The following is a 69575-nucleotide window of genomic DNA, read 5'->3' on the forward strand; positions in this document are numbered from 1 at the left end:
CCCCTTCAGCTTTGGATGGCAACCACACACAGTCCTGACTGCCCCTGATCTTAATCCCTCCTGCTTCCATAGGCCATGAGGAGACCCTACCTGACAGGAAGTGTCTCCTAAACTTTTCACCACATTAGGAGATTAATCAGGTATGACTTTATTTGCCTTTATCTATCTGGTATCTAGAAAAAGTGGGACTCCAATACCCATATTAATAGTGATCAGCACTTTCAGGAGCTACTGCCTGAAGAACTGGTAATAAATTACCTAAGAAAATCAGGAAAAGTATGGAGAAATCTTAAAGTATAAAAACAAAGTAGAAATTTGCATGAATTTACCCTCAGGAAAGCCAAAGATTGTTTTCTGGATGGCTTATTTCCCTGCCCAGCAGGAAATAAACACAGTATTTCACTGATTTAGATGCATTTAATTTCCTTGTATTAATTTCTATATCTTTTGCAATACAGGGGGGAAAGAAAAAAGTGTTACTTTCCTGGTCAGAAATGCAGCACAGCATCCCCTGGGCGCGGTGGGGCTCAAGAGCCTCGCCCCTGTCGGGACGGCAGAAGCCTGGGGAAGGTGAAGAGAGGGGCTGAGCACTTTCCTCCTCTTCCTCCGAGGAGCAGAGTGGCAAGCTTTGTGCTCCAGGAAATCTTTAAACATTTCTATCCCCGCCCCACTGACTTTCCATCATGAGGCGTTCGCGTCTCCGTGTCCCGATGTCCCAATGTGTCACCCAGCCCTGCCAGCTGCCACCCACAACGACACGGCCAGCAAGGGGTCCCTGTGCCCGGCCACAAGCTCGGCCACTAATGAAAATGCTTTCAAAGCCACAGAGCAGCTTTCCCCAGCGGCTGCTCTTCGCTGCTGCTCCCCAGCCAGCATCCCCAGCCTGTTTGCTTCCGGGCAAAGTCCCCAAGTATGTGCTGGCCCCTCCCAGAAAGGAAGGTTTTATCCACTTGCCGGAGAATGTTGGGGTTCTGGGAAAGTTGTTTGGCGGCCCTTTTTTCGCACACAGCAGAGAAGTCATGAGCAAAGTGCTCTCCCCATACAGTCCCATACACACAGACCCTGCTTATAAACATCTGCTCATCAGTGGTTTGGGAGCTGAAGGCGTGCAGGCGTTAAATGAATCAGTGGTCTGGTTTGGGGGAGATTTGGGATGGTTTGGGGTTTATTTTAAGTTTTTCCTCGCCTTTTGGTAAATCCATCCACATGAGGGAACTAAATGCTGCTAAATTACAACCGGGGAATTGCTGAGCTCCAGATCTGTGGGTTCCTCACTGCTTGGGCGGGCAACTCCCACCACCCTGGCGCCCTGCTCCTTGTAGGCAGCTCTGTGTAAATACCCAGGGGGCCTCGTCCTCCAGGCCTTCCTTATCTGCCTAGAAAGCCTGTGCAAGAAATACATGAAGGAGCCCAGGCTGGGATGACCCACCCAGTTTCCTTCACCACCCTGTGACATGAGATGAGCTCAGCAGAGCTCCTCCACTGAACTGTGCCAGTGGCAGGATTCAGTTCACATCTGAAATGGGGCTGGAATTGTGTCAGTTAAATCATTCCTGACTTTCCATGGTACCTTGGTACATGCACAAACTGGGAATCTGCATGTGGACATGGATACAGGCGCAAGGGCACAGAAAAGCCCTTAAAGGGTTGGGTGGATGCAGTCTTGCTTGTGTTTTACGTGGATAGCCCAATCCTTATGGATGTCTGCACTGCTGACTCACATCTCTATGCCAGCTTTCACTAAGCTCTGCCTCTGCAGGAGTCTCATCTTTGTACCTCATTGTGGTGTTGGGCATCCTGCTTCCCGCAGCATGCAGTGCATCCGCAGGGTCTGGGAACATCCCACGGTCTCTGCATGGAATTTCACAGGGTTTGTGCTGCCACAGGAGACCTTGACACAGCCCCACAGGGACAGAGATTGTGAAAATTCAGGGAGCAATCTCCAATCTGTCTCAAGGCTGTCAGGATCTCATTTTGGTTCACATGAAGAATCTCTCCCGGTTTGACCAGGGCTATGGCTGTAGCTGCTGGTTTTCAAGTACCCTTTTGCAGGCTGCAAAACAGACTAACAACCAGAGCAAGCACATCTCAGCTTCGAAGCCAATATAGACATCCAAAAAAAAGACAGTATTACAGTACATAACATCACATCACCCACCCACCCAAGTACAAAAGCCTTCTTCAGCTTGCTGATTTAATTAAAGTAATTTATTATCTTATGGTGGGAAGATGAAAATCCCTAGGATGGTAAGAACCCAAATGCTACAATGGTGGGAACGAGGTGTTTGCAACCAGCAGGGCTGTGGCAGTAGTGTCCTATGCCTGCATCCCAGCAAAGAAGGGTTTGCTGGTAGCACTTTCCTGATCCAAATTGTTTTCCACAGAGCCATAAGTTTAAACTCTGAGTCCCTGCAACAAGAAGTTTCCAGGGAATGAAAGGGTCTCAAAGGTTTTCTAAAGCATGGGAGTAACAGCTCCTCTCCGCCACTATTCTGTAGCCTCTGGGTTATAGAGTTCCTGCTGTATTTGCACATTTGCAGAATCATTATTTGCCCCCACACACTTAGGGACTCAGGATATGAGCTGATGAGACACAGACAGCAGGAAAATCGAGGGCACAGCTAAGCAAATCTCCCTTTTCCTCCATTCTGATGGGCTTACACCCATTTTTGCATCCCTTCCCCTGAGAATCCATGTCCTCCCAGCAACCACAAGTAAACACGAGGCAAAATGTGGCAACAAAAACTGCCTGCCAAGGGCAAAATCATTTTTAAAGGAGCTATGAATAGTAGGATGAAGTTTTTTCTTCATGTTCCCTTCACGCGCTTTCTTATTATATTTCCAAATGGGAATATCCCAGGGTTTATGTGCTTGGCCATGCTGATGTGTCTTTCAGTGCTGGAACACAACCCTGGAAAATAGTCCACAGAAGGATGGCAGGTGATGCTACTACCCATGACAGAGCATCACCTTCTCACAGAACCATTTAGGTTTGAAAAGACCTCCTAGGTCATCGAGTCCAAGCATCATCCAGCACTGCCAAGTCCACCACTAAACCACATCCCCAAGTGCCATATCTGTGCCTTTTTGGAGTATTTTTACATTTTAAAAAATTTACTTTCTAGTTTTTTAGATTGCTGCTCAATCCTCATCACCACCAGAAAAGAAAAGAGCAGTGTTTTGCCAGCAGGGAAGGAGAGGTGAGGGCAACAGTGAGGCAGGCAGGGACCTCACCAAGCAGGACAGCACATCCCAATCCCTGGGCAAGGAGAGCAGGGCAGGTCCATTTAAAACAGCCCAGAGCAGCCAAAACAGGTCAGACATAGAATCAGGCTGAGCACCTGAGCTTAGATGCCTTTCCCAAGGAGAGGCGGTGGATCTCCAGCAGGATTTCTCACAGCTGTTTCTCATCCCCATCCTTGCCCCCAGGCTGTGGATGCACCATGTCCGAGCTCCCCTCCAGCACAGGCAGCCCAGCCCCGAAGAGTCAGGAGGGCTGCAGACCCCAGCACTGTCCTCGGTGCCCCAGCAGCAGCAGAAAACATGAGAATTATCTCTCATTCTTTCTTGGCTCCCGAGGCACCCCAGGGGTACGAATCCTTGTGCGCATCTGGAGCAGATTGGCAACCTTGGCATTCAGCTGCACGTGTCAGGGGAAGGTGAGCCATGTGGAAACACATCAGCTGTGAGTTCTGGCACGTTATTCAGGCAAAGGCCTTGAAGTGGAAGCTGCAGAGCAACGCCATCCAGCTGCTCCCTCCCCACTGGCTGGGGCTGGCAAAGCACTGCAGAATGCGGGGTGAAGCATTTGCCGTGTTTGAAATGGCTCTGCTGCTGAGCTTCCTCCAAAAACGTATCTAAAGAGCTATTTACAGCATTCCTTTGCAGCCTTTCTTTTAAAAGAGAAGTAAGTCATTGATGTACACACATGCAGCCATGAATTTGCCTGTTGTCATGTGTGTGTATCCATGGAAAATGAAGGCTTAGAATTCCTACACATATATATACACATCCACCTGCCTAAATACTTGTACTCCTGCATCCGTGTCCATGTCCTAAGGCCACCTCAAAGCTGCTTGGTCCTACTGGAGCAGGGACCCTCTGGCTAAAGGAGCCCCATAGCTGCTGCTGGGAATGCTCAGGGTCTCAGGGCATGGGGAAATGTCTTTTTTCCACCAAATAAATCCACCCCCCATCCTGGCTCATGGAAACCTGGCCCTGGAGCAAGTATGTGTTCTCAGCCTGGGGGGCAGGGCAGTGCCAGTCCCCACAGTGGCTCCCGAGCTCACATCTCCTCAGCTGCTTCCAAATTCACAGCCTCCTCCCTGGGAAACTTCAGCTGGGGTTTACTGGGAGTGACCACAGCCAGCCAATGCAAGCTTTGGCTCCTCTTTCTCAACGTGGTTTTGTGGGTTGAGGTTTTTTATCCCCCTGAGGCTTTAAGGTTTTGTTGCATTACCACTGGGTTTTGGCAGCAAGCCACAGCTGGATGCAAGGCTTGCTTTTAGTGACTGGATTTTCTCTTTGGGAAGCATCTCAGACTTGTAGAGAGGAAACCAGGCTGCAAATGGGATTGTCCAGGATCAGCTGTGGGGTCTGAGAGCTGCCAACAAGGCTGAGACTCAGCTTGGTCCGTGCATGATGCAGCAAGAATGGACACAGCCTCAAATTTCCTTCTAAAGAAAGCTCAAAAAGATATTATTTCTGTATTTTTCTTACTTCATTATTTTATTGTTGTTGTTGGCCTATTTATTTTTTTTTAATGGAGAATTGGTTTTAAAATAACTTCAAGGTGTGCAAGACAAAATATTCATATTTTTCATTCAGGAGCTGCAGTTGAAAAACAAAGCAACAACAACATTATTTTTGATTCTAGCTTCTAGTCTGCTTTACAGCTCTCTTTCCTGACAAGTAATTTAAATATTTCCTGGATACTTTTCAGCCCATTTCTTCCCTCTGACATGTACAAAGATAAGGTATAAATGCAAACTGCTATGATCCCAAACCACCTGGCTTGTAAGACAAGGCCATGTTTAGTTTAAAAGGAAATGAAAGGTGAGGGGAAGCTCAACCTGCTTTCCTCTGTCTAGGTGGGTGTTGGGGAAGATGGAACAGGAAAACCTTGGAAATATGATTGCCTGACAAAAGATTTTGGGAATATGAAAACTACAGGCAACATCGAAATGAAAGCCACTTTTGAAATACCAGGTCTTAGTTACTGAACAACTAGAAAACAATGGTATGGCCACTGAAGTAATCCCCTCTTGATGAAACAATACCCTCTGCTTGCAAACAGGTCCAAGGGTCAGAGCAGACCCTAGTAGCTCAGCAGAAGGGGTCCAAAGAGTAGTTTTTAGAAGTTAAGATGTAACACTCTATGGTAATATAAGGACTCTTATAGGCTGTATGTAAATGCTATAGGATTTGTATCTTGTATTAGATTGGTTAGTGACAATTAGAATATTCAGTACAGAAGATGATTTATTGTATTGTAACCAGGACTTCAGACATTCTCACTTCTGATTCTGATTCTCTCTTCTCTATTCCTCTCTTCCACTTCTACTCTTACTTCCACTCTTGCTCTTACACCCTCTCTCTCTCTCTCACCTGCTTACTCTCTTGGGCCTGCTCAGAGCTGAGTCTAGCAGCTCTGAGCAGTGCCCCAATACCCACGCCCTTTACAATAAACCGACTGTGTCCCAAGACCTGCCTATAGAGATCTCCATCCGTCTACGTCCGCCCGGTCCCGACTGAACTCCGGAACCCGTAACCTACAGGTGGGGAATAGGGATGAAGCTGAGTCGATGTATTTTACAATGACTGGTGATCCTTGGACCCTGCATGCCTGTATTAGAAGGGACAGGAGGTTCTGTTGTAGCTGCAGGTGCTTGTAAAATGCCTGTGAATGGCAAGGGGTGACTTGTGCTCATAGTAACACCTTAGAGTATGCATATTCCTGAGTTATTCCCCTGTGATTCCAGCTCCTCCTCTGCAGTCCTCTCACGCTCTCCTCTGCTGACGCAGGCCAGTTAATTTTGGCTTCCAGAACACACAATAAATAGAAAGAAGGCAACTGAAAAAACATGTTTTGGTTGGGTTTTTATTCCAAGCACTTCTTCAAGCTGCACTGGAGTGCTCCTCTCCCTGTGTTGCCACAGGCAGCCCTGGGTGCTTCCATGGAGAGCTCTCCCAGGAGAGACACAGACCATGCAACCCTCCCCTTCCCTCCTAGAGCATGCCAGGATGTGCTCAGACCTCAGCACACTCTGCACAGGAATAGGATGTTTTTTAATAACTCCTCTAATACCAGAGAGTTTCCCCCTTGTAAATGAATTCAATCATGAGGTGTGTTACGGACAAAAATAGTATTTATGTGAATGACCCAAAAGCAGGTTTTTTTGCTAAAAGCAGCCCTCACTAGGATCCTGTTTCCTCTTAATTTTAAGATATTGATGTCTTACTAATACCAAGCAGATATTGGGAACTGCAGTCCTGTAAAGGGCTCAGAAATTATGAGCAGTAACAGCAGTACTGAATACCCTGGCAGTTCATATATTCAAAACTTCACTTCTGCTTTCATTCTTTTTATGAACCGTTCAATTTTCTTTGATAAACCAAATACCACAAAGCTTTACTCTTCTAAAATCTTCCCCCCTCCTTTTCTACTCTTGACATTGTCACTTTTAAAGTGACTGGAAACGCCCCCTGAGTCACCCAACACAAGCAGCTTTGCAGGGTTTGCAAAGCATCCAGAATTAGAATGTAAAATTTAATTGAAAGTCCACAACCAAAAAAAAAAATAAAGACCCAGACCATGCTATCAGGGTATTTTCCTCTTTACATTTTATTTTATAATGATAACATTGTGTCAGTAATGAGAACAGACCATTGTGCGTTGCTCACTTCAGTAACACAGCAAAGGTGGTTCCAGTTGTTACAATAAATAATAAATAAGAAAGCAGCTGATATCTCCCTGTAAACACAGCCAGGACCACTGGCAGAGGCTCAGAGGTGGAACCAGGATGGGGATGGTGAAAGACTACTTGGAATAACATCCCCAAACTGGTCCTTGGTTCCTTGCTCTGCTCAAGCAGCTGTGAAAAGCCCAAATGATGCTGTGCTCTGGCTGTTGCTGGGACAGGGGGGCAGAAGAGAGTTCCCTTGGCAAGAAGTGAGTACCAGTGGGATAAGAACCTCCAGGTTTGGTCTTTAGGGATAAACAGAGCCCTGGGAAGCAGCCCTCAGCAGGGAGCAGTACTGGTGGCACTTTCCTCAGGACCCAACACAGGCTCCACATCACCAACCCATGCAGCTGCTGGCACCATTGTTGCCAAGCCGGAGCCACACCTTTCCAGGATCCCAAAATTCCTGCTGAGAGGAACTTTTTGAAGAGCTGCCCCCAGGTCTGAGCTGATGATGTGTCCTGCCACCCTTCCAAGTCGCTGAATTCATAGCACTGATTTCACTCACTGCACAGGTTTCTGGTAAAATGCAGTGGCTGCAGACTGGTTTCACCATCCAAGGGAACACCAAGCCCAATTATAAACCCAGGCAAAACCCCAGGTTTTCTCTCCGATGTGTGAAAAGCAAGTTTTCCATAGGATCGCTCACCAAACTGCCTGTTTGACTTCTCCATTCCCTGCCTAGGACAAGCTGCTGTGTGCCAAGATGCCTTCCACATCCCTAAGGGGAGAAAGGAAATAAGATGGGCTGCAAAGCATCCTTGTATTGCCATCCATGGTCCTCCAAACCCTTTAGCAGCTCTCTCTGCTGCTACTGGCATACTTTGCTCCACAATTGTGCTACAAATCTGTCTGGTCCTCTCAAATTATTACATGGAAAAGGTGGGAGGCATGCTAAGTGGTACAACAACTAAAATAATTTCATTTACAAACTCCTCAGGGCAAAGGACATACATGTGTGCTTTCAGCAGTGCTCTTCTAATAAATATAGATATAATAATAATAACAACAATGATAAATAACAATAATAGGAATAGAATGTTGTGCACGTGACCTAAGATTGGGTGCAATCTGAAGGTTGTGGAGCACAAGTGAGGGATAAAAACATCACTGCACTGGAAGGAGGTGGAAAGCTTTGATGCAGAGCATGCGTAGGACACAGTTGGAGGATCTTGGGATCAGGAGAAGGCAGGTGCTGGATCCCTCCAGTTGAAAATGCCATGTAGTCTTGGGGCTTTTATCCTGGCCATTCCCTGTGTGTGGGAATGGCAGGCTCCTGTGCTGGCCCCGCAGGCCAGTGGCTGATGTTGCAGATCATAGAGCAGGTGGGAGCTCTTTGGTTGTGGATGCTCAGGGAATCCCATCTCTTTTTCCTGGACTTGCAGCCCAAATCAGATTTCTTTCTTTCTCTGCGGTGGTGCAGGTCTCTGGTTGAACTGCAAGGGGAGGCTCTGGGCTCCCACCTGCTCCGCTCCTGCAGGGAGGGAGGAATGCTGGGCCCAGTGGCTCCGTGTGGAGCGGGAAGCACTTGAGGTCCTGGGGATCCTGCTAAAATTCCAGAACTTCAGCCGAAACCCTGCCAAGTGACCTTGGCCCTTGCAAACCACATCCCAACCTGTGCCTGGCCCCCCGGCTTGTCCCCCCACCATGGCTCAGGTCAGGTGTGCGACTGCTTGCTGGTGCTGTGGCTGGTGGCCTGTTTGGTCATGTCCTGGTAGGAGGCAGATTTCAGAAAGCGGGGGTAGGAGTCCTTCTCCATCAGTGTGCGGGTCTTGGCCTGGGCCTCGTTGAAGCAGGTGGAGGTAGCCCCCGAGAGGTTCTTGCGGGTGATCTCCCTGGTTTCATGGTCAATATTCACCTGCAAGGCAGCAGCACCCACAAACATTAACTCCCCTCCCATGTGAGGACAAAAACTGTTTTTAATCCATCTTCAGATGAGGGTGAAGTGGCTCACAGACATTTCTATCCCTTCATGGTTAGATTCAATATCTGTTCCAGCATTAACAAGTCAATGGTGATGGACCACACGATGCTAGAAATTAAAGCTTTCATGAACAAGAGGACATCTTCCCACTGATCCAAGAGCACTTTAATAAAACCCACCAGGATATTTTATTCCTTTCCTGCCCTATTTGATGGCACAGAAAATGCTCTCACCTCCCTGGGCGCCTCACTTTGGACAAACTCCTCAAAGATCTTGTTGGCTTTGGAGGCCAGCTTAGTTTTCGACCGGGTCTTTTTGAAGTCTTCGCATGCTAGCCAGAAGTCAAGATTCTCCTCGCTGAATTCGGTCTTCAGGAAGGTGTGGAAGGCATTTACCCCACCTGGGGAGGGGAGAGAAGAGCAGTTAATGGGACAGAAGGCAGGGAGGAGGAGGACCAGCAGCAGACACTGCCTGTTGAGCGCCCTGGGAGCTCAGACAGTGACAACTGCAGATTTCCTTTCCCTCCGGGCAAATTCCACCCTCTGAGACACTGCTAATTGGCCTCTAGACTCCAACAAAATCCTTTCCCACAGACAAGTAATCCTCTGGTTTTATTTATGTGACCTTTCTGTAATGAGGCTTCAGAGTATTTTCTTTACAGCTTCGGAAAAGAGCCAATTCTACCTAAGGAGAAGCGTGCTGATGCATCAGAATGCTGCAGGAACCAAACAGCAGTGCCTTTATTTTGATTTCTCAGCTGAGATCTGGGGGGAACAAGATGCTAAGGATGGGAGAGTAATCGCAGCAAGGATTTCAGAGCTGTGCTGGAAGGGTGTATTAAGTTACAAAGCTGGAGATGCTCGTTAGCCATCACAGCATGTGAGAAAGTCTGGAAAAAAATACACTTGGCCCCAGACTAGCACTGTGGAAGGACTTTGGCTGGGGAAGAGCTTTTAAGGTAGACTTTTGGATTAAAATTTGGCACTTCTGCCATTGTGCAGACCCCAGTGTAAGGAGAGGATTATGTGTGGGTCTAAGAAAGAGTTCCCATCTCTGGGTCTGCAGGAACTGACTGAATAGGGAGAAGGAGACAGCATCTCACAGGAGCCCTGTGCATCACAGACAGTACAGCTGACATCAGAGGGGGAAAGGCTACGGTGAGTCAGTAAAACAGCTGAATTCCTTCTCCCTGTGGAAGAGCCATCCCTGGAGGCACAGGACAGACAGACAGAGGGCAGCAATGCAGTTTTCTGAGCAAGCCTGAGGGGAGGTGGCTACATCGCTGTCTCCACGACACATTGAGAGCAGACACTGCGTTCTCCCGAGTGTGGAGAAAGGGGTGGTCTGGGAATATCATGACATACCCCCTGGTGGGCTGCTCCACATAGGATGCCCGTGACAATGCTCCTGTCCCAAGGCAGCAGTGAGGTGTTGGTGAGACAACACTTCTGCCCCCCAAAAACGCCCAGCCAGGAGTAAAGGGTACAGCTTCATGAGGCAGGCAATGAGCCCTGTGCATCAGATCTGGGCAGGAAAGGGACCTTTTTCTAAATCCTAAAACACCTCATTTGAGGAAGAGGCAAGATTTCATCATACACTGACTTCAGGCATACAGCTCACTAAGAGTACATTTGTCCTACACACACTCACCAAGAGAAGAAAACAAGATGCTACTCACTTTTGCTTTTGAGGAGCTGGTCAAAGGACTCCCTCCATTCCAGCACCTCGCGGGAAGAATCTCTGGAAAAGACAAAAGGAAGTAAGGCTTGCTGTCCAGTGACGAGGCACGGCAGCACTTCAGTTGTGTAGCTCCATCAACGGGAGACAGTGGCATTCAGCAGGAAACCAAAGCAAGAGGCCAGTATCCGTTACCTGTGGGCTCTCTTTCCTCTCTCCTCCCTTTCTTTTACCTTCCCTGATGGCTCACCCGACCTCAGCTCCATGCTGCTGACCAGGAGGTTCCCTAGGGAATGCTCAGAAAAACCCTTTTCTGCTGATACCAGTCCAGCAGGTTCTCTAGGGAATGCTCAGAAGAGCCCTTTTCTGCTGGTGCCAATCCAGCAGAGCCTCCTCTGCAAGAAAACCCCCTGCCCTCAGCAGCAATATTTAGTGTTTTGTCTTTAATGCTGCCTACATTCCCCAGAGACACCAGGAGGTATGGGAGCCCTGCAGGTTTCTTGCCTCTTGCCAAGGCCCTGCTCTCTGTGCCTAGTGCCAGAGCTTCTGTTCTCCAGTCAGACTTTATAACTGCTGGAGCTGGAAAGTGATTCGCCTTCCCGGTCTGCCTGGGTGGGACCGTGGGGAGGGGGAGCTGTGCTCTGTGCTCTCTACTGCGCAGATGGGCAGGAGCATCCCTTGGGAAAGTCTGATCTGTGGGGACCTGGCCTGGGCTGAACCTGGGGCAGAGCAGTGCTTGGCTTACCTCTGCCTGGAGCTCCCAATCTTGTGTCCTAGCTCGGTTTTATGAAGCAGGATCCCTAAGCGGGTCTTCAGATCTTTGGCTCTGAAAGGGAAGGAGGAAGGGGAGAGGTGGGATCGCTGGACCATCAGACTGCTGCCACCACCCCCTCCCCTCGCAGGGGCTGCACCCCACGGGCTCCGGGGGACAGCCCTCTCTCCCCAGCTTCAGCTCTCTGCTGTATGAAATAAATGCTCCCCACTTGCTTTTCCTGCTCCCTGGCAACCACGCTCGGCAGCGCATTAAACCTGGGGGACTGTTTTCTCCTGTCCTCTTCCCAGCTAGAGACACATGGAATATAAAGCACGACGAGCTCTTTCCTCTGGGCCAGGTAACAGAGCAGCTGCTAAGTGCCCAGCTGGAGCCCCCCCCCCAGCTCCCCGGAGCTAACCTGGTTCCTTTTCCCATCCCACTCTCCCGGCAGCGCTCCGCTGCTCCCAAACCACTGGAAAAACACAGTAATTCTTTCCGCTCGGCAGAGGGGGAGCATCTCCCTGCTGCCAGGCTGCTGCTCCCCTGCTCTCATTTTGGGGTGCCCTTGGGTCCCCAGGAGCCTGTCACCAGGCCGTGGAGAGGGTTGCGCTCCGCAGCAGCGCCATCCACCTACCCCATGCCTTCAGGAGCCAGCGGCAGCACGATGCTCCTGTGCCGGAGGCTGGGATGCTCCTGTCTGTCCCCGCGGCTCCGCGGCGAGGGCACGGAGGAGGCACCTCCCTACCGGGAAGTCTCTGCGGCAGCAGGGCAGGAGAAGAGGCTTCTGCCGCCGGGTGCCCCCGAGGCGTGTGGCCCCGCTGCTATTTTTGTGCCGCGGCTCGTTCAGGCGTCCCAAGGCGCCCAGACAAAAATAAGGGTTTAAATGTCATGCCGGCAGCGTGGGGCTTTGCAGTCGTGGTTGGCAGGGGGAACAACATATCACTTAACAGTTCAACCGTGTGGACAAAAATACTCCTGCTGCTGTCAACTCGAAGCAGGTTGTGCAGAGACAAAGCCAGAGAAACCCAGGTGTGTTTGTACAGCCCGACACGCGCCGGGCAGCCCTGTCCAGCCTCCTGTCCCTCCGCATGTTTTACCTCCGTGTTCCCCTCCTGCGGAGCAGAAAGGATGCAGCCACAACAAATCACTTCGCTGCGTGTTTCCTTGAGGTCTGCACCCCAATTTCTACCCTAACATCACATCCGCAGCAGCAGAGGTTGGTCCAGGTGCATCTTTCCCAGAGAACCCTCTACATCCCAGAAGAGCCTTACCTTTCCAGGCAAGTGATGGGGAGCGCGGCTAAGCCCCGGCACATGCTGAGAGCTGGGCACCCAGGCAGCCAGCAACTCATCGGGTCCTTACGGGCATGGCAGGAGGGTGCGACAGGCGGCTGCAGCACCACCTGCCCCGCGGTCGTGTGCTGGCGGCTGGAACAGCGGCGCGGAGCCGCACTTTATATCGGGTGGGAGGCGGGAGAGCGGGGAGGGGGACCCAGCATCGCTCTAGCCTCCAGCCAACCAAAAGCTGCTCAGGCAGCGCCCGTGAAGTAAGAGCTTAGGTAAGTCAGTGTGTGCTGGTAAGGGAGGGGGGAGTGGGAGGCCCAGGCTTGTCCTTGAGCATCACAGTCGTAGCTGCTTCCTCGAGAACAGGAAAAAACAGGCTCGTTTCCACCGACGTGTGGAGCCTGCTGAGTAACCGCCGGCGGGTGAGAGCGCGGGTGGGAGAGCGAGGGACAGGACAGACGCTGTAGCACACAGCAAGAGTTGTCAGCTCCATCCTGCTGCCCGAAGGCTTCCAAACCTCCCCGCACTTCCAGCATTGCAGCAGCAGGCTCTGCCCAAGTGGTTTAAGCAGGGGATGCCAGCCCCCAGCAGAGTCAGGCAGCATCCCAGTGGCAGGACGGTTTTCGCTTCCTGGGGCAATACGACAGAGCAGAAGGGTGTAATGTTTCCACTTCCCCCTAATGACACTGCCGGTTCACAGGTGCAATATATAAGGACAGTGTCTGGCCTCATGTGCTGGCTGAAGTTGCACTTCTTCATCACAAATTCCCTGTTGGGTGTAGGGTGAGAGAAAGGAAGGGAACGGATGCACATCAAAGAAATCCAAAGCCTGGGAAAGCATCTGGTAATGGAAGATCCTGATGAGACCTGAAAACTGAAAGGAGATTAAAAGCCAGGGAGAGGCTGGAAACTGGAGGGGAAGGACTGAGCCAGCAAAACAGAAAGATAAAGAGAAATGGTTAAACCAGTGTGAGACACTGCACACCAGCAAACCCCAGGGTCTGGTGCTACAAGCACCAGAGGTCCATGACAACCCACAGGTCCCCTATGCCGAGGTCAGTCTCCCAGAGGATCCCAGAAAGCTTCCCTCCCTGCAATTCCCCACCTCAATGGCTCTGGAAGGGAGTGACCTTAAATCCCCCTGCTCATGGCCAGCCCAGGGCAAGGCCAGCGCTGCCACTTCCACTCCTCATACTCTCCCTTCCTCCCTACTTCATCCCTGCTATCCCAGCTCAGGCATTTTTCCAGAGCTCAGGTTGTTACCTGCCCTTGCTGCCTACATTCATCACACACAGCACATTGCCAGAGCATCTTTCTCGTTGCCAGAGCATCTTCCCCAGGAGAGATGAACTGTGCCAGGAGGGTGGCAGCACAAAGCCATCTCGGCCCTGGGCCAGGGAGAAAGGCTCTCCTCAAGCTGCCTTTGGGTGCAGGAGCATGAGGATATCTGGATGGGAGACTTTGGGAGGAGCATGAGGCACCTCAGCTCCCTTGAGCTGTAAAGGGGAGTTATGTCTTTCTCTCATTACTTAGAAAAAGCCACAGAATTGTCTTGCTCATGGACAGACAGGAAAGATGCATCAGGACTAATGACTGAACACACACTTTTAGCTCCTGTCTCACCTCTAATGTAAGAGCAGCCTCTTTCCTGATGGCTCTGGGGTTTTTCACTTGAATAATCAAGTTTAAGCCTTCTTGGTTAGCAAATATTCAGCTACAGATAAGTGACTGGAGCTACACAAAGCTCTTATTCATGTCTTTTCTGTGCCTTAAAACCAAGATTAGAGCTGTGATCCTTGCTGTGGATTTAAGGGAAGAAAAGGAAGAGTAAAGGTGAGAGGGCTGTAAGGTTGCTCTTGCCTGTACAGCTGCTGAGAAAGTCTGTGCACATCCACAGTGTGGACAGTGCTTGATCTAAGTTTTTGAAGTGCTTGGCCACACCAGTCTGGTGCTCCACCCCAGTTCAGCACCATGCTGGGAGCACTGGTGTTACAGCAGCAGTGCCCCGCTGATGTGGGCATAGGCTCCTGGTACCCACAGGGCAGGGCCACATTCAGCTGTTTCACAGAGTCATAGAATGGTCAGGGTTGGAAAGGAGATCTGGAGATCACCCAGTCCAACCCCATGCTAAAGCAGGTTGGCACTCGCTGCCCAGCTGCAGCAGGTTACCAGAGGGTTTAGGATGGCAATGTCCTTTCTCCTCATCATCTACATCTCCGTCTCCTCCCTGGTTTTCCACACAAATGCTGTGCTCAGTGATGCTGTGGTGTTATTCTGCCTCATCATTTTGGGGCATGCCTGGTGTTAAGCAGGAATTCACCTCTGTCCTTTTCCCCTCTAAAACTGCAGCCCATCCTCCCACCTGCAGATCTGCAAAGTCACAGGATGCTGTAGTAACTCACTGGTGTTTGAGGCATCATCTGAGCAGGTCATGCCAAGAGGAAAACCTCCAGGAGCCTGGACACGTGTTGCAGGCACTTGGGACAGATGATTTCTGGCTACAACTCCATGGTGCCTGGCACAGCCACTGTGCTGGGAAGCATGTGTTGCTTGAAGCAGCCAGGCAAATGTAACTATGGCAAAAACACAGCTGGGATGGCAGCAACAGCAACTGGTGAGGGGGATGTGAGCCAGAGCAGAGAAACTCTGTGCCTCTCTGCCTTGAGATTACAGCCTGCTGACTGCTCCCCCCGCCCCGCGCCACCACCACTCTTTGCTTTAGTCCCTGTTTCCCTGCTGCTTTTTCCGAGAGAAATAAAGTGCATTGGACAAGTGTGTGTGTGGTTTTACTTTGTCCCTTGTGGCAGTTTTTGAAGCTCTTGGCTCAGGTGAGGCTAAGCTGACAGTGAAGCAGAGGTGAGGAACTGTCCATGGTGAGAGACAGAGCCCTGTACAGTCCCAGTGGGAGGGAAGGAGTCAGTCAAAGGCTTCATCTTTTTGGGCACCACAGTGGCTCAGCTAGAAGAGATACAATGCCACAGGAAATGCCACGCTCACACCGGGATGTTTGATCCAGAGCATGGCTCTGGGACACAGGGCAGTGCCAGATCCATGTGTGCAGGTCTAAGCCCAGGCACAGGAGTGAGATTGGGCTGTTCCAGCAAAATCCTCCTCACCAAGCCCAGGACAGACCCTCTGCCCACAGTGCCACAGCCACCAGGCCCCTGAACAAGCCACCACCTGACTCCTCTGCTCCCTTGGGCAGCTTTTCTGCCTCTCCCCTTTGATGGGGCAGGAAATGCTATTCAAGGACAGGCAGCTCACCAGCATGGGCTGCAGTAGGTGAGATATTTCATATTGCAGAGCTCTTCCCAGGGTTATGCAATAGCCTCTCAGCCCAGCCATATATGTGTACTCAGATGTCTTCATGCTGCTCTGTATCTAATTTAATTACATGCTTCCTGTCTCACTTAGCTTAGCAGCCTCCTGCGGCTCTGGCTCCGTTGCCTCCATTTTCAGTCCTTGTTTTGGAACACAAAAAACTCATCTGTGTTGCAACTCCTGGGACCAGGCTGCCTTTCCAGAACCATGCCACAGCCTTTGCCAGCACCAATCCACCTCCCATCCATAGGGACCAGTTTCACTTCCACCTGGAAGGTCCTGGCAACCCAGGTAGGTGCTCGGAGGGGTTCCTGCCTGCTGAGGCTGGGAAGTGGCTGGGCTGTGAAGGCGCCTGCTGCATCCACAGCCACTCTTTGCAAGCATTTGGGGGGTACAGCCACTGACTGGCTTCACCCTCAGCTGCAGAACAGACACACCATCAGCCCCAGGGATTGCTGCTGGTGTTTCTGGGTTAGTATTTGCAAAGTGCCAGCAACCTTGGAAAATATGAAAGTAAAGGTTTCAGCCCCAAACTACAGAAATGGGGTGGGGAATAGGAAAACAAGGGGTTTGTGACAGGATGCAAAGTGCCCTTGTGTATGTGCCCTCTGAGAATTTCTGGCAGCAATATTTTTGTATTTTTAGACTGTTTGAATGGAATAAGGGGAAGATACAGAAATAGATGGGAAGGGGAGGCACGAAGGAGGAGGAGAAGAGGAAGAGCCAGGGTTAGGTGTGCTGTTAGGGTCTCACTGCATCACCAGGCAGACTCACTAAAGAGTCTGTCCCTGATTTCTCCTAAACCAGGGGGGGACCACAGAGGTGGCAATCGGGAATGGTCAAACCCGAAGATAGCACTGCATGCTCCCTGCAGCATTCCAGCAGAGCCTGGCATGAAATCAGGGAGATGCTAAGTGCAAAGGAGCAGAAATGGGAGGTTTAAAGGCCCTGCTCATGTTGCATAGACCCTTCCTCCACCTGCAAGCTGTTGATAAGCTCTGGATGTCTTTAGGGAGGGAAGCAAACAAAGGAGATGGGAATGGGATGGAGATTGGTGTTGTGCAGGCAGGAACACAGTGGTGAGGATAGGGTTTATTGGTGGGTCTGGCAGTGCTGTGTTAATGGTTAGACTTGATGATTCTAGAGGTCTTTTCCAACCTGAGCAATTCTATGATAGTGCTGGGGAGGAGCAGAGAAGCTACCAAGGCTGAGACAGCAGCCAGGCATTTGCAAGTGGTCCCCGAGCAGCCACATTGCAGCTGGGTCTTGGCCATGGGCACAACTTACGGGACAGGGACAGTCAGGGGCTGCTATGGGACGCCATATCCATGTGGTTGCAGGTGAGCCTGGCTAAATCTGTGCCTGCCCAGCCCACCCCAGGACAGGCAGCTGCTCATGTAGGATCCTTCACCCTCACCCATGGGGCATTTGATGGATTCCCAACATGCCACGTTCACATGCAGCATGGGAGGAAAGAGCTGCTCTGGAAATTTGTAGCAGTGCGGAAAGAGATTATTGGAAAAAAATAATTAGAATTACAAATGAGGTTTTCAAGGGGCAGCTGTTATCCACTCTGCTCACGTGCTTGCTTTGCACAGCTGCACAGGGAGAGGTAGATGACAGCAGGTACGTTTAATCTTCTCTTTCCATTCCTGGCACCTGCTTTTTAAAGCCACTGAACAGCCAGAAAAAAAAAGCTAAAGATGATGGCTAAATATATCCTAACTAAGAGGAGAGACAGAGCAGCACTAATAGCAGATCCTTCCTGTAATGCATCCAAATTGGTTTGGCTCAGAGACAGGCTGAGGGAAGAAGCTGCAGAATGAAAGGAAAAACAATAAAATAAGGGATTTAGGGGAAAAAATAAGGGGGATAGAAAGAAGCCAGAGGGACTGATAAATTCCACTGCACCCATTTCCAGAGGAAAACAAGCCCATTTAATTTTTGCTTTTAAATGCAACCCTTTGCAGACCACAGAGCAAACACTCACCTTTTGCAGGGAGGGTGGGTTGTGCACCAGGCAATGAGAGCCCTCGGTGTTCCCAGGGCCAGATGAGATCCAGGTCACTGCTCTTCCTGCTGGCCAGACCTGCTCAGGAGATGCTCTGCTTGGCCTCAGCAGAAAGACCTCACTGAAGCCCCACTGCAGGGTTTCTGCAATAAGTCTCTCACCACGCAATTTGCCACTGAAACCTAGACTCCCCTCAGCTGCCCTGATCTCTACCCCTGCTAATGCCTCCCCTTCCCCCCTTGTTACCCAGGACTGCCCTCAGCTGCTGCCTGACCTCTTCCCAGCAATCCCAGGCTCCTCCAGACTCCCTAAACTGGCCCATGACTGGCTGGTCATCCTGCTCATCCCTCCCTGGTTTATCCCATAAGGATGAAGCAAGCTGAGACCTGGGTGTGGGCTGCCTGCTGGAGCACAGGGTTTCTTTTTTTGGTCTGGAAAAAGCTCTTCATTTGTTGTTTGCTCTTTGTGACCTGATCATGCTTGATCCATTCACTTTGTTCCCTTTCCCAGGAGCTTGTGCATCCCCCACCGCTGCTCCTGGTGCGGGGAGCAGGCTCAGCACTTGTCTCCACCTCTGGCCATAGAGGAGTGTGATGGAAAGGCTGACAGAGGGACAGGCGAAAGCAGTGCCACCACAGAGCAGATGATGCCCCAGCTCTGCCACCTTTGCCATAGCCACTTCTGGCTGCGTGGCTGGGGGTTAGTGGGCTGATAAAGAGCATTTGCTCCGGAGCCATCACAGGTTCTCCTGGCCTGAGGGCAGGATGTGTGTTAAGAGACAGAGCCCACCTGCTGCCTCTGCAGCCCCATGTCCCCCTGCCACGCTCCCAGCAGGGAAAGAGCCAGACCCTTCCAGGAAAGTCCTACAGATTCAGTTTGGGGTTTGGGGCAGGGAATCCATCTCAGGCAGCAGTGGGGTGTACCCAGAGAAGGACAGCAGTGTGCTGCTGGAAGGCTCTTGAGATTTTCCTTCCGTGCAGGTCCTACTGACACATTTCTGATTCATCTCCCCAAACTGTATCTCCAAGGAGCCTGGTTCTAAATTGCTCCAACTGAGCAATTGACCGCTTGGAGCCAACACATCCCCACTTTGCTGCCCCATCCAGCATGTCTGCACCAGTGCAACCAGGGTCTGAGGAGAAACAGTTTCTCCCATCCTCTTCCTCCTCAACAATTTGACTGGGAGACACCCCTCCATCCCCCGGATTGCAGTTTCCAACTCGCAGCTTTTCAGACACTCAGGCAGAGAACAAATAGTCTCAGGCTGTTTATTATGTTCTCAGGGTCTCTATGCAGAAGAGTTGGGTAACACTGCACAATGTGATGACACGACTCAGTGGGGTATCGTCACTGGTGGGACGTGTGGCCTGGCTGAGGAGCTTCTCCAGCCTCCCATGGAAGGGGAGCCTAGCAAACAAGCAGCTAATGCAGGGGGAGCCCAGGGAGCCGAGTCCATGCCTTTCCCTGAGTGGGAAGGGATCAGACTGAACAGCCTGCATGGCCTGCCCAAACTGCTCCTGCTGATATCTCCCCACACCAGCAGCACCTGGACGCTGCGGAGGCAGCTGCAGCAGCAGGATCTCATGAAAATAAAAATGTGGCAGAGGGAAGCACTTTTGGCCTGGTCTTTCTACCTGGTGGCTCACTTCTGAGTTCACTGGGTACAGCAGAGCCATCCTCAGTCTCTTCTGAGCCACCCAAAAGTTTTTTTTCACAGGAACAAGACATCTCTGTTATTTCAAGCAGCCTTACTGGGAGCTTGGGTTTGCAGTCAGATCCTCAAGGGAACACTGCCATCCCACCAAATTGGAGGTGCTAGGGAGCTTAAAGACAGATCTGAACTCTGATTTGGGTAGCTCATAGAGGAGTTGGGGGGAGAGGTTATAAGAAGATGAGATCTTCAAATGTGGTTCTTAAGGAAGGGGGATCTACTCCAGGGTGTGCGTATACCCCGCTCTCTTCATTTCCAGGAATCCCATAGAGGTCTGTGGGAGTAAACACAGCAGAAAGTGCCTCCTTCCCCTCACTGCTTTTCAGCTGGTGGCTGCAGGCACTGATAGAGCAACACGACGACATTTCTCTCAGGATAACACTGTTATCTACACTGGAAATGCAAAGCCGAGCAGCTCCTCATCTCTCATGTTTTAGATCCAGCCTGGGGCATGCAGCACGAGGCAAACTGGGAGGTGTGAGGCTACTCGAGACAATTCACAACACAGCTGGTCCCCATAGCTCCCTGGTACACCAGGTCCCTCCAGAAGCAGGCACTGCCTTTTCTCCTGTGCCTTTTTGCCAGGAATGTTGGATGGTTTTGGTAACAAACTCATCCCCCTCTGCCACCTCCCTCCCATGGCCTCAGTTCCCTGAACTCCCGTTGAGTTCACTGCAGTCCCAGATTAGAAACACATCCTCCTGTAAAGCCAGGAGGAGGCACAGAGTACAACGACTGACTTTGCCAAGCAAATACAACCCACACACCTTTATTGAGACTATTTTTATAAAACCAGAGAGCCACGGGGGAGCCCCAGCTGTGAGTGACCCCAGCACAGCTGCCCTCTCCCCTAGCCAGCCCCTGCCACAAGCACTGCATGTGCAGCGTGCATGGAAGAAGGAGAAAAAAAAGGAAGGCAAAAGACCTGGGGACAAGACAAGCTTCTGCAAAGCCCGAGGGGTGCGTAGTAGAGAGAAGCATTCTGGTCTAGCAGCAAAATGAACTTTAATTCCAGTTCTGGGATATAATGCTACAATGCTGGAGAGAGCACAGAACCAAGGAATGAGACAACTGCAGCAGATAATGCAGAAATGATGTGAAACGTTTTGTTCTTATATAACAGGCAAGGAAGAGCTCCTAGGAGCTTTACAGTGGCAGTAGGAGGCATGTAGGAGGAAGATGGCATGACCAGAGTGTCTGGGGAAGGAAAAGGCAAAGAAGAGAGGAGGGATGGATGGGGATGGAGGATAGGCAAATAGGGGGAGGTTATGGGAATCTCAGGCTCAGATAGATGAGGACAAACAGGGCTGGTGGACAGGAAGGTTTGGAGTGCTTCAAGGAGGAAGAGGAGGAGGGAAGTCCACCAGAACAGGACAGAGAAGGAGAGAGGAGTTTGGAGGGAGAAGCCAGATGCTCCCAGAGAGGGGAGAGCTTGCACTGATGGGTGAGAGGCACTCCAGGACTGGCATGAGGTATGTTTTGCTATTGCTCTGAATGCTGTAAACATTTTGGTTTTGTGTCTGTCAGTGAACATTCAGTTCAGTTTGATACATGTGCTCTTAGGGGTAACTGGAAGCCTAGCAGAGTTTTACATCTCTTACTACTACTCAGACTTATACACGAGGCAAACACAGCACTGGCTAAAGATCTCAGTTTATATAATTTATGCCTAATTCTCCTATTTTAACATGCACATCTATGTCTCAGAAAAGCTTCTCTAGTAGAGGACACTAAATAAGATACAGATGAAGTCACATGCACTCTCATCCACCCACACCCCCAGACACACATATCAATTTCCCCCTCCCCTGGTTATACCGGCAAGACTTTGCCCTTCACATCTCCCCAGCATGGACACCCCTTGGTGCATTAATGAGTCCACTAAAAGGGGACATGGAAATCATTCCAAGCCTGGCTGATGGATCAAAGCAGGAAAAACTTTAGACAGAGTAGAGTTCTGCATCTGCTTTTGGGGTTAACACCACCCAAAGCTCATAGAAAAGGGAAAGGAAATTTGTAAACTCTTTTCCCTTCTCCCATCAAAATACCTGGGAGCTGACTGGATTTGTGTCAGAAAACAGAATAAAAAGAACCAATTTCTTCCCCTCTCTTTATGTGATGGCACACTTTCATGCTACTCCAAAAAGGATGAAAATTTTGGGGGTGTGTGTTTGTGGAGAGGAGAAATATGTTTGTAGGTTGTGAATATCCCTTTCACACCAGGAAGAGATGAATCAAGGATAGGATATTTGTCCTTGGTGGGGATTACTCACCACTCAGTTATTTTCGAAGCTTTGGCTCAGTCATTATTTCCTTAATCAGCCCCTGGTTTAAGGGGTAGAGCTACAAGCTGCCTATTTTGATTCATGTCCGGATGGCATTTGGCATAAAAGAAGCAGCTGGTGCCATTTTCTTCTTTAAGAAAAATATAATTTTACTTTAAATAATGAGTCTGCTTTCCTTCAAGAGAGACAAACTGCAAGAGCAGCAACAAAAATAACTGTGGTAGACTCACATGCCTCAGACAATACTTTTGCTCCACTCTGTGTTCTAGGATGCTGTTTCCCACAGAGGGCGTTATCTGGCACCAATTTAATGGGGAAAACACTTCTCCTACATCAGCTGGCCCGATTCCAGCTCCTGTCACCACTGCAGCAATGGCATCTCCAGCTGTGCCCTGCTCCAAACAATTCCCCAGGTGGATGAAGGAGAGAAGGGAGCTTGAATTTACAGGGTGTTGGCACCTTTGAAGTTTTTCCATGAGTTCTGACATGAAATGAAAGGACAACAGCACCAGCGCTGGAGGAGTTTGTGGAGAGATGCAGTCACACTCTGAACAGGACCAGGTTTTGTAGCCACCAGGGGAGCCTGGGGATTGTCCTTTCTCACATTCCTCGACACAAGCATCTTGTTCCGGCTGTGTCCCCTCGCCTGGCTGTCTCTGTGACCCTCCCCAAGGTGCTGCAGAGCCTTGTCTGGGGTGCCTCAGCTGGCACTAGAGGTCAGCACCACCCAAGCCCACTCAGAAGGTCTGTCTGGAGAGAAGTACCACAAGGCAGTTATCATGGCCTTCTGCCTTCTCTTTAAAAGCCGTGACTGCTTAAGCCTCCTGCTGCTGGCTCTGGCATCCTGGGCAGCTCTGGGATGCTTTTTGCACGTGCAGGCAAGAGAAGGGTGGACGGGAGGAAGGCAGGGCCAGACAAGGTGGCATCCCTTCACCACTTGCAACACTTGTTCGGTGCCACAGTGTTGGGGAGCTGAGCTGCCCTTTGGCAGCAGTGGGATCACTGGGTAAAACTGGGACCACAGGCCAAGGGAAAGTACTTCAGCCAAAGCAGCCTGTGCTCCTGGGAGATCCCAGTCTGCCCTGTGTTACACAGGCATGGTAGACAGTGTCTTTGAGAAAGGGGAATTCTTCCAGCCTCTCCTCACAGCTAGGCAGGGAAGCATTGTGTCCCCCCTTGCAGGTCAAGCACCGACTATTTCACTGCAGTGTGGTTTGGTTTGTCCTCCTCACTCCCTACCCCAGGAAAAGGCAGTGGAGGTGATGTGACCTACTCCCCTTCCTGCAGGTCAGATACCACCAGGGACAGCCACTGGATGCATGGCTCTGTATCCTTTGCTTCCATCTCTGATTCCTTCCACACATTGCACAGGTTCCCCAGACACCCGTCTCACTGTACTTTGCTTGCCATAAAGCTTTGGGACATTGAGGTACTGCATGACCTGGTCCCATCGCATAAATCATGGCAAATCTGAGGCATTTTCCAGATGTCTCTCATTGCTCCCACTTTGAAGCAACCAGCAGAAAGTTTCTGTGAAACTGCCAAGTCCAGACCTTGAGCTTTGTGTCTCTGGACACAGGGCATGAGAGACCTCACATACCTCAAATTCCAGGAGCTGTGACACTGAGCCTGGGCGTGGCTGCAGAATGCCACATCTGTCACCACACGCCAGCCCCTGCTCCTCAGGGGTCCTTGCAGAGGCGGAGGACAGCCAGGAATGCTGGGTCACTGCTGCTCTTTCTGGCCATTCTTCTCAGAAATTTAACTGGAGATGGTATTTGCTTTCTAAAGACCTGGAGAATTCTGCTACTGACCAACCAGGTACCAAAACACAGGTTTCCCTACTGAACATTAAGTTTGCCCTTGCACTGTATTTAAACTTCAGTGTCTTAGAGACCACAGGAATACACCTCCAGAATAAACCCAACATCTAAACCAGCTCTATCTTGATCCTAAACCTATTCGTCCAACTCTCCTGCACATAACCCTTACAAAAAACCTCAAAAAACTGTTCCCTACGTAATTGATGGACATTAATTTTTAGTATCCTACCAGACTTTTTGTATCTTGTTCCAAACACATTATGCTTAGCTTTAGAATTCATTCTACCTCATTTACACCACATTACACTAAATCTTTATCAGCAGCTTTCTGATGTATCAAACCCACCCACCACTGTTGGCTAGAGCAGAGGTTTACAGCCTCTGGTCTGGGGATGACTGAGAGAAGGAAAAGACCCATCGGGTCACTTTCCATGCCTTTATTAAGTTAAGAAAACAGACCTCTGGTCTGTCTGCTCAAATCCACAGACAGGCTGTCTGCTTCTCCCCTAGAAAATATTGCAAGAATCTGCCAAGCTGGAACAGTAATGCCATGGAAATAGGGCCATCAGATGGTAGGAATTATTGCACAGCACAGAGGAAGTGCTACACCACTGACATCTGCACAGAGTCTTCTCTTGCAGTGGCCATCCAGGCTATGGGAATAGGGCCAAAGAACACCTCACACCCCACTGCACACCCTGACACCCATCCTGCTCACTCCAAGCTCTCTGTGTCCTGCTGGAAGCAAGCACCTTGCAGCAGGGTCTGTGTCTTGGGGAGTTCTTTGCAAGGCATTGAACCCACAATCGGTAGGTAGGAACAGTCAGTAATCAGGAAATAGCAAAAATAGAATTATGATTTTTCATGTTGCCATGCGCTGCTCAGGTACCACATGAAAAATGCCATGTGCTGTGGCAGATGGGTCTTGTGCTTTTCTTACACCTCAGCAAGTGGCAGAGGGGACATTCCTTCTCTCCACTGTCTTCCAATAGGTCATTCCTGAGGAGCCACCAGGCCTGTGGCAGCCAGGAGCCCCTTTGTATTGGTACAGTGCCCAGCACAACAGAGCCTGAATGACGAATGGGGCCCTGAGGCTGAACTACCACACAAATAAATAATAGTAATGAAAAACAATCATTCACATTAGAAGACTTGCCTGCTCAGGCCTAGTGAGAGCTTTTGGGATTACCTTCCTCATGAGGAAAACTCAACTGTCCTATGGAAAATACACTTAGTCTCCATCCCTGAAAGGTAAGGGGCAGTGACAGGGTAGCAGCTGTGTCATAAGGTGTGCAACCAAAATGGGGAGGTGAGCTGAGTTTGCTGATGTTTTCCACTCTGGGAAGGGGAATGAGTCCTGTGCCTTTGTCTCCTCTCTCCCTCCCTTTGCTCTCTGGGTCCAGACCCCAGCAGCCAACATGGGAGACATGGGCTGGATGTGGCTTCACAAGTGTCAGAATTGCCCTTGGGGCCCTTCCAAGCACAAGGGAGAGGTGGGGGACAGGGACATGTGTGGAAGGATGGAAAGGTGTTATTTACACACAAACCAACACAGTTATTTTAAAGGAAACCTGCCTTGCCAACAGATGACCCCGTGACTCAAGAGGGTTGTGGGTTTGTGCTAGAGAGAGGCAACAACTGGAAGGTGCTACTGCTAACCAAAAAAAAAAAAGCACAGAAAGTTGAAGAGTCTTAATATCATGCCTGGATCACTCTCTGGAAGCTTCCTCTGCCCCTTCTTCCTCTTTTCCCATTCCCACTGCTTTTAACATCAAGAAAGTTTCACATTTAAGACATGGGTTTTGGCTGTTGTGGGAAGCACATGGTTTCTGAGGGCCCCATTGCTGCTCTAGCTGAGCCTCCTCTGGGTCTGAGACAGCAGGTCTGTGTAAATTTTGGATCTCAGGAACCTGGGATACGAGTCTTTCTCCATCAGGCTGTGCACCTTCCCCTGAGCTTGGTCAAAGCAGGAGAGTGAGGGCTCCTGCACATTTCTTCTTGTCAGCTCCCGTGTCTGGAAGTCTATGTTCACCTGAGAAAAGCAGCAGAAGAGAGTTTGGCACTGAGAGTCCAGCTGGTCTCCTTCAAATGGCACATTGCCTCTCAACCATGGCTGTAAAACAGCAGCAGAACCAAGGTCCTACCCTTGTCCATGCCAAAACAGCCCCCACAGCTCTGGGGAGTTTAGTGATCCAGGGCTATGAACCCTACCCCAAGCCTGGAAAAGTTGGATTTATAGTGATCTGAGGTCTTCTGAAATCAAATTATCTTTATTTGGGCTCTCAGGCAGCACGTCACCTAAAGCTGCTGACTCAGCCTAACTTCTCTCCTATCAGCTACAATTTCTCTATTCGCTTCATTCTTCACTACATGCCCAATATATGGGTGAATAAACTTTTAACTGGGTTTAAACTATTAGTACGTTCTTATTAAATGTTTCTAAACTCTGTTGATCTAAAATAAATAGTTTGATTTTTCCCATAACAGCTTCACATTACAGTACCTTGAGGAGAGGCTTGAAAAAACAAACCACCCTATAATGTTATGACTGCCATTTGTTTGCAAAGCCAGCCTATGGAGTTTTCCTGTTTTCCTTCCCTAGCAGAGCAATCAGCATGTTAGGGTTATTGTCTGGAAGAAAAAATGGCTGAAAAGATGTTATTTGTTGTTAACTCAGTCTCCAAACTTGAAGGAGTTTGGAAAATAAAACTGTCCACCTTAATGTGGATGGTCAGCAATACGGATTAGCTCTCTGCATTGCTTAATAATTTCTTATTCTAGCATGCTAAAATTATATAACAGTGCTAAAGAAACTTCACCACAGAACCAAATTTTAGAAAAGACCCCATCCAACCTGCATTCCCATTTCTAATCAAGATTCAGCCCTCCAGTCTTTAAAATCTCACCCAGATTCCTGAAGAACAGTAGGAAGATGCTCATGGGAGAGCAGTGGGCATTGAGATACCCACGCACCTTGGTGTGAATCTGAGTCCTTCCCAGTGGCCTTGCAATGGCCTTCCTAGCTGGGAGAGGGAGTAAAATGAGCCCTTTTTGGGGTCCCTGACAGACACCTGTATTGTGACAGGCACCCATGCAGTGGAGCAGGAGGGGTTGGGTGCAGTTAGAGCCACCCTGGTTGTGCTGTGATTGCAGTAACACAACCCAGAACCGTCATGACACAGGATCTGACAGTGCCATCAGCCTGTCAGTGCTTGAAAGAGGATTTAACAATCCCAGGCTCTGGGTTGTGACTGCACTTTTTGCTCAGGTATTGTTCGCACCTCTCAGGAGGTCTGAGTGAGGTGGGAGTTAATCAGCAGATAAACTCTCCTCCCTGGGGAGCCAACAAGTTACTCACTGGTGGGATGGTCCTATGCAAAGTGTCCTCTGAGGAATGAGCCCAACAACCTGCTCGAGGGTTGACAGTAAATGAGAGGAGCACTGTGAAATGCTCTTGGGAAGCTTGGAGATGTTAGGAAATGTAGGTTGAGGTTGCCGGTGAACTCCCTGGCTGTGACTAATTTAGTATCATCAAAGTAGTTGCCCTCATCAGGGATGAGTCACCGTGAGCTGAGGCAGCTGTAGCAGGCAGGATGGCATTCCCACCCTCCTTAGCTACTCTCTGAGAGGGAAGGAAGGGAGGGAGAGCACTCCCGAGCCCAGCTGGGGGTGATGGCCCTGCTCAGTGCCTGCAGGGATGCTGTGCCATCCCGGGGTGCTGCATACCCACCTCCCGAGGGGCCTGCACATCGATGAACTCCTCGAAGATGCGCTGGGCCTTGGAGGCCAGCTTGGCTGCTGAGCGCGTCTTCTTGAAGTCCTCGCAGGCCAGCCAGAACTCCAGGTTTTCCTCACTGAATTCCGTCTTCAGGAAAGCACGGAAAGCAGCCAGCCCATCTGCAGGAGAGACACAGGGAGTTACAAAGGGAAGAGAAAGAAGGCAGGGAGGTGTTCCTTTCACAGACACCCTTCCATCCACCCCTACCTACCAAAGACCATTTGATTTTTCTCCCAGGGTCTGCAATCCCAGGATGTGTCCATAACTTACACCACTGGGCTCCCATGAGCTGCCAGAAAGCCAAACATCACTTGATGTAATTCTGAAAATTCTGTTTTCCAGCTAACATGGCAAAAGACTTTCCTTGAGACTGGAACACCCACCCTTTGGAAAGTTACTTTTGGAATTATCAAGCTTTAACTCTTCGCATCTTGTGCATGTTAATGCAACACTTTGTAACACCCTATCTGTCATTAAGAAAAACCTTTAATAAAACATGGCTGCTGTGGACTTGTCTCCTATGTTTTCTGTCACTTTGCTTTATTGCCTGGTGCCATTTTTAGTTCTGAATTAAAGAGAGGAAAGCTCTTGGAGAGTCTGTTACAGCTCCAATAAAGGGTAGAGGGAAAGGACAAGCATAATTATGGCTTGTCTAGTCAGTGGTAAAAGTGTGCTTAGCACTTGCTAATGCTCAGCAATTGTGACATTTCAGTCAATCTGAGTCAGCCAGGGCAGATTGGAAATATGGAAAGATTTATTAGGCAATCTGTGTCCTCTTAAACCTCTGCCTGGGCCTATTTATGGATGCAGTCATTGTTTTTTATTTCCTTTCCCTGAATGGCACCAGTGGAGTTGAAGTAGCTGATGGCTTCACACATAGCCTTTCTCCTTGGGATAAATTTAGGTTCTCATGTTTTGTTTTGTTTTGTTTTCCCAGTAACATGTTTCTAACACTTCCTGGTCTTTTGCAATAGGATCTGGGGTTTTGTAGCTCATGACTGGAAAGCTCTTGAGTCAGCACTGGCTACTTCCCGGCAACTGTCTAAAAATACTGATGGAACTGGGGATGCACTTGGCAAGGTCAGACTCCTCAAAAGGATAAAGGGAGCAAGGACAAGGCATGTCCAGCCTCTCATCCACTGGCATCCTCAAGTCCTTCTGGGCAGGGCTGCTCTTGATCTGTTCATCCCTCAGCCTGGATTGATATTGGGGGTTGCCCTGATCCACGTGCAGCACCTTGCACTTGGTCTTATAAACCTCATGAGATTTCTATGGGCCCATTTCTCAAGCTTGTCTAGATCCCTGTGTATAATCCTAGCATCTTTCAAACGGGCTATTCAGACAGTTCCTTCTATATGCTGTATATGTTATCTATATGCTATATATAATATATATGCTATTTATATGCTCCCTGTATGCTGTATATATGTATATGCTATGTATGCTACAGATCTATGGCAATGTAACACTGCCCTGCATTTCCTTTGCATGTCCTAAACTTCTTCCTGCTTATTTTGTTTCTGGCAATAACTTAGGACATGGAGATATTTTCCAGCTCCTGCTGAAGACTCAAGCCCTAAGCAATGGCCTCGGGTATTGAACAGCAATAAATAATCCTATTTCTGTCTGAATGTCAGTCACAGGAGATGTCTGACTGCCCAGATCCTCAAAGGGAAAGGCAGAAGAGATATCAAGCCAGACAAGCCCAAATTAGAGACTAAACCTCTCTGCATTGGGTTCCTCAAAGCTCCTTCATTAGCGGGCTCTGTGCACTGACTGCTCCATCAGCAGTCTGCTATCAGCAATATAAATGCATCCATCCCATCTCAGCCATGCTCCCTCCTTCTGTCAGCCCCAGAAACAGCTGTATTATTCCAGCTTGTCCTGCCACTTCTTAATTCAAGCAATTTCAGGAGATCAGGGTTTTGCACTGCTAGAGTGGACAAAACTGGGGCTCTTGTCCAAATAACAGTGCAAATTATGGGTCCAAGCCTGGGGAAATATTGTGACATCAGCCCAGAGAAGCCTGCAGAGCAGAATGCCAAAGGTATCTCCAGGAGCAGGGCACCTCTCAGGATCACCCTGCCTGTGTCTGCTTTCAGCATCTCCATGGGTAGATAAACATGGTGAGGGGTGTTTTAGGGCTGCTGCCCTTCCTGAAATCTGAGACACAGAAACATTTTCCAAAACCTGTGTCCCCCTTAGTGCCTATAAAATTCACAGGAATTTAATCTGTGCGAGAGCAAGGGAAGGACCGGAGAACAGGGCAGGGAGTCTTTGCGGGCTGACAGCTTTCAGAAAGAAGGAAACAAAACACGGAGAAAATTCCAGTTCCTCAAGATCTATGTCATTTTATATATTATCAGCTCCTAGGATGCTTGACATTAAATATTGCAGCACCCAAGCACACTGCTATGTCTCTGCAGTCTTTGCTGGGTCCCTGCTGAGATCTTGCTCCCCTGTCTCTGTCCTGGTCTTTTTTTCCCCCCCTTTTCCTCTAAAAGAGCCCCAGAGTCCCAGCACTGACAGAGGATCACTTGCAGGAATAGCAGAGTTGCATGAAAGTACCATATCTGCAAAATATCATCACTGCAAAATACAATATCTGAAAAATGTAATACCTGCAAAATATAATGTCTGCTAAAAAAAGGGAATGTCATGACTGACAAGGAGAGAAAGGCATTTGCTATAGCCCTGCCCCAGAGAGCAGCTGCAGCAGGTTCCCCTGGGACCAGGAGGTTTCTATGAGCTCTGCCTTCTGCTCTAATGTCAATCAGCTCCTTTATATCCTGAAATAAGTTTAGACAGTGAATGGATAAATAATAGTGTCTGGCTGTTCTCTGCTTTTTTTATACACTCCTGTCATGCACTCCTCACAGCCTTTGAGGAGCTGCAAGTGATGAGGCTGAACCTGTGAGGACCTTGCACAGGAAGCTTTGGATGCAGTCATCCTTGACTGCCTGGTTTTCCATAGTTTTCATCTTTAGCCCTTGACTGCCTGCCAGCCTTTCCAGCTGTGCCTAACAGCCAGGTTTGGGGAATTGCTGCCAGAAGTTTGTCATGGAACAGTGACAAATCTGATTGAAAGGGCAGGAGGACAAGTAGGCATGGGAACTGCCACGACCTGAGGTGGAATTTCACCTGGATGTTGACTTCAATCTCCTCCTCTCCTTCACAACACATGAAGGCTATCAAGAAATGATCACTCATGAATGATCAGCATTTCAAAGCTCATCCTGCCCAACTGGACATTGTTTTTCCTGGGGCAACCAGCACTGGAGTGTAATGTGATATGAGCAGGAGAGAGATTTCACCTCCTGAAATATCCTGGAGTGCAATTCCAAGGGGATGCTTTACAGAGAAAGCACAGGAATTAAAAGCAGGATTAGAAGTCTGCAGATGAAGCAGCACAGAATAATCCCTAACCTGTGGCCCAAAGGCATGGCCACTCAGGGGGACAGGATGTGCTGGTGTAGGTGCACAGCCCTTCGAGACAACTATTGGACAGTTATTCAGGAATTTGACTCAAGAGTCCTCTGCTTGAAGCCAAAGGAGGAAATCGATACTGATGGAGCAGATAAGTCAAAGGCAAAGAAACAGAGCTCTTTACTGAATGTCAAGAGTCTGAGGGAGAAGCAGCAGACATTTGCTATTTTACTTTTTCAGTGTAGATATAAGCTTCAAAATGCCCTACTCTCCATTCAGACTGACTGAGGAAAGAACAAGAGCATTGCCAGGTGAGATTGTTAAGTGCTCAGACATTACTCAGGATCTTGCAGGTCACCTGTGAGTTATGCAATGACAGGAATTTCTGTTTTATGAATGGGCGGTGCCAGGCAGTTCAATGGCCATGTGAGGACAGGGACTCCTGAAATCCCATTGAGGAGATGGAGAGTGGATCCTTTCCATCAAGAAGGGCTGTGGAGGAAGGGACTGAAGTGGGGAGCAGAAAACACAAGAAAAGTCTTAACTAAATCAAGATCCATCTTGAGGAAGAGCCCAGATTAGTGGCAGCCTAATAACCAAGCACCTGCCACTGTCAGAACAAGAAAGCAATCAACAGTCATTTATTTAATGCATGTGTTTCCCCCCATCAGCAACCAGACTTCACGCAGGGAGTAGAGTCCCTGTGGCTGGTGGATGGATGGACTGGCTCCATGGAACGTGTTGGGTCCAGGACTAGAGAGACAAGGTCACAGTGCTCTGCACAGCACACCAACGTGCTCTCACTGCTGCTGAGCAGTGCTCCCCTTAATCTCAGCTACCTGTCACCAGCACAATGCTAATACTGTTCTGGCTTAGAAAGAACTTGGAATAGGTTGGGATATTCCTATGCTGTGTAGGAAGTGAAGGAATGTGTAGATAACAGGAGGAGAACAACAGTAAAGTTTCGGCGGAAGAGCACAGAGATCACAAAAAATCTGGAGAAAAATCACCCTTGAGATAAAAGTGGGAATTCAGCAGGGAAGGTTTTTGGTGTCGGGTGCTTTGTTGAAAAGGGTTGAGGACAGACTGTCCTGCTGGATGCTGGATAAATGATAAGCCATGTGTCCAGCCCCGTGAGGGATGTAGAATGAGACATGCTATTGCTTGTATTTCCCTCCAGCAGCCTGTCACAAGAAATCCTCATCTGGCTGGCCAGCCTGTGCCTCCTGGGCACAGGCACAGCAAGGGGAGTAATACTCAGTTACTCACATGCATGCACTCACACTCTGGGGACAATGCTGAGCTCGCTTCCCTGGGAGCCTTCATTCTGGGACAAAATGGGAAAAGATGCCAAAATCCAAATGCATGTTTAAAACACTGCTCTTTCTCCCTGGGCACCCAAGGAAATACTGCATACAGTCTGCCTCTTACTCTCTAAATTCCCTGACGAGAGCAGGATCAGACTCCCCTCTCCTGTTGCTTGCTCAGAAGCCCTGACCCCATTGAACATGGCTATGCTGTGCGTCTGGCAGTGAGCTCAGACAGGGCTCCTGATGTAAAATAGGGATTGTCTGCCTGACCCCAGGGTTCCTAAGTTGATTTGCTTCACCCATTAGCAAAAGAAATTAGGATATCATTGCATTGACCTATCCATCTGGGGCTGCCAGCAGGCAGAGCTGCTGCATCCTGCTGCTCAGCACTGCTCACTCCAGGAGGGATGAGGGAATTGAGTCCCAGGGCCAGTACAAAAGCGAGGTGGGGAAAGCCCTCCTGCATTTCCTACTCACAATCTCATGTCAAAGTCAACTCAAATTATCCTTTGAATGGCTGGGGAATTAATCCAAATCAGACCACTCTATGCAGAGGGCATTACCCAGCCTGGGAATCTCCCAAGACAAATAATTGCTTCAAATCCCAGGGGATTTTAATCCTCCACTCGAGGTGCTGCCCCACAGCAGCAGGTCAGGATCAAATATTACCTGCACAGGTCATTCATCAGAAGGGTGAGGGGAGATCAGGGAGAGCTCCACAGGGCCATCACACTTCAAGGGATATCTGGCAAAGGTGATCATAGAATCACAGAATGGTTTGGGCTGGAAGGGACCTTAAAAATAATCTTATTCCCACCCCTTTGCCATGGGCAGGGACACCTCCCACTAGACCAGGTGGCTCAAATTCCCAGCCAGCCTGGCGTAATGACACTCTCCGTAGTCTGTGAAATGCATGGCACCTACTCAGGTCACTTCCACTCAGAAACCTTTTGGAGACTCATGAAAATAGGAAAGGGAAGAAGTGTTTTTCCCTTCTAACAGAGTACTGCAGCCCCATGAGCCTCCTGCATGTCTGAGGGCAGCCTGCTCACCTGGGCACTTTGGAGAGCCTCTTAGGGAACTCTGATCCACATTCTTGCTCCTTGGAGCAATTTTACCAATTGTCCAACCCCTTGCAATACTGCCTACAAGATCTGCCCCATTTGCAGCTGCTCCATCCAGCTACTGAGTCCCACTTGAGCACTTCGGGGTTTATTTTCCCTGGAGAACAGTTTGGCTGGAAGGGACCAAAACCATCTGATGCAGCGAAAGCACCACACAACCCCCTGAAATCACAATCCTCTTTCCAAAATAAATGAACTGTCCATCTAGTGAAGACAGTTTCTGACAGATGTGTCAAGCAGAAATGCTCTACCTGTGGATGCTGTGAGTCCCGGGGGGGATTCTCCCCGAGCTCAGCTGGTGCTTAGCCCATGCCCCCAGGCATGAATTCAAATTTTCCCTGGCTAATGCTGTTCACCTGAGCAGTCACAGGGAAATTAGCCTGGGACAGTTCTGTCCTCATCTTGGCACTAAAAGCAGAATATTTGCTGGCAGCTTCCCTAGAGACAGATGCCAGCAGACCAGGCACAGCTTTATTTACTCCCAGATTTTGGCCACTTAAGGTTCCCTTACCTGTCTAACATCAGCACATCCTAACAGCAAAAATGCAGCTCATACAATATAATTAATTCTATGAATATGTGCTCTTCTCTCCTTTAAACCAGTGTAACTAAAATAACACTTCTGTTTCAACAGAACGTTTTGTATTTGCATCATTATAACCCTTGACTGCCAGGCTGGCAATTCCAGAAACTTCAGGTGCAGAGCAGTTATAAAATATTCCTTTAGAAAGTAGTTTATTAAACAAGAATATTTTGTGTCATCAATCACCAGGCAATGTCACTGTGACTGCTGATAAAAAAAGATTAATTTAAATTTTAAAGATCACCTTCTGTTGCTATTAGGAACTGAATATTTTTCATTAGAAACTGAATATTTTTCATCAGTGCCAGAGAGTTATCAGAATTACTTTCCATTCTAAGAGATGGGAAAAAATCCTGATAATTCATTTATCACTCCAAAAGGCAAATTTATTAATAAAACCAGACACCCTTTTGGAGGTTGCTGGACAAAATAATTCTACCTATGAACTAAGGCTTGATTTAGCATTTTTGCAGTAGTCAGCTGAAGAGGGAAATATATAACATCAGGACATAGGTGGGTAAATTCACTGGGGTTTGTAATCCAAGCACTTTTTCTACAGTCTGTATCTAATAAAGAAAACTTCTACTTTTACACCGGTGAAGAAGAAATGGGTTTCAGTTCAGGATGGTAACAGGGATGTGAATATCCTTGCCCTCCCCTCTTCTCATCCCACAGGCACCCTATAATCTCCTTGCATTTTCCCCTTCTTGTTCTGAATTTCCACAAAAGAATTGTTCCTTTTCAGTCATACCTAGCTACACCATATATTTTTTCCCCTATTGGCTGCAAGAGCGATGATCTCAACTAGAGACTGCTGCTAAAATTACATACTGCTTTTCCTGCCTTGGTCAGCCAGCCTGTTTAAAGTTGTCACTTAATTCCCTGCCAAAACTGTTGTCATCTCAGTAGAAACCTAGCAAAATCACCCTTCACTTAATAATATAATTCTACACTTATATTTTAAAATGTAAGGAAAACCTGGGTCTCTAAGCAAGCCAGACAGCTCCTTATTGCCAAAAAACAGTTCACCACCTACGTTGACTTTTCCCCAACCTTGACTTTCTAGGGTTTAATTCTCCAATAGAAGCCCATGAATGAACCCGTACTGGGAAATTTGCTGTCTTGTTTATAATTTCTCAGTGTGAAAATGCTGGTGAAGCAGAGCAATATTTGCTGAACAGAACTCATAGGATTAATCTGTTGAGCAGAGCAGGGGGTGCTGCTTATAGGTTGGCATAAGGTCTCTGGATGTGAAATATTCAGGTTTGCTGAGATAACCACGAATCAGGCTCTGCTCAGGGGGACCGCAGGTGATTTCTCTGCGACAGGGCAAGTCATTCAAGGGTACTAAGCTGGAAGAGGCAGCACCTTGGGCTTATGGCTTTAGCAGTTGTGGTCAGGAGCAAAGCCATGAAGGGAACACACAAAACCCTTTTATCCAGAGGGCAATTAGTGCCTATAAAGGATGGTGACTGCTGGGGAGTGAGCAGCTCTGGAGGACCATGCCCCTGCTATGCAACACACATTCTGCCCTAACTACAACAGGGGTTAAGGGCAGAGGAGGAAATAAAAGAAGAATTTGATCTCTACTCACACTTATGGGACAAAAGGACATCAAAAGAGTCTGCCCATCTTGTTGCTTCTTCTGTTGACAGTCCTCTGTAAGGAAAAGATGGGGCAAGTTATGGGCAACCCATGGCTGCTCATCCTCTCTGGAGCTGTTTGATGAGGATGCCGAGGAAGGCTGGAATTCTTCTCGCCTGATTTTGGAGGTCTAGAGTGTAGAACTGAGCCAAGTGACCTTGGGCTCCCTCTAGAATCAGTGAGGAGATACCAAGGCACCTGCAGGGATTCTGCTCATCTCATATCCCCAGGCAGGCAGGTAAAATAGGCCAGGTGAATCATACCCAAAAAGGGACCAATTTTTCCTCATTGACTCTAAGCAGAGGCCCAGGGAAGAAGCTCAGATGCAGACATTTACATTGTAAAAGCCAAAAGTCAGGCGAAATGAAACTCAGCCCTGCAGAAGTGTTTATTTCTCTCGCTTGCCTTTCAGGGGATCTTAGCTCAGGTGTAAGCAGGGACTTGTGGTCAGATGAGTCCCATCCCACGTCTCAAATCAGGATTCTGGAGGGTCTGAAACATCTCCCTCAAGCATAGTGCAAACCCTCACCTGAATTTTGGCAGTGTTAAATATAAGGCTGAGCTGAAGATGACCTGAAATTGCTGGTCACCTCTTACACCAAGCCAACTGCTCAGGGTTCGATTTGTGATGACAGAGGTGTACATTATGTCTCCAAATAGGTGCAGACATATCCCACACACACAGCAGTAGGGACTGTGAGCATGTCCTGTCTCATGGCAGAGCTCATGTCAAAGATCCAGGTATTTCCTGAGGCTGTTCCTGATGGATCAGTGCTGGTTTGTTTTCCTTGTGGAAGTAGTCACAGCTTATACAAAGTACAACAAAAGCAAGACAATACTGGAGAAGCAGGTGGGTGGGTAGGGGAAGGACAGGAGTGATGCTGCAGCTATACTCACTTCAAAGCCCGGTTGGGCTTGTCCGGAAGAATAGCTGTGAAATCATTATATGAGTCTGATTTGTGAGACAGGCAGCCCAGGCGAGTCCTCATCCCTCTGTTCCTGTGGTCGAGGTGGGGAAGCAGGGGTGTTAGCAGGGGAAAACCAAAGAAGAGGATGATTATAAGTCTAGCCAGCTTGGCAAAAGAAAAAGAACAAACCCCAAAAACCTCAGTGGCTCTGTGCTAGATCTGTGTCCTTTGTTCCCTCATGTGTGAGAGGGACCCTGAGACATCTCCAGGCAGATGCTAAGGGTGAACACAGCACCAGAACAGCTAAAGGCTCACCCACACCAGGCGTTCAGCTGCCTTGGTTGGCAAAATGGCTTTGAAAGGCTACGCTTTGGGATGGTTTCTTGGAAAGTCCTGCTCTGCTCAGATGTGGGAGGAGAGCAATGGGCAGCAGTACAAGAAATCAGTTGCCACGTTCCAGCAGCACCAGAAACAGCACAAATACCAGAGTTGGAGGGCAGGAGAGGGCAGGAGAGGGCTGGAGGAAGGAGAGGGGTAGTAAAGCACCTGCGAGGTGAGCCTGTGCTGCAGAACCGTGAGTTCCCAGCCAGGATCAATCCCAAGCATCTTCTTTAGACTCAGGATTACATAAGCAGGATCAAACTGCCTGTTTCCTGACATGCTTACCCAAGCAGACAATGGCTTTATTGCTTTTTTCCTCTAAATTTCAGCCCAGTCTCAGAGCCTTCAATCCTCCACCAGCCCCTGGCGTCCTTGCCCAGCCCCTTCCCAGGACAGCAGCCACAGCATCCTTCATTACATAACCCAGGATGGGCAGGGACACAGAGGGACAGGGAAATGGAATACACACACGCATTACACAGGACTGGCATCACCTTTTCCCCAAAAACATGTAGGGCCTGCCTAATGGGTTTGCATGGGCTCTGAGATCTGTCTCTCCAGCCCAAGCCTCTCTGAAATTCTCTGGATATCAAACTAGGCCATTCTCTCCTCCGGACCACTGGAAGAGCATTTAGTGACCCTGTCTCCACTTCTCAGCTGCTGGACCTACTTTGGAGCAGCTGAAAGCCCTCCTCCAAGCCCTGCTGCCAAACAGATGCTGAATACTTTCTGTGACTGCAGAAGTACAGCATTTTTTCCCTTCCATCTCTAATTCTTGCAGAACACTTCAGCACCAGTGCCTGAGCCAATCTGTAGTGAGCCTGTTTCCCCCTTCTCCTCCCACCCTTCGGAGAGCTTCTATTATTGCACATTTTAATGTAATCTTAAAGCAAATTAAATGTTAATTAAATGCACTGAGTGTCTCCCTGGTGCAACACAGGCAGCTTGCAGCGTTTAACAAGCACAAAAACCAGGAGCTCTTCAGTCATGGGAATTGTTGCACAGCCTCCAACTGCAGGCCCATGGCCATGGGCCTGGGATGCTACGCTCCACAAACTCCAGATGAGAGCACAGGGAATGCCACATTCCCCACTGGACTTGCTGTGTTTGAGTGGACACTGAGCCCACCACAGGATCCTTCTGGTACCTCTCCTGATGCCTCCTATATGCCACCTTTCTGTTCCCTGCTCTGTTTGCTCACAAATTTCCCAGCAAGAGGTGTGACAGGCATTACTGCAGTACTGCTCAGATTCCCCTCTGATGCCTGAGATCAAGGGACTGCAGCAGGGAATTAGAGCAGGTGGGGGGTAGAGCTGCTGTGCCATGGGCAGGGAGTTGGTTCCTCATGGAACACCCTTCTCTCAGTGAGGACTTCCAAGACAGGATATAGAAGAGGGAGAGAGGGAAAGGAATTGGGTCTGCAGGAGGTGGAGAGGCAAGGGAAGGACAGGAGGGAAGAGGGGACACTGCAGTGAGCTGAAGGGCTTGCTGGACAAGGCAGACAACAGAATGGGCAGGGGTGAGAGATGCACCGTGTCTTTCCAGTTACCTCCGTGGGATAAGTAACGCAGCCATTCAGGCATCCAGTTATGGTTTACCCTTTAACTGGCTGGCTTGGACTGCAGTCAGGGCTGCTTGCAGGAGGCAGGAGTGCGGGAAGAAGGGATTTACTGTTTCATGTCCTGGCACTTAAAAATATACCAAAGAATCCTCTTTGCCAAAGCCAAGAAGGGCCAGTTGTCCTCAACCCATTTGATCCTTGCCTCCTACCATGGAAAGTCAATTGTTCAATGGAAGATGTTGAGAGGTGAGGGATGGTCACAGAGGAGAGATAGCATTTCCTTCTAAGACCAGGACTGCAGGTAAAGTCCAGCTTCAGGTCTAAAGTGGTTTGAGTTTGTTGTCCCAGCTCACCAGGGAGCAGCAGCAGTTGGCATTATCCCACTCATCCTTCAACATCTGCGAAGGTCTCTCCTCAACGGGCAGAGCTCTGGGCTGACCTTGCTAAGAAGACCAAACTACCTCTTGTGCCTGTCCCTCCAGGTCATGGCTGATGTTACTGGCCAGGCATCATGGAAAAGCTGGCACTGCAAACAGAATAACAGGAGGACTTCATGCATCTGCAAGTGCTGCTCCTTTCACCACCACAGGCTCAAGCACTCACACAAAAATAACTCAAAGCAAGCAACTCCTTGTTGGGGTGGTGGGAGCCTGCGGGGAGCCACCAAGGAGATGCACAGCCTGCAAAGGAGAGGGAAGGAGAGAGGGAGATTGGAGACGGCGGGGTCCTTGTGAGCCTTGGCACACTGAAGAGCAACTGGTTGACAACTCTCACATCAACAGAGAGCAAAGGTGAGATCCACCAGGCAGGAGACCCAGGGGACAAAGAACAGGACTCTATGATGAGCAAAGGCAAAGGTTTCTGATTTGCCAGGACAGAGCCAAGCTCCAGGTACCCTCCATGTCATGTCCTCCTGCCCACTGGGAACAACCAAGGATAAGACTAAGGAGCTAATGAGAACTGAGAGGGTGTGCAAGGAGTCAGGATCCTGCTCTGCTGGGGCCTGGGGAGACCCTGGAGCTTGGGCTGCCCAATGCAACATACCTCTTAAAACCTGATTACATTAAAAATGCACAAAGCCTCTTCCCCACTAAATTAATGAAACCAGGATTGCGTTGCACTGCCAGTGAGTGCATTTCCTTAATCCTCACCCTGACCAGCTGCTTAACTGCGCTCTAACTGAAATCAATCCTTGTAATTCCTTAAGCCCCTTTAAATTTCCTCATTAACAGCCTCACCCGCATGTGGGGCCACAGCATATGACTTCCTAGAGTCCAGCAGCTCCTGCTCCTCTTTCCCACTGCTGCTCCAAGGTGACAGCTGGAAGTGGAGCTGGGTGCTCTCTCCCTTGCAGCCTCCTCCAGCAGCCTGAATTTTGGGGTACTGTTATGAAAGAGCCTTCTGCTCACCCCCACTCCCACCCACTCAGCCCTTACAGTAACCACCTGCACTGCTGAGCAGCACCCAACTTCACTAAAATCCCAAAGTCCATCCAACTTCACAGGTGCTGGGACCTGTGTTTCCCGTGAAGGCAATCCCACTGCTTGGCTGACATACCCACGGATGTTTCCTCTGTTTGCAAATAAAGCCAGTCAGTTATGACTTTGAAATGTAAGCTGTGGCGTCTGGTAAAGGCGTTGCAATAAAGGTCCTGTTGAGGGGATTTTCCTCCTGCTCCATCCTTCATCCTACCTCCCCCTTCTATAAAGGGAACCCGGTCAAGGAGAATTGCCAGCCTCATCATGGATGTGTTTTGGGGGTTTCTCCTTGAGAGACAGAAAGGGAGGGGTGTGATTAGGACGTTCAGGTTATCAAGCCACCTGAGCAAAGATAAAGAAGCCATCCCAGTACAAGAAAATAAACAGCACGAAGGTCAAACAAACAAACAAACAAAACAGCAAACCATTAGATCTCTCAGGGGGTTCAGGAGATTAAGACCATCTATTCACATGCAGAGAAAGCCAGGGAAAAAAAGAACACAGAGGCACTGCAGACACTGCGAAAAAGATACTCACTGCCTTTGACCCGTCCTCTCTGCCGGGGGGTCTGTGCCGACAGCGTGGTCAGAGAAGCTCTGGGGAGAGAGCAGAGCGGTCTTCTTCAGAGACAGCCCCCTGCTCGGTGTGACAGTCACATCTCGACACCCCTCCCTTCCCTACCTTTCCCCGGGCAGCAGCAGCGGCAGCAGCAGCAGCAGCGCAGCTCAGAGCCGCTCTCGCATCAGCCCCAGCCAGGCTGCGCAGCCGGCTCCCAGCGCCCAGCGCCGGCTCTTCTCCGGAGCCCAGCGCATCCCCGCCTCACCCACCTGGCAGCAGAAGCCCAGCTTCTCGCCCCGAGGGGACGGGGGACCGCCGCGCACGGGCGGAGGATGCCAAAGGCTGCCGGGGAGCATCTGGGGGCGGGGAGGGGGGATGCCTGCGAAAGCGCTCGCTTTTGTCACCCTCGCTGCGTTGGAATAAAGCACCCGCCCGCCTCGCTGTGAACGGCTGCTCGGAGCTTTAGGGAAGGTTGCTGCCCTCAGATGGCTTATCTCCAGGAGTTGTCACAGACAGAAGGGATGGAAGAGTTTCATTAAAGAGCCCAGGTGTCAGCAGGGCCAAGGAAGATTTTGACACAAGGCAAAGAAGAACCTTATTGCTGGGCATGGGATGACAGGATCAAAAATCCACCCAGTGACGTGGCAGACCCCCTGAACCCACCTTCCCTTCTCTCACCTGGTGTGTACATCCCTGGAAGCTCCCTCAGTGCCCTCCCCCCTATGTATGGGCTCCAATCCCCCTTTTTTCTCCTGCACCCACCTTCATCCTCCAGAGAATATGTATGGCATGTCCAGGGCACCCCGGTGGCTCTAACAACAACCTAACCCATGTCACCAACAGCCCCCCAGCTCTGGGCTCAGCACAGCCACCAGTGGCAACACCTGGTGTTGCACAGGCGCTGATGGGGGTCACTGAGAGCTCACTGAGAGCTCAAGCTGTGGGATCTCCATTGCTTTTTTGATCCTGACAAAGCTGATTGACTTAAAAAAAAATAATAATAAAAAAAGTCCTCTCCAGTTTAACAAGTCACTGCCTTTTCCTTGGAAACTTGTAGTCACCTTCCTCTCTGCTAAAACACTGCTGGCTTTGGCAAGCATGCCTTGAGATAGCACATTATCACCAGGCGCCATTCCTGGGGAGAGGCAGTCCTGCAAAACCTCCTACAAAACCACAGGGTTTAGCAGCACTGCAGCAAAGATCCCAGCTCTCCTTCAGCTTGGATCCCCTCCTTGACAGCTCAGCATGGCATGGAAATGTTTGCCTTGTTCTTATCCCTCTCATGGCAAAGCCCAGGTCATCCTGACTGGGATTAATCACATCTCCAGTTATCAGAAAACAAGCACTGAAAAAATGCTGCGGCCAGCAAAACCTCCTCTAAACCACAGTCAAAGGTTGAGGCTCATCCTCTGCCTCTGCTACCACAGGCTGGTTTGTGCAAGTTAAGTAACAGTCAGCTGCAGCCCTTGTCCCAAAACCCAAGCCAAATTTAGCTTCTAATACGTCATTTTTGGTTTAGTATGTTATTTCCATGCTCCTGGGTTCCCTCTGGGCACTGCAGGGGGTCACAAGTGACAAGGTTTTCATAACAGTCCCAGGACATCCCTCAGCTCTCATTCACAACACATACACTGTGGGCTGGAGGAGGTCACTAAAATGTTCAATCCAAAAAGCTCTGGATGATTCTGCTCCATTATTCAGATACTCTGAGACTTTGCTGCAGTCCCAAACAGATCAAACTCTGGTCCACTACACTGAATGGGACAAATCACTGGATCACGGGAGTGGCTTCCACTTCTCCCTCTGGTTTTACACCAGTTTTAGATATTGCCATCTCATAGCCATCAACAGTATGAGACCCCCAATTCCTATTTCTCCAGTACCTCATTAGACCCTTTTTCTGAGCTCAGTGAGATCCTGAATAACACACAAATTACTCTGAATGCCAACAATTTTTCTTTCTAGTTTCCTAGGGCAGGTGTGAGTTAATAGAGAACAAGAATAAGCGAACTGTTCTGACAAAGACACTATGGGAAATGTAATTAAATTGCAGATAAAGAGAACTACGGGGTTTTTACAGGGTAATATTTTAGAAAGCTTCTGTGCAGTAGGTTTATAGCAAATTCCTTCTAAAATAGCCCTCCTGCTTCTGACCGCTCTGTAGTTTCTATTTAAATGCTTTTAATAAAATAACTCATTTTGATATTAGGCTTGAATCCCATACAAAAATTTAAATCTCTCCAAAAATTGCTCCAAAACAATTTCCTCCTGACCTGGTAGCAGCAAACACACAAGCAGTGAACACGTCCAGTGTTGGGAGTGTTGGCTGTCACTGTGGAGGGCAGAAGGGAATTTGCCAGCCTGTTCCCTACATGTTAACCTCCCTCTCCAGGGTCCTTTTCACCCTCCCCATTATTTTCAACCCCTCCCTGCCTAATCCAGTTGTTTTGACCATTGATCATTACTCAGATGGTTTTTATCCAAAAACCCCATCCAGACCAAATAGCTCCACCAGCTTCAGTTGATCCCAGTTTCTACCAAATGAGAGGTAATTGTGTGGCCTGAAGACACCTCAGCTGTCCTGACACATCCAGCAGGACCAGGAAGGCAGCTCTGGCTGGTGGTGATGCGGCTTTTGCCTCTCCACATGCAGGGATGTTCTTCCAGGGGCTGGCAGCCAAGCACCCTTCTCTGTTTGGAGCAGGAAGACCAGACCATGCATACACTGACTGGCTCATTTGCTTGGCTGTAGGTTTGCCTTAAATTAACCCCTTTACCTTGACATTTAAGTAGACTTCTCCCTGTCCTCTCACCCTTGTTCTGTATCCTTGGGGGTTTGCTGCCCCTCTGGGGTACCATTATTTTATGTTTGATGACCTGCTGCTATTGCTTCCACTTCTCATTTCCAACTTCATGGTCTTGTCATATTTACAGTGATCCCTGCCACACTTTGAACTTCATTGGGTTGTGCTTGCTTTTACTTCATGATTTTTCTTGGGTCCATGGCCGCATCTCTCCTTGTTGGTACTGTGCTCCAAGGGACTCATTCAAGGGGTGAGCTTTCACAACCTGCTGGTCCAAGAGGATTTTCCCTCCTGCCAAGAAAAGCACTTCTTCACTCTGCTGTGATGCTGGGCAGCTACATCCCCACAGGTGAAATCATTCCCTGATGTGTTTTCATGAGATCCTGCTGCCTCTGAGATCCCTCCAGAGGATGCTCTGTGGCACCAGTGGAAGGTGCCCCTGCCCATGGCAGGAGGTTGGAACTTGATGAACTTTAAGGTTCCTTCCAATCCAAACCATTCTGGGATTTTGTGTAGGCTCTGTCACTGCAAAATGCCAATTACAGGAGGCTGGCTGCCTCCCACAGTAGTCCTGGCTCTGGGAATCCAGGTGAGCGGCAAAGCCTGCCTTAAGCTCAGCCACAAACCTGCAGCCACACTGCTGCAACCCAGGGGGGGTTGGGGCTTTTGCTGGACTACTGAAAGGAATAAAGCATCATTTGATCTCCTTCATAGTCATTCAAAATTTATCCATAATCCAGAATGGTACCTATATGGGCCCCACCCCACAGGAATTCAGATTAGCAATTAATCAATCAGTCTCCAGAGTCTGCTGTTCTCCACTACCATTTGCAATTAAACCTGGAAGGAAATTACTTGTAACTTTCATCCAGCTGTTCACTGTGCCAGGCTGCCCTGCTGTCTTGTCTGAAAACACACTTCGTCCAGCACAAGGTGACTGCCTTGGAAGGAAGGAATTATAGCTGGTGTAGATCACTTGCTAAACTACAAAACAAACCACATACTTATATTAATTGCAAACTGAAGCCCTTTCTAAAAAGAGATCTCCAGTAGCACCAGGAAATATCCACAGATGCACCTCAGAATGTTTTTAAGGAGTTAATTTATCTATTCATCTTAAACCTCAAATCATTCTCCACCTCAGGCCTGGCAGGGAGGAAATCCTTAAAGGTGAAACAGGGGAGCCAGAGTTTCAGGGACAGGTGAGGAGACCATGGAGCTGGATGGGGAGTTGATCGGGGAAGCCACGGCACGTGCTCTACAAGGCAAGGCAAGGCAATTAAATTGCAGATAAAGAGAATTATGGGGTTTTTACAGGATAATATTTTCGAAAGCTTCTGTGCAGTAGGCTTATAGCAAATTCCTTCTGAATCAAACTGCCCTTGAAAATGAAAGAATATGTTCAAAAATAAAATGTAAAAATAAAAATAAAAAAGAGTTACGTAAAGTGAGATCCACAGTTGTGGCTGTGGCTTAGCTCGAAAGCATGGCAGCTATTTAAATTCTCCTGTGTCAATGATAAAACTGTCTCCTGGCCATGTTTGTGGCTCCTGGGCACAGCGATTGCTGCAGCAGAACAGATGCTTCTGCTGCAAGACGGCTCCTGGCCTGTGCTCCCTGCTCCCTCCCAAATTCCTCCGGGTAGGTAGGACACAAAAACAACAGCAAAGCAGGGCAGGAAGCTCCAGGATGAGAAGGGCAGGCAGGAATCAAAGGGAAGAATTTTCCCTTTAAAGCACTTTATTACAGTTTCATAATTGTTCTCTGAGGAAATGAGCTGCCATGCCCAGGAGCAGCTCCATGGAAAGGAACGTGCTATGGCTCTGCCTGTGCATTGTGGAGGATGCTGTGAGCATGGAGCAGGGAGGCAGAAAGGATTGGAGTTGACACAGAGCTGCTCTGTGCAGCCTTGGAGTCCTCCCAGCTTTCAGCATCGCTGCTGCTGTCAATATGGCAGTGGCTGGAATGCAGCTCTGTGCATGGCTGGGAAGCTGGGACAGATCCACCCCGACAGACAGAGCTCCACAATGATCCCTTGCCATGGATTCTCCGTCCCTCGCAGGGTTTGATTGAGATCTGATGCTCGGCACAGGTCAGGGAGCAAGGCTTGCTGACAGATAGGGTTAATTTTCTGCTGGGACATCATCTGAGGTGCTTGCAAGAAGCCTGCATTTTGTGAGCTGAGTACTGCAAACTAGCTGTTTACTGAGTGTTAAAAATCAGACCCGAGACCTCGGGGTTGCAGTCCCAAATTAATTTATGATGGACAAGGTCTACACTGCTCTGCTCTTATCGATGTTATTCCAAAGACTGGGGCTTGCAGGGCATCAAGATCCCACAGCAAAGATTTCCTGGGGCCGTTAACTGCTCTCTGTGCCACGGGGAGGTCACTCCCACCACAGCAAAGCACCTGAGCACGTGCTTAACTTTAAACACACGAGCGGCTGAATGGGTATTTGTAGGATGAAATACAAACAGGGTTAGCCACAAGGGTGAGCTGGGATTTCTCTTTCGTCTCTGAAGGCTTCTGCTGCAGCCTTAACTAAAATATAAATTAGGTGAGTGAGATGAGCTCGTCCTCTTTCTCCAGCAGACGGTGGTTCTCTCACAAAAATGTCTGCTGCATCCAGCACTAATTTCTCCTCGGGAGAGTGGCTGCCATCAGTGCCCGTGTCCTGCCAGACTGGAGAGAGATGCTCCCTGAGCTCTGCCAAAGCCTGAGCCAGCCCAGCCCTAAGGCCTGGGCAATGTCCCCAGAGCCGCATGGAAGGGGGGCAGGGCTAGAGGCCAGGCTTGTCCCAGCGCTGCTCTCGGGGCTGCAGGGACAAGAGAAGGGCAACATAGCAGGACAGAGGAAGCTCTGCCCATTTATTATGCAACCTGTGGGCTCCCCAGATGGAGGAATGCAACGGCATTCCACTTCGATGGGGCACAGCAGCCAGGATCAGCCACGGGGAGAAGATGCCAACACAACAGGCCCCTCGTATTTGTCAGCTGTGCCAAAAAAACGGTTTATTTGCTCCACCCATGGGAGAGCAAAGAGCTGACCCTCACCACTGTGGGAGTCTCCATGAGTTACAGCAGCCCCACCATCACAGCAGCAGGAAAATGAGCCCCCCCAGTTCAGCTGGTTCTTCCCCCAGAGTGCACATGCCCATGCCATCTGCAAGTTTTTGCTCCAGCCTTGGATCAGTGCAGCTCTCTCTTGCCTCCAACATGGTCTCTTTTCGCTCCAATTAGTTTTATTTTTAACCAGGTCAGCCCCAGTGCTCAGCCCAGGCATTAGTCACAATGTCACATATACCGAAATATTCAAAGCAAACACAATCCACCATTTAAAAACCACAATAATAGCAAAGCAGGGGGGGAAGATGCCAAGATGGTTAAGATCTCAGAGGTGCAGGCACAAGCACAGGCTGATGTTTTCTCCCAGCATCAAAGGCCTAGTGCTAATCCCATTGCAACTGAGATCATCCCAGAACCATTCCGGCTCCTCCCCAGTCAGGGCTGGGCTGAGACTAAGAAACGCTGTTCTTTCCCTGCCTGCTAATTAAAAACAAGCCGTGTCTGTGTCCCTTTGACCATCCATAAGATGCCACGGGAGGATTAATGCACGGGGAGAAGCCCTGCAGTGGCATAAATAGGGATGACATCCGAGCAGCACCCTTCCCCTCCCACTTTGCCTGAAGAGCCCTCCTTCCCCGCAGGAAACTGGGGCAGGAACAACTCAAAATCCCTCCTGCCCCAGGGCAAGGGAAGTACCACCGGGCCTTTCATCACCTTCCAAGCCCCTCCTGGCTCTTACCTGTGCTGAAGCTATGTGGCCTTTGGTGCTTGATGGACACTGCTGGTTGGGGCTCTGAGAAACTGCGGAGTCCCAGTGCATCGGGGAGGGCAACGGACCCGGCCCAGCCACGGTTATCTCCGCAGGAGCAGCAGCACTGTGCCACTTTCCCCGGCTCCCCAGCCCTGCGTCTCATGAAAAGAACAAGAGCTGGTGGAAGGAGGGGGGTTAGGAAAGAGAGGGAAGGGGGAGAAGGGAGAGCGGGAGCTCTCGCAGATGCACACACACAGAGCATACAGAGGCTTGTATAGGATGGCACTGCCTGACTTGCTCTCATTATTGCTGCAGGCTGGCTGCTGCCCATGGAGAACTCGCCAGCATCTGCTGCTGACCATGGGCATGGGGGAAAGGGACAGGAAAGAGATTAGGGTCTTACACACCATCGGAGCAAGGAAAGCGACTGCCTGGGCATAGGGGACTCTGTGGTCTTTGTTTGCTTTTACCTGGGAGCGGAAGAGCTGTGCTAGAGGGCAGGAAGAGATCACAGTGATGGAGAGTTCAGCTTTTCATGGATGACTCATTTCTTCCTTTGAACTTCACAATATCCCCAAGCCCAGTGCTCCCCCGGGACTCCAAGGGATGGCACTGGACTGGCCTGACCCAGGGCTCTGAGAGAGGTGTTACATGGAGATGGACAGAAAGTGGGTTGCACATCCCCAAAGCACCAGCACTGCGAAAAGCTCAGCCTCCCCCTCATCCCCATTATCTGGGTCGTGCTGATACAGATCCAAAGGGCTGGAAGGGCTGTTTGAGGGGGTTGAAAGACACTCCAGCCATGACAACTCCCATTTGCATCCTGTCAGGAAGCTGCTGGCAGAGCTGCCTGCAGTCCCTGACACTGCTGCTCTGCTGCAATGACAGACCCAAAACGGTGGGATCCAGAGATCTAGCCAGAATCATTCCCAAAGGGGCACCAATTCCTCACTCCACAGGTTTTATTTTTCTAAAGCATCACATGCTAGAAGCATGTGCCCCTCTGGAAGAAAGTGAGAGCTTTGTACTTCATGCCTTTTTCAGCTTTTTGAAAGCTCCCAAACCTCTTCCTCTCCTTTTCTCCAGTGCTTTGCCACTCAGAGGGTCTGTGTCTTGCCTGGGGGAGTTCAGTTCAGTCAGAAGGATTAAAATGAAAGTCAAGTCAGATGCCTGAAGTATTATACCCTCCCCAAAACCCCCAGTCATCCGTTTTACTCCAAGGTTTCCCACTGGTGTTTGCAGACACATGGATCTCTAGCCACAGGACTGCTGTTAATAGAAATCAATGGGTGATATACATGGAATTACAAGCACAGAATTTCCAAGTCAATATCCTCCCCAGCAGTTAACCTGGCAGCACACCAGGCCCATCCCCATCTCTGAGTGGCTGTGTTCAGTGTTCAGTACCACACCTTCAAGACTCACCTGGGAACACATGCATTCCTACAGCAGAGGACAGGAACAGTCCTACTGAGCCAAAATCTAGTACCCTGATTACTTGCCTGCTCCACTGGCCTCAGGATGGATGTTACCCAGGCCCAGGAAACCTCCCCCTCACTGGTCACTCTGCCAGGAGCTGTCAGAACATATTTCAAGTCTCAGCATTCCATCAGCCCTGCAATAGAAAAGGTCTTGCTGTGGATCGATAGCTGTGGATGGCTCCTCTGCCTGGAGCAGCACATACAAGACCCAAGGGATGATCACTTCAGGGTCTATAACCAGGTATCCCATCCTTATTCCCACCACAAGAGGAGCGAGAAGCTGAGGTTTGATGCTATATCAAGATCATGATTGTTTCTCCATCCCAGAGAGATCCCAGTGGTGCTGGGGAGCTGGATCCCTTTAGGATGTTAAAATCCGGAGCAATACCACTGCAGAGGGGGGTGTGGGCGTCTCTCTTGCAGGTCTCTGCATCTGTATTACTTAAATCCCTAACAAAGCTGCCAGGAGTCTGAGGATGCACAGCTTTCCTAGACCCCAGGGATTTCCAAGTGACATCCGTTCTCTGTAGGGCTGTTTTTAATGGGGATAAACTGCAGTGCCATCTCCCAGTACACTGAGGGGGGGGGGTGGGCAAGAACCATCTTTGGGGAAAATAATCCCCACATCTGTCTTGTGGGGACTGAGGAGCTGTCTGCTCCGTGCCCCAAGGCATGCAGCCAAACTTCCAGTCTGCAGGAGGACAGACCCTCTGGCAGCCTCGTAGGCTAGGGTCTGATTCTCTCACAGGGAAGAAAAAAGGGCAAGACCCCTCAGATGATTTGCAATGTGCTGTCCAGGACTTGCAAGGGGACACTGTCAGTGTCACTGTCTGTCATCACTGTGAAGGTGCCCCCAGCTTTATAGGGGCAGGGACAGCTTCTCCCTGGGTGACCCGGGATTTCCAGCTGCATGTGAAAAAGCAGGTTTGTTTTGTATGCATGCAAAAGCCTAAACTTAGCAAGCAAGATGTTAATTTGTGAGGGGAAAATAGGCCATATTTATGTAACTGTGAAAAGCTGCAGCAAAGGCTACAGATCCAATGGGAGAGGAGCATCTGCTCCCAGCTCAGGGCTTTGTGAGAGCTCCAGCAATTGCATATTCATTGCCCCACACCCCAAAGAACCAGCTTTTAGGCTTTCCAGACTAAGAATAGAGGTCTTGTGTTTGCTGCTCCATGGCCCGAGTTTTGTCCCAGATTAGAGGCACGAGGGTGTGGAGCTGCAAATGGCAGTATCTCTGCCTGCCTGTGAGCGGGGCAGGGCTCTGGGCCCAGCAGGGATGGAGAGCATGGAATAAAGGGTGAATTCATTCCCAGCCACACAGGATGGCATTAGTGCTGGCCCTCTGCTCACAGAGATGTCCCCTGTGGTGGATGGGGCACCCGCAAAACACGACTCCCTTGTGCACAAACAAAACTCAAGCATTTTTCCAAGCAGGGCAGCTGGGGCAGTGCCACGACTGAAATTAGCAGCTCGTCCTGGCTGTGAAGCCTGACGGCTTGGATCCACCTCAGGAAGTCCGGCCCCTGCAGGGGCAGACAGGTCCCCCTGTGACAGCTGGGCTGTGATATTTCTTTCCCCTTCCACTCACATTCTCTGCCCTACTTAAACCAGGTTGTGAATCCAGCAATCCCCAGACTTGGAATGGAAACCCCAGAGCCAGTCACTCCAGGGTTTTTCAGACAACCCTGCACTTAAGAGGTCTTTCAGATCCAGAAATCATCATGTGGCAGTGCTGGCGGGAAACAGCACGACACCGCTCCTTCTTTGGCTTTGAATTTGTCACCCTGGGACTCTGGGAAAGTGCTTTAATGGGCTTGCAAATAGCAGCAAAGGCAAAGTCATTCCTGTGGGGAAACAAAGAGAAAAAGGACTGAATTGTGGATGGGTCTGTGGCCTCTGGCTCCACTATTCCCTGAGACTGGGGCCATATTCCTGGACATTTATCCTAAAGCAGCAAGGGATGAGACTTCCAGAAAGCCTCGTAACCCAGGGTTTTGAGTGCCTGTAGTAGAGCCCAAGACAAGGGCAGCACTGATCACAGGCACTGGCTGCAGAGAGCAGGATGACTCCTGTCCACCTGAAGTCCAGCCTGGAAAGTGAGGGAGGCTACCGTATCACAGACTGAAGGCTACCACTGATAAGAGGTGTTGTTATCAAATAAATGGGGACAGAAATTGGTTTTTTGAAACACGCAAGGAAATGTTCTGCAAAACATTAATCCCCTGAGAGAAAGCTCAGTCTCTGGAGAAGGTCTTTCTTGCTAAAACATCACATAAAAGAGAAGTCTCTTGTGAAATGACTCCTGAGATAACCTCTCTCCTAAAATAAATGCCCCTGGGAGCAACAGTCTTGGCAAAACATTTTTTTGGGGAAAAAAAAAGTGTTCTAAAACCTGCTATTGATTCTGTATTTACCCTTGCTGCAGCAGCAGCACACAGAGCTCAGAGGTGAGCCATCATCTTCCAGTGCTCCTTCCTAATCAGAACTGAAAGGATACAACAGCGATCCTGCTGCTCCCTCATTTCCTCCTGGATCACTCAAACCAACCCGCTGTGAGCAGCAACTCTGCAAAACGTGTTCTGGAGTCGTATTCCGGCTTTGTGGAGCACAACAACGGGGACCATCCCACCTGCTGCTGTTTGTTTAGCCCTTGCATTGCTAAACTAACATCTGGGAACGCTGCTGAGCCTCTGTTCAAAGACCAGTGCACTTGGAGAAAGGACACGTGTGTCTTTCCCCCCGTGGAAGTCAGTGTGACACGAGCACAATTCGGCAAAGAACGAGAGGCCAAGAAGCAAGTGATGCCTGTTCACTGCCCAGACTGCTGTAATTAACTGCTCTCATGACACTGGCCACCATCCAGACACTTGGCCAAACACAGTGCAGACACTTTGGCCTGAGAATTGGCTCCCATGCCTGGAAAACCACATGCCAGCTCTGACTAAGCACCTGCAGTTTAATTTATCTTTCACATTTCCATCAGTGCAGCCCAGCAAAACCCAGAGCCACGCTGGGAGCCAGCAGAAAGTCCCTTATAAATAGCCATGAGTTGGGAAGGTCTGAAAACTCTCCAGGAAATACTCACGGAGGCAGAAGACAGCAACTGAGCACTGTTAATGATCTGCTGCAGGGAGCATTGGAGACCAACCCTTCTTGCTCCTGGCAATGCTACAAAGCCAGAAAAGATTCTTTGGATATCTTAAGGAGAGGAAGGCAGAAGCATTCTAAAGCCTAGTCTAGTATCTTGTTAAAACCTACCTGTCTGCTGTGGTTTAAAGCCATAGATCTGTATTTATTGCCCAAATTCTGCATATCTTGCAGTCCCCTTACACATGACCAAATATGTCCAAACAAGGTGACCCACAGAGAGAGGGTTGTATTCCAGGATGTTACATCACCTGCCTTTGCATAGACACTGTTTTCCTGGCAGCAGCCAAATGAGATATTCCTGAGACCCCACAGCTGCATGGACAAGAGGAGTTGATCCAGACCCATTCTGAGCTCAGACTGACTGCAAAGACAGCGTGGATGCAATTCCCAGGAGTCCTGTGGACTTCAGGCAGCACCCACAGTATGCAACAAGTTACCGTGTAAATAGCACCTCCCTAAAAATCCAGTATTGGGAACACGGCCATCCTCTGGGACTGTAAAAACTAAGAGAAATATGCAATGAGATCAAGAAAAAGAGTAATAATGGACTTCCACAGCTACCTGAGTATGAGCATCTCTCCATCTTGGAAAACATGGACACCTGCTAAAGAAGCTGGAGTGGTCACAGACTGTCACAGCACACTGGCATACCAGGTCACCTCTGTGTGGGGCAGGATAGCACCACACACAGCACTCAAAAGAGAACCCCATTTATTCACTCCACTGCTCTCTCACATCAGTCTCTGTCTTCCCTGCTGGCAGGCTGGCAGGCAGGCAGGCAGGAGGAAGCAGCTTTTCTGCATCAGACAGACCCATTTAGGACCTGGCTCATGAGGCAGCAGGCGAACAGCTCTGCTCTAGGCTGGCCCAGCACAGACCAGAATTATGGCAGCACACAGGGTCTCCTCAGGAACACTGCTTCAAACCCCCAAATTGGGTATTGTGGGTGAGAGCAGCAGGAGGAGCCAGCAGTGTGTGTTTTGCTGTCTGAATGACGGTTTACACCCCAGCGTGATATTTGCCTTTGCACAATAGGCCGAGTTTGTTGACTCATGTTCAGCTTGTGACCCAGCGTCAGCAGCAGCAGCTTCTGCTGGCACAACAGCTGGCATCTGCTGCTGACTGCAGGGCTGCTTCCTCCAAATACAGCATCTCACACTAATTGTATGCTTTTCCCAGGTTTTCCATGACCATTTCTCAATTTATCAAGGCCTGAAACCTCTCCCACTACATATTCTCAAATTTGCACTAGCTTGATCACAAATATAGGAAACATTTTCTATTCACCATCCCAGATTGAATTAAATGTTCCTGGGACCTGAAAATAACCATTTAATTTACCTTATAGCAGCCTTCCAGTACCTAAAAGGGGTTACAAGAAGGTTGGAGAGAGACTTTTCACACCAGCATGTGGTGACAGGACAATGGAGAAGGGCTTAAAGCTGAAGGAAGATAAATTTAGATCAGATATTAAGAAGAAATTCTTCCCAGTGAGGGTGGTGATGCTGTGGCACAGGCTGCCCCATCCGTGGAAGCATTCAATGCCAGGCTGGATGGGGCCCTAAGGAACCCGGTCTGGTGGAAGGTATCCTTGCCTGTGGCAGAGGGATTGGAATAAGACGATCTTTAAGGTGCCTTCCAGCCCAAACCATTCCATGATTCTATGATCATCCAACCATTTTGCACTCAGTTTCATCCTGAGTCTGGCATAGTATGACTGTGCCCAAAAAAGCTGGTATTTGTCACATAGTGTCTCTCCCCTAGTAATAAAAACTTTTTATCTTGTCAGAGAATGACATTACTCTGGTTTGAGTGACACTTCCCCAAACAACCACATGGTTTTACCTGTCCAGTACCTTCCAGATCTGTGCTTTTTTTTCAGGATTTTTTTCCTCCTGCAAATGAAAATTAAACTGATCTGTAATTACCCAGGTCACCTTTCTTCCTTCTACAGACAGGTACTGAACGAGTTTTACAGCAGTCAGGTTCTTCACCTATCCACCCAAATTTATCAGAAATCACCACAAACTATTCTGAAATCACTTCACAGCTCTTTATTAAAATTCCTGCCACCCAGCCAGCTTGAGACCACCTGATTTCCCAAGAGCCCTCTTGAATGTAATTTTTTCCCTTCTATTCTAAGGAGAGACCTCACTATTTGTCATTATCACCAGCAATGCTACTCAGCACTTCTTTCTCTTGAACTTTCTAACAATGACAACTATGAAAAATAAACATTTTGGCCTTCTTGACATTTTTGATACGTCTTTCTGTCCCCATGATTATCCCACATGGACATTAACAGTGTGAGGAGAACCAAGGGAAATGCTGACCTCATTTGTTGTGATTACCAGGACCACTGAAAGGAAGGGTTGTCACAGTCAGAACACGTATTTCTTACGTTAATGGATCATGACGAAGCAAAATGCATTTTTCCTGCAGGTTTAGAGAATAAACTAAGCCCAGGGTTAAAAAGGGAGAAGTGTTGATATTCACTAAGTAGTGGCACCTTAGGTCAGTGTCACCAAAAGCTCGTTCCCAACAGTCCAACACTCCATCTGTCATGAAATGTTATAAGGCAGATTTGTAACTCCAGCTCCAGGGAGGGAGAAAAACCCCAAAACAAACCTCCAGCAATTTAAAAGCAAAGCCAAGTGAAATGCAAGAGCTGCCAAAGAGGTCATAGAAGTATTTACCTCAATTAGAAACATCCCACTGTTTTTACAGCATCAGGTTGAAGTCCTGACTGTTGAGAGCAAGGTGAGTGAAGCAATTCACCCTCCTGAGCACCGTCTTAGTAAATCATTTTATGATGGACACAGCCTCCAGCAGACTTCTCATCTCAAATTTTCCCTATCCTCCTGGTATACTTAATAAATAAATGAGCACTATACATCGACTTCCATGATAAATGACATTTTCTGATTATAAATTCGTTAAAATGTCTACAATTTTCTGTAACTGCATATTATATGATGCCTATTCTTCACTAGAGGATGCATAGTACCACTGAAATGATATATCTACACACAATGTGTACCTCCAGCTTTTAGTTCCCACTACTGTGAAAGGCTAAGGAATAAAGCAACAACCTATTTCATGATTTCAAAAGGAACAGTAACCCCCAGGAAAGCACACAAAAATCTTCTGTGTCACTGGCTATTTAAAGAACAGCTTCAGTATTTCCTACTGTTGCATAATAGATTCTGATTATTTTGACACTTTTCAGTATTTTAAAATCTCTTTAAGCAGGAGCCATGGGGAAGAAGCATGAATTAGCTGCACATTATTTTATTTCTGTCAGCTAATTTCTATATCCTCCAAGCCTCAGTTACTGACTCCTGTTCCTCACCAGAGCTGCAGCAGCTGTTTAGGAGGCCATGCAGTGTTCTGGGTCCAAAATCTAGTCCTAGTTGAAATAATGAAGGGCTGCTCACCGGGCACCCCTCAGACACTTTGATCAGCATTGCCAAGGAAACAGCGAGGAGCAGAAAAAAGGGATGGAAACGACCTTGATGTGAAGAAAAAATGTCTGCAGGCTCACAACTTCAACAGAAGGTTTTTCAGGTAGCATTAACAAAATTATAAACTCGCAGAAATTGCCTTTCAGAAAGCATCCTTCCAGCTCAACATTGTCCTGACTACAAAGTACCTATCTGCACATTAATTCAGTCAGCACAGTTATTTAACTGGCGAGTCTACATTTAATATGTGTTTATATTCATTAATATTTATCTCATCTTCCACAAATGAAATTAGTAACAGCATGCCAGAGATTTTCTCCACCTGGCTCCTGCAAATGCATTAAACCCAGCTATCTCCAGAGGCAACTGTGGGCAGAGCTTGGCCCTGTGTGTTTCTGGGGCAGCTGTGCTAAAATTATGCTCCTCCCATTAAAAGAATCCTTTTTTTGCTGGGTCTGGCTTTAGTTATACAGTATTAACAGTGAAAATAGGAGCTGAGAATTCATGGCTTCATACGCTTTCAGTTTAAATTCTATTTAGAGAATTCTTGGGATTTTTACAAGACATCTTTAACATCCAAATCAAGCTCTCACCTTCCATAATTGCTTTTTTAACCTTTTACTATGAATTTGACAGGGTACCTTTTATTTAAATTCCGGCATTCTTTGCTTGGAAAGAAGCATGGGAGGTTAGAGATGAGTGAGCTTCCTCTGTGAGCTTTAAAGTACTCAGAGAAGCACGGAATGGTTTGGGTTGGGAGGGACCTTAAAGAACATCTCATTCCACCCCCCTGCTTTGGGCAGGACACCTTCCACTATTCCCAGGTTGCTCAAAGCCCTGTCCAACCTAGCTTTGAACACTTCCAAAGATGGGGCATTCGCAGCTTCTCTGGGCATCCTGTGCCAGGGCCTCACCAGCCTCACAGGGAAGAAGGTACTGGAAAGCCACCATGAGGTCTGTTCCCTAGGCTCCCCAGGGAGCTGGGACACTCCCCCTGGGACAATACCCTGTGGCACCTTGAGCTACTCAGCCGGTCATCCACCCACATCTCCTCATGGTTCTCTGGTAGGTTTGTACAGAGTTACAAAAAAAGGGCAATTCCACAGTTACCAGGGGCTGTATCACCCTTGATAAAACTCCCAGCTCTGGGCAGTGTTTGGCTCTGGACACTGTTGTTTTGCCACTCATAGTGAAGTGATGCTGTGTGAAAGGATGGGAGTCACTCAGTCCCTCTCCTCAGAGCCCCAGTGCTGTAATTGCTGTCAAATTAGTTCTGTTCATGCTGCAGAAAAAATATATTGAAGGCTTTTCTTTCCCAGAACTGCCCTGGATGTCTTTTTCCTTTACATACAAATAAAAATAATGACAAGGAAAATTGAATAGATGACAAACAAGGAGCCTGCATTTCAAGGGACACCATCAAGAAGCTGAGGGCTTCAACTACAATTCCCTTCAAATTGCTCAAGTAAACAAGTAAAATTCTCAGGACTGAGAGTGTTTTAAATCTATCACTCTCCAAGTAGAGGGTAATATTAAAAAATCCAAGAGTACACTGTGATTGCTGTTCCAGAGAAAACTTCCACCAAACAGGGCCCTTGTACCAACTGTTCTCAGAAATGTTTTTATACTGTTCACTTTGCTACTTGGGCAAGTAGAAAGTGTTGTCAAAATCTGCTTCTTGCTTTTTCAGGCACATTGGGATCTTTTTGAGCAGTTAATATTTTTAAAAATATAAAAATATGTAATTTAGTACTAGTTTTTGCACCAAAAAAGTACCTAGTCACTGAAACTGAAGGTTGGTAAATACTAACAGCAAGATGTGGGGAAAAAAAGGCACCAAAAGAACCAACAAGAGCATTCAGCTTTGGCCATCCAGCTGTCCATGGGTGTATGAAGTCACTGCACAGAAGGCATGCAGGGATTTCCCCAGGAAAGTAGGTGAAATTGCCTAACACTGTACAGCTTAAAATAGATGTGAATGAAAAAAAAGAGGGTATTAATTCATGAAGTGATAAGCAGAACAGAAAACACATAAGAAATTTCAGTATCATTCCTTCTATAAGCTACATGGGAAAGTGCCTTGCGGAATGATCAGGTGAGAGGTTTAAATTAAGCATGAGGAAGTAGTTTTTAGAATAATACATAATTTAACAGAACTCAAGGCTATAGAAATACAGAAGGGAGTCTACAATAAAGAGGGGGAAGTACTTTTTGCAAGGGCATGTAGTGACAGGACAAGGGGATACAAGTTTAAAGTGACAGAGAGCAGGTTTAGATTGGGTATTAGAAATAAATGCTTTACTGTGACGGAGTGAGGCCTTGGCACAGAGTGCCCAGAGAAGCTGGGGCTGCCTCTGGTTCCCTGGAAGTGTCCAAGGGCAGGTTGGATGGGACTTGGAGCAACCTGGGATAGTGGAAGGTGTCCCTGCCCATGGCAGGGGGTGGAACTAGATAGTCTTTAAGACCCCTCCCAACCCAAACCATTCTTGGATACTATGATTCTATGAAATACAAATACAGTTAAAATATGACCAAATTAATGGGGGAACCATCCACAATGCTTTTCTGCAGCTCTGCAGTGAACACCAAGACTATCACAATATAACAAGCAAGCTGGCTCCTGATGGGTTATTAGAGGCAAATGTGACCAATCCATCTGAACGTATCTGTCATGGAACTCTGCTCACTGTAAAATTGTGGCTGGCACAGCTGGTGACTGCATGTAATCATCATTTTTTAATTACAGAAAACAATGCTTCCAAAAGAACACAACAAACTAGAACAAGAAGCCTGGGATCAGAGCCCAAACATTTAGAGGTAAAGTCATGTAAAGGTGACATGGGGGATTCCCATCTGGCACCGTTTCGGTGGCTGTCTTGTCTCTGCCTGTTCTGATGCTATGAGCACAGGGGATCAAGAATGCACCAAGGATCCTCACCACACCAAGAGTGCTCCAAACACATCACTGTGCAAGCAAAGGTAAAAAATAACTGGGGAAAAATAGAAATCCATGCATTTGAGAGCATAAATTCTCTTTATCCTTCTGCTTTTATGAATATAGACTCATTTTCTGAGGCTGCCTGCATTCAGTGCAGCATCACTGCTCCATTCCTTGCAGTGGGAGAGGTGCTGGTAGAATCCAGAGCAGCAGAGTCATTCCTGAGATTGGGAATGTACAAAACCCCGCCTCCTGCTCACACTCAGGATAAAATAGTGGGTACAAATCCAGCTGCAAACAGCTGAAACCATTCTTTGAATATTTCAGCTGACTTGTAACAAGTGATAATATTTTCATATAGCAGTGGTCTGTTTTCAGCAGAACTGGGAATCAATCAGCAGTCTGAACCTCTGGGTATGTGCAGCACAGGATTACACAAAGCTGCTGTGTTATATTGCAGTTCGGTAAATCACATTGTCATTTAACTAATCTCGAGAGAGAAACCAGCACAATACAGGATTAAACTCCATCTTAAATTCTTGGACCACTTTCTGTCTTTGTGGCACTTTATACAACACCCTTACAGCTAAATTCACCCAAACCACCTTGGATGACTGAAATCAAAGGCTGCAGTTTCTCCCCAGCTTGGCCCAACCTGAAAGGCTTAGAAATCTTTAAGAAAAAAAAAATTAAAAAATAAAAAAACAACTCACACTTTGACTGCTGAGAATCCCACCTGCATGCTACACTCCTGTTCTGGAGGGGGGAAATATATACTGAAACACACCAGAAATTTATCTCTGCTTCTACAAAGGGGTAGTATAAATTTACTAAAGGGTTGTTCTGGTCAAATCTACTGAAACATACACAGAGTAGGTTCTCCTACAGGTGAGGAATAAACTGTCCCCCCATTTTACCAGTGTTTTGTTCAGATCCAACAGTAGAAAATCAGTAAGAGTTGGGGTAAAAGGAGTACAGAGGCCTTACATCCAACCCTGGCTCCTGCAAGAGCACTTCTTGTACAATCCTATTGCCCACCCTGATGTTCACATCCCATCTATCCCAGTCATGAAGTTCTCTGGAGTGGAGAGGATCATGTAAGGGAACATTCAACCTCACATTCTTACCTGAAGAATAATTCTTAACAGGGGAGTCCAGAATTTGGCATCTTCTAGCACAGTTGACAGATCAGGATTTCTCCACAGGTTTGTCTGATACACGGAAAATAATGAAGAGCAGAGGCAACAAGGGGTCTGTGAAAGTTTGCAGTCTGTAGATTGTTTCCAGAAGGTGTTTTTGATGAACACTGTGCTGAAGTAATGGTTTCAACACCTCTTTCCAGGATCACAGGCCAGCAGCTTTTCTCCAGCAAGCAGGAGATACTGGTCTACAATATGACCAGCCCTGATTTCCAAGGATTTCTTTGTAATGACTGTCTACTCTTGCTCCTACCAAAACATGCAGCTAAGTGTGCCAACCAGATTGTGGTTTCAGGGATTTTCTGTAGATTTGGCTTCCATAAACCTAAGCAAAATCATACATAATGCTCTACAAAACTAAAAAAAAATTACTATTTTCTCTGTGGCAACATTCACACAACCCAGGCAAACTCACACTTGTCTTGGAAGCCACCTTCATTCACAAATCCACGCACAAACAGCTTGCCTGGATTTGGGACACACCCTTTAACATTTAACCCTAATTGTGGCAGAACATCAGTAGCTCATACAAGGTGTTTGTTGCAATTTTGTTTCCCCTTGTAGCTGCGTCACACACTTCTAGCTGCAGGGAGTCTCTAAACTAGCAGTGGGTAAACAACCAGCACACAAAGCTGCTTGCACAAGAGGGATGTGCATGGCTGGGAGACAGCTCACTCACATGTTTTAACAAGTGCTCTCAAAAAGAATGTTCCAGGCAGGGTTACATTTCTGCCTAAGCCTCCCAGGGCATCAGCTTCCCCTTAAACACTTGATAATCCTAATTTGGGACTCATCAGAGGTAAACAGCATTTGCCTTTGCAAGCAGGTACTAAGCAAGTGACACACTACTCCTGATTTCACAATTAAAAACCAAAATTAAGCACATTTTGTTTACAGTTACTATAAATAATAGCCTGGGGGGAGTGAAGAACTTTTGAGGGAAATTTACTTGCTATGTTCTATGAGCTCAAACAAGCCTATGACATCCCTGCTTTGGGAACACAGATGATCCTCAAGCAAACTCCATTCAAATCTTAATCACACTACAAGCAAAGAAACTAAATCAGAAAATCCAGCATCCTCTAAACCAGCAGTCTGAATCAGCACATAGCCTGAAGTGGCTGTATTTTGTATCACCACTGACAAGTAAGGAGAACAAAAACATCCAGTACAACTGCCCCAGGGGCAAAAACAACAACAAAAACTAAATAATTGTTTTAAAAATCACAGAATGTCCTCAGTTGGAAGGGACCCATGAGGATCATAAAGTTTACCATGGATTTGCTCAGGGATACATTTTCAGGTCAGATACTCTCTGAAAACTGATCCTCACTCCATTACTGATAGCTTCTACTCGGGGGAAAAAAAATGGTACACTACAGGTGAATTGATTTCAAGTAAGAATGAACAGCCCATACGAGGAAAAAATGAAGGAATTCAGCGTTTGGCTAAAATGAATGTGAATACAAATCCAGGATTGTTCTCTTTTAAATAATATTTAACCAGCTCTGAGACTGAAAATAACAATCATGCCAGAAGCAAAGAAAGTATTTAAGTTTTCTTTTACACATGTAACTCCATCATCTTATAATCTGCAATGCAGCAGCAAGTCAGCCCTAGTGTCAATTTCTATGTGTGGTACTCAAAAAAACCCCAAAAAATCACCCTTAAGGAGAAGAGCTGCTTGCCTTACTGATTCTTATCAGCAGAACAGTTCAGTATTTAAAAAACAACTGCGTACACCACCACGAAATGTTATCCCATGATGTGGAGACTGAAATAGTGGCTAACCCTTAGAGCAGACAAGGATCTGACAGAACCTGCAGGACAGGCTCTCTAGCAGAAGGCTGGAGGTCAGTATCAGTTCAGACAAGAACTGCAGTCTTCCTTCTGTCCTCAAGCACTTCCCCTGGTACATGTCTCCTGCTGCCCTTCCCATCTGGGACACAGGAGCTCTCCCTTTTCTTGCACCATCTTCTTGTCTTCATCAACTAATCTCTTTTCCTCAGCTTCTTCACGTCTCCTCAGAACAGTCACCCCTGCCCTGTGGATGTTCTGGTATGGGATAGGGATGAACAAGCCTGGGAGGAACTTGCTGCTGCATCCCTCACCACTGCAGCAGCAGGTTTGCAGGACAGGCAAAGGTCACAGGAGACTGGGAACACAGCTATGCTGCCAGATTTCTTAGCATCTCCTGGAGGAGATCACAAAAAAAAACTGGCGGCTTGCTGTTGTAGAGAAAGCCCAAAGCTACATTCAGCCAAAACCACACTGCCAGGTAAACTTTATTTATAAACATACAAACTCCTGAATGACTGTGCTGAAAGCACGAGGGCAACAGGCCCCCAAAGAGAGATCAACACCTCTTTGAGGAGTATTATGAGGACAACTGTTGCAAACATCATCAATGCTTCTCTCCCTCTCCTGTGAAGGGAAAACAGCTGAATGTGAACTCCCCACGGCAAAGTTCTGCATGATCTGGTACCCTCCAACATGAGACAAGTTGCTGGCTGCACTGAAATTTGGCTGTGCAGTGCCCAGAGCTCCTGGTCCAGCACAGTTTTATTGTCATGGTCCTCAGGTGACATGATTTAATGATCATCAGGAATACAAACCATCCTGCCAGGGAGCTGACTATCTCCTCCAGATAGGAGGAGGAATACTTTACAAAAGACATGTAAGAAGTGAGGATTGGAAAAAACCCATCTTTCCTCCAGTATGACACCCTAAAGCAAAGTTTCAATATCCTATGCTAAAACGACATTCTTTTGTTTTTTTACATCTCTTTCCCATTACCTCCCAAAGGTGAATTCCTAACAGGAAGACCCCTTATCTACTTCCCACTCCATCTTGAAACTGCCATAGTACCATAGTGTTGGACTGTCCCCCATCCTGCCACAACAGCTGATACTTTCTGAACTGAATCCTGGCCTTTAGAAGCTGTAACTACCTCTCGTTGATCAGATCAGCTTACATCACTGGCTTGAGGTCAGTTTTTCTTTGCCTCTTTTTCTTCAAGAGGCCAGGAAACCTGAATGTGATACGGCTCTAGTTCTTCTGGAGTGACATAGTCTGGAGCACTGCCCATCAGGTCTCGTCCCCTGAAGGATTTTGGAAAGGCTATGACATCCCGGATACTTGGAGCGTCAACGATGAGAGAGATCAGCCTGTCAAGTCCTACAAGCAGAAAACAAATTGGTGAAACACTTGAGTTATGGCTCTGTATTACCTCCCCTGAGTCAGAAAAATCAGAAAGATTGAGGAGGTAATATCACTGAGCTTGAAGAGAAAGAGTGAAGCAAGTAAGGGAGGAAAAAAATTAATCTCAGCTGGTAGCACAGAAACAGATTTGCCTCAAGAGCAGAAATGTCTACCAAAATAAAGCTTTTCAATATTGCAGGAAGTTCTGTAACCCACCAAGGGCTGCAGGATGCAGACAGCAAACACAGCATAACAAAATCTGGGCAGCTGAATGGCAGGACACTGGCACAGCAGTTCTGCTTTACAGCTCAGAGCTTTGCATTAACCAGTTTGGAAGGATTACAACCACTAAGAATTCAAGAGGAACAAAAGTCTCTGGGTGACTGGATGGAGGAAAGTCAAACTGGAATATCACAGGTTAAAACATCATTGTTTTTTGTAGGCTTTTTTATTTTGGTGAGTGTAGGGAGGGTGTTGTCGGTTGGTTGGATTTTTTTCCCTCTTTCTTTAACCACAAACTTGCATGGTTCTAGGGAAAAACCCAAACCCTGGCATTACCTGAATTAGTAAGCAAAAGAGATGAGAAAGAAGGGAAGTGAGACTGCAGTAGAGGGAAAGGATGTGAAACACGAAATCCCATGCTGTCCCATGCCTCCAGGCAAGCAGCACAGGGCTCCTGCTCTGGCTGCATAAGAATGAGAACAAAATTGACCTAACCTTACTGAATATAGGGTGTGCAGATCAGCAGATAAGGATCATCCTTAGAGCCACCAGTGTCCTTACATAAGACCTAAATCCCACTGTGACTCTGAGGAGAACACCCCAACTTTCTGCACTTGGTGACCAGACCTCTGTTTCTTTCCACAAACCTGCTGCAGAGTTGAAGCACTAAGGCTTTTCCTAACAACCATGAGCCTTGTTCCCGGGATTTAGTATGCACAAAAAAAAACCCTAAACACCTGCATCTGCAGAGCTACAGACCACTTACCTAAAGCAATTCCTCCATGAGGTGGAGCTCCAAATTCCAAAGCCTCAATCAGATGGGAAAGCACCTCTGAATCCTCCTGCAAAATTACATTTAGAGGTATCACTGGACAAGCAATGCTCTTCCTATAAGCAACACAAGATGAAGGTATGTTAACGCCGTAAAATATTACCGTGTCCCGCAGATGTAGGGAGGAGGAGAGAAGATCCAGCAGGCAGGAATTGTGCAGCAAGATTGATCTATTTAATTATTTTACAAACTCTTTTATAGACTTTTTCTTCATAGTCTAATTGGACCAAGGATCAGCCACCCCTTGGTGGTGATTGGCTAAAATCCTAAAACATTCATTGTCAAAATATTTTTCTACTGTACTACAAACAATACTTTTCAAGGCTGCAGGTGTTTCATTGTTTATAGAACTCTGCTACTATCTTCTGTGAGAGAGAAAAGTCTCTCACGGACTTAGAAAATAGCAAGAAAATTCTTGCTGGCAGCATTTTTGTATCCACAAAGGTACAATGAAAGCATCCATTGGTCAGGGCTAGGAGTTATGTCTCTATCTGAGAAGCACAGGAGTGTTTCTTTCAGAATATGCAATTAATACTTAAATTAATTAGTGCTTTTAAATCTCCAAGAGAGCGTTAGAGGCATCTGTAGGTGTTACCTTCAGCACTTTCTCCAGCACAAAACGCTGTTGTTCTGCACTGTGAATTCTGATGGAGCCACCTCCAACCTCATTGCCGTTCAGCACAAGGTCGTAGTGCTGGCTACGGACCTGCAGAGACAGGAACAGGCACCTCGGTGAGACTGGAGCTCAGCCGCACGTAAAAACAACCTGCACAAAGATGGCAAAGACACTGGGAATGAAGCCATGAAACTCTATAAAACTGTTCCCTCAGGGGTACATTGCAATTCAGGTACCAGTCCTGCTGGAGGCATGGACTGCCTCTGACTGATGTGGGAGGAGTACAAATCCTTTTGAAAAGTTCATCAAACCTGAAGCAAATGGGATGGGTCAGAATGTAAGACTTCTGTTTCCTATAAGCTCCTTTTGTTGGGGCACACGTGAATACTTGCTATTTGCAGCAATCAGGAAGCTATCTCTTCCAGACACGTACAAGATCATAGAATCACACAATGGTTTGGGTTGGGAGGGACCTTAAAGATCCTCTAGTTCCAACTCTCTGCCACGGGCAGAGACACCTTCCACTAGACGTGGTTGCTCCAAGCTCCATCAGCCTGGCCTTGAACACTGCCAGGGATGGGGCAGCCACAGATGCTCTGGGCAACCTGTCCCAGTGCCTCCCAGGGAAGATTTTTGTTCCTAATACCAATCTAAGTCTACCCTCTTTCAGTTTAAAACCATTTCCTCTTGTCCTATCACTGCTTGCCCCTGCAAGACATCCCTCTCCAGTTCTCTTGTAGCCTCTTTAGGCACTGGAAGGGCCTCTAATGCTGCTCCTGAGCCTACTCTTCTCCAGGCTGAACAACCTCAGCTCCTTCAGCCTTTCATCATAGCAGAAGTGCTCCAACCCTTTGATCATCTTAGCAGCCTCCTCTGGACCCATTCCAACAGATCTATGTCTTCCTCATGCAGTCAGTCAGTCCCATGAAACATCATCTCTTTTTACACTGAACTCAGCTGCTGCTTGCCTGGTTTTCCATGTGAGCAGCTGTAAAAGAGCCAGCATGGCAGGCATGAAGTTGGTTACCTTTGTGGGATCAGAATACAGGAGGCTGGCATCTGAAGGATGAGGGGCAGTGAAGGGGTGATGAGCAGATTCCAGTTCAGTGGGATTCTTGGCCTTGGGGAGGAAAAGGGGGAAATCCACCACCCAGAGGAAGTGAAAGGCTGTGGGATCACGGAGTGCCAGCCCAGCTGCCTCCAGGAGGTTGGCACTAAACAACCGTAGGGCTCCTAACGCAGAGCACTACAACAAAGAAGGGAGAAATGAGACAAGGTGAATTTACCATCAGGGAAGTCACTCAAACACCAACCAGTAAAAGTGTTCCATAAAGAAGTACCGCAAACAGCAGCAGCTGTAATGAATTGTTGTCTTGAACACTTTTGCCTCATATCCTGAAATATATCACCTTCCTGCTGAGGCAGAAGCAGTGCCAGGGTTTGACAGAGACCAAGTAAGGAGCTTGAAAGTCCATTGCTCTCCAGCTATTTCATCTTCAGGACTATCTTAGAATAATCTCCAGCTCCACATGTGTGGATTAACTGGGGGAGGCCATGTAAGATCCACACTTTGCAGACAGAGAAATGAAGGCATAGAAGAGAATACAACAAAATTTTGGCTATCAAGCAAAGCATGACACCTTATAATAAAACAGTGCCTGGAAGGCAACATCTGCTGGCAAGAATAAAGAGAAGGGTAGGGATAGAATCTCCTACCACTGCTGCGACTAAGTCATCCACTTATGGGAGATACAATTACCTAGTTGACCTCATTTTCCAATCTGTTTGATGCTTTAAAAATGAAGTTAAGAGAAAAGAAGGCACTGATTTGTTGCAGGGTTTTTTATATTTCAGCCTTCATTTCAGTTACAATCTGCCCAGAATTTGACTGAGGGCGATAAAAGTAATAGGTACATTTCATGCTTTATTTGCTGTTGCTATAGCTGCTGTTCCAGAGAAACAGAAAATTAGATGATGACCTATTTTAATAAGAATCAGACTAAGGTCAGATAACATCAAAACCATCATCAGCAACATTCAACTCACACAGCCACCTAAGAAATGCCTCCTACCACTTGCTTGTGTTCTCCAGCTGCCAGCAGCACCACATCATCCTCCTGCATGTTCAGTGCTCGGATAAGCTCTGACTGCTCCTTCTCACCAAGGAACTTGGTAAGCAGAGACTTCAATCTTCCATCAGGTCTGCAGATAATTTGCATGATTTCCTAGAGAAAGGTACGGGTATGTTCAGTGCGGTACTGCCCTTTCTTGCCTTGAAGCATTATATGCTCAGGCACTGACTCGCAGCTAATAAAAACTGCTCTTCTACCTTCCTCTGCCTTTATCATACTTTGTTACTCACCCTTTCCTATGCCTCAGGAAAGTTTCTGTCTCACCTGGTTAAACTGGGATTTTGCAGACTCCTTTAATGACTCCAAGTCTTTATTTGTAAGATACCTCTGGGAAAAGAGCAAGAGAAGAGACGGCAAAGATCAGCCTGGAAAACTTGACTAGGTATCAAATCTACTGACTAAGCTGTTTCCAAACTTCTCAAATTCTTTTGTTTCTAGTTCAAGTTCTTATGAGGGCTGTGGAACAGGACAGGGTCCTCAGCACTGGGCTGTAAGTGGGTGCCTGCTCTGACTGCTCCTTTCAGGAAGAGACCCCTCTAGGTCTACATTTCTTTTCCCAGCTCACAGACAAATGTATCTGGTCAGCAGGGTCAAATCACTGCCTCCAGCCTGCAGAAACAAGGTTACACCACCACACTGTCGATGGGGAAGTCAGAGCTCTATCTGGAGGAAGAGCAGAGAAAAATCAACCGGGCTGACTCTTGCATGCAAAGCCATGCAGCAAATGAGGACCTGCATCAAGATCTTGATTTTTTTCATCTACTCCAGTGTTTAGGGTGGGTCTAGATGCCACTTTTGTGTTGCTCAAACACACACCTCAGTGCCCTCTCGTGGGAAGCCCCTAACTTGCACTTTGTGCCAAAATGAAAGGAATCCCAAGAGAAACCATGGCCACAAATTCCTGTTCCCCAAATAAAACTCAATATTTAGAGGATTTGTTTTTTCCATACTGTCCAAGCTACAAAGACGCCTACAGCCAGAATTAAATCTGTTTCCTTGCCAAAATGAATGGCTGTGTCAAAGATCTTCTACATCTATTGTCAGCCTTGGATTTGGTCCATGACACTCTCATTACAAGACATGAATTGTACCCAAAAATGCAGCTAAAGCAAACAGAAGAAGGGCATGGAAGCACCTGACCCTTCTCTGCCTATTCCAGAGCTGTGCCATACCCAGTCTCCTGTCACCAGGCACAATTTATTAGAGATGCACATCAAAAAGGTGACAAAAAGCAAGGTGAAACCCCGAGAGGGTTCCCTATCCTCATGGGATCTTGCAGCTCCATTCTTTTCCTTCTCTTCCTATGGATAAAATACTCTTCCTGTTGTCTTATCCCTCTAACACTACTCAGCCCAACCTGACATGGATTACAACCAATCCCAAGTTCCCTTGAGAACACCAGTAATAGCAAGGAACCTGTCCACACCAACAATGGAATTCAAATTGGCATTTTATTTATTCCACATAAACAGGATGTAAGAGCATCACTTACCACTCCCTGAGGGATACAAATGGCTTTGATGGAGCCATGTGGGTAACTGAGAGCATTCTGCACAAAGTGAATGTCTGATCCTCGTAAAACATCACCGATATCCATGAGCTGAGAAAGGTAAAAGCACAGGAAAAAGCACTGGTGGTAGGCATACAAAGCAAAAATCCTGCACTTGTGTCTTAACACCTTCAACACTATTCCCTTTTAGGAGCTTTTGCTCCTTAAACAGTCAAGATGCATTGCTCCCTAATACTACATTATCTTCAAAATAAAATTTTATTAGAACATACATTTTTCACAGTCAACTGATCAAATCCTCTCTTCTTCAACAGACTGCACAAAGCAGCAATGATGGGACAGACACCTTGGGTAAATTACAGCACTCAGAACTCAAGCCAACCATGTATCCATGATCCAAAGGTTATTAAAACACTGACTGAAAGGAAAAGCTGAAAGCAAGTTTCCAATGGGCAAACCCTCACCTTCATCCCAAAGCGAGTGTCTGGTTTATCAGTGCCATACTCAGCCAGTGCCTCCTCGTATGTCATGGAAGGGAAAGGAGTCATAATCAAGGCTCTTTCCTCAGGCCAGGAATGTTGCAGGAGGCCCTCTATCAGCCTCTGGATCCCAGCCCGATCTACAAATGACATCTCTATATCTATCTTAAAACAGAGAACAAGGGAGGGAATTCCACATTAGCTACAGGTTTTGCTTTCACACTGCTACTTGTGAGTACAGAGCCAGCAAAACGAGAAACAATGCACGAAATGACATCACAGCATGACTTCATCAGGCTGGGAATGTGCTTTTTGGAAAATCAGTGCCTAGTTCAGAATGGATAGAGAATTAACACATTTTCAGCTTGTTTGGAGTCCTCTGTCATCAACAGTTCTGGGAGTACATCAGATGTACATCAGTACATCTGATGACCCAGGCAACAGCCTCCTCAGAGAGTGAATGAGGTAGTGAGGACAGGGACACCAGGCTAACTCATGGGATGCCTGACCTAGCAGGACAGGAGATTGTATCATCAAATGCAACATCAAATTGTATCAACTGCTGCAGCGCAATTCCTACATCTGCACCAGGGATGCTGCACAGCCAAGGACAGGAACCGCTCAGTCAATCCCACACCAATTTCCAAGGCCTGTGTCTATGAAACACACACCAAACAACTCTGTACCACCAAGCAGCACCAGACTAGCACAGACTAAGCCTCCAGAAGGGAAAACAGCTACAAGCCACTTGGGTTGAGAAGCAGGGAGAAAGGCAGCATGGGCTGGTTACCTGGGTGAATTCCGGCTGCCTGTCAGGCCGTGAACCCTCATCCCGGTAGCAGCGAGCGACCTGGAAGTACCTGCAGTAACACTTTGATTTAGATAACAATTTAAAGTACCCTGAACTGAACTGTGGCTATAGAATAGATCATACAAAAGATCAGGAAAAAAGATACCAGAGAGTTTCCCACATTTCCTCCATTCCCACAGCAGATGATCTTTGTTCCCATCCCTTCAAAAGAATGGAATTTTGAGTGGAAGCAACTCTATCAGCAGCTGTATCCATCTCCAGCCATATCTTCCAGAGGCACATGGAGACTGCCAGGTGAGCTGTCCCCCAAGGGCAGCACACTCAATTCTTTTCCCCACCTTCTACTCCACTCCAGGACTCTACTAACAGCCAGGCAAAATTCTCACACAAGACCTGGCCTGCAGTTCACTGTGT

At 48.0% G+C, this 69575-nt stretch overlaps 3 protein-coding genes across 22 annotated transcripts in view; all 3 read right to left on the reverse strand.

Moving 5' to 3' along the window:
• Positions 1 to 6820: 6820 nt before the first annotated feature.
• On the reverse strand, positions 6821 to 14338 carry RGS16 (regulator of G protein signaling 16). Of its 3 annotated transcripts, none has more exons than XM_042029709.1 (5): positions 12589 to 14338; positions 11309 to 11389; positions 10565 to 10626; positions 9120 to 9286; positions 6821 to 8820 (listed from the first exon to the last, which is right to left on the reverse strand). In XM_042029709.1, exons 1-5 carry the CDS (start codon positions 12666 to 12668, stop codon positions 8620 to 8622), a joined length of 591 nt encoding a protein of 196 aa, XP_041885643.1. In that variant the 5' UTR covers positions 12669 to 14338; the 3' UTR covers positions 6821 to 8619. The 3 variants fall into 3 exon arrangements, with proteins under 3 accessions (XP_041885643.1, XP_041885644.1, XP_041885645.1); XM_042029710.1 differs by lacking the exon at positions 12589 to 14338 and adding an exon at positions 11952 to 12540; XM_042029711.1 differs by lacking the exons at positions 11309 to 11389; positions 12589 to 14338 and adding an exon at positions 10759 to 11095.
• A 4848-nt stretch (positions 14339 to 19186) lies between these two features.
• Positions 19187 to 53659, reverse strand: RGS8 (regulator of G protein signaling 8). Of its 15 annotated transcripts, none has more exons than XM_042029694.1 (7): positions 53603 to 53659; positions 47112 to 48738; positions 40482 to 40540; positions 36514 to 36615; positions 35567 to 35631; positions 27482 to 27648; positions 19187 to 25783 (listed from the first exon to the last, which is right to left on the reverse strand). In XM_042029694.1, exons 2-7 carry the CDS (start codon positions 47190 to 47192, stop codon positions 25601 to 25603), a joined length of 657 nt encoding a protein of 218 aa, XP_041885628.1. In that variant the 5' UTR covers positions 47193 to 48738; positions 53603 to 53659; the 3' UTR covers positions 19187 to 25600. The 15 variants fall into 15 exon arrangements, with proteins under 15 accessions (XP_041885628.1, XP_041885635.1, XP_041885634.1 ...); XM_042029701.1 differs by lacking the exon at positions 53603 to 53659 and adding an exon at positions 38820 to 38992 and having other exon boundaries at positions 47112 to 47130; XM_042029700.1 differs by lacking the exons at positions 47112 to 48738; positions 53603 to 53659 and adding exons at positions 38820 to 38992; positions 41265 to 41287.
• Positions 53660 to 61625: 7966 nt separating this feature from the next.
• The window catches only part of DARS2 (aspartyl-tRNA synthetase 2, mitochondrial), a 14556-nt gene continuing 6606 nt past the window's right edge, over positions 61626 to 69575 (reverse strand). The window contains exons 9-17 of one of the 4 annotated variants that reach the window (XM_042029675.1): positions 69141 to 69210; positions 68336 to 68515; positions 67854 to 67961; positions 66626 to 66685; positions 66302 to 66454; positions 65257 to 65475; positions 64209 to 64319; positions 63548 to 63623; positions 61626 to 62535 (exon numbers count right to left, since the gene is read on the reverse strand). In XM_042029675.1, the coding sequence (XP_041885609.1) occupies positions 62348 to 62535; positions 63548 to 63623; positions 64209 to 64319; positions 65257 to 65475; positions 66302 to 66454; positions 66626 to 66685; positions 67854 to 67961; positions 68336 to 68515; positions 69141 to 69210 (1165 nt within the window). In that variant the 3' untranslated portion in view covers positions 61626 to 62347. Of the gene's footprint in view, positions 62536 to 63547; positions 63670 to 64208; positions 64320 to 65256; positions 65476 to 66301; positions 66455 to 66625; positions 66689 to 67853; positions 67962 to 68335; positions 68516 to 69140; positions 69211 to 69575 lie in introns of all 4 variants that reach the window. The other 3 variants (XM_042029673.1, XM_042029677.1, XM_042029676.1) reach the window with 3 other exon arrangements.

This window comes from Corvus kubaryi, unplaced genomic scaffold (genome assembly GCF_017639235.1).
Source record: "Corvus kubaryi isolate FWS band 111438036 unplaced genomic scaffold, C.kubaryi_AGA036_p1.0 37334, whole genome shotgun sequence".
In the NCBI taxonomy this organism is placed as follows: domain Eukaryota; kingdom Metazoa; phylum Chordata; class Aves; order Passeriformes; family Corvidae; genus Corvus; species Corvus kubaryi.

Bases quoted from the DNA above. Each gene is read 5' to 3' on its own strand.
- RGS8 (XM_042029693.1), bottom strand. From the start codon at position 40,858: ATGCTCCCCGGCAGCCTTTGGCATCCTCCGCCCGTGCGCGGCGGTCCC. The intron at 36,616-40,481 runs GTGAGTATCTTT...CCTCGACCACAG, and splicing joins GAGAGGACGGGTCAAAGGCA to GAACAGAGGGATGAGGACTC. The intron at 27,649-35,566 runs GTGAGTAGAGAT...TCTCTCCTGCAG, and splicing joins TGTCCTTTTGTCCCATAAGT to ATGGGCTGGCTGCTTTCCGT.
- RGS16 (XM_042029709.1), bottom strand. From the start codon at position 12,668: ATGAGTTGCTGGCTGCCTGGGTGCCCAGCTCTCAGCATGTGCCGGGGC. The intron at 11,390-12,588 runs GTAAGGCTCTTC...CTTCCCTTTCAG, and splicing joins CCCATCACTTGCCTGGAAAG to AGCCAAAGATCTGAAGACCC. The intron at 8,821-9,119 runs GTGAGAGCATTT...GCTGCCTTGCAG, and splicing joins AAAGTGAGGCGCCCAGGGAG to GTGAATATTGACCATGAAAC.